This window comes from Tachyglossus aculeatus, chromosome 5 (genome assembly GCF_015852505.1).
Source record: "Tachyglossus aculeatus isolate mTacAcu1 chromosome 5, mTacAcu1.pri, whole genome shotgun sequence".
NCBI classification, from domain to species: domain Eukaryota; kingdom Metazoa; phylum Chordata; class Mammalia; order Monotremata; family Tachyglossidae; genus Tachyglossus; species Tachyglossus aculeatus.
The window spans coordinates 63108388-63180148 of record NC_052070.1 but is presented as its reverse complement, the minus strand read 5'-3'; the positions used below and the strand labels follow the sequence as shown (position 1 = coordinate 63180148).

At 43.6% G+C, this 71761-nt stretch overlaps 2 protein-coding genes and 2 non-coding genes across 4 annotated transcripts; 2 read left to right on the top strand and 2 right to left on the bottom strand.

The window, feature by feature from the left end:
- Positions 1–8401: 8401 nt before the first annotated feature.
- On the bottom strand, positions 8402–8534 carry LOC119929383. The gene has a single exon (XR_005451509.1). It is a non-coding gene; the product is annotated as a small nucleolar RNA SNORA7 (small nucleolar RNA).
- A 4514-nt stretch (positions 8535–13048) lies between these two features.
- On the top strand, positions 13049–52169 carry TARS3 (threonyl-tRNA synthetase 3). Its single transcript, XM_038746454.1, has 19 exons — positions 13049–13390; positions 13936–13938; positions 17381–17571; positions 18604–18727; positions 21154–21275; positions 25726–25843; positions 27606–27670; positions 29305–29383; positions 30260–30406; positions 31721–31819; positions 32869–33035; positions 37434–37596; positions 38892–39029; positions 41221–41298; positions 41911–42011; positions 43173–43277; positions 45382–45454; positions 46155–46269; positions 51500–52169. Exons 1-19 carry the CDS (start codon positions 13064–13066, stop codon positions 51646–51648), a joined length of 2364 nt encoding a protein of 787 aa, XP_038602382.1. The 5' UTR covers positions 13049–13063; the 3' UTR covers positions 51649–52169.
- Positions 42865–43002, bottom strand: LOC119929348. Its single transcript, XR_005451475.1, has one exon. It is a non-coding gene; the product is annotated as a small nucleolar RNA SNORA7 (small nucleolar RNA).
- A 6057-nt stretch (positions 52170–58226) lies between the features above and the next one.
- On the top strand, positions 58227–70520 carry TM2D3 (TM2 domain containing 3). Its single transcript, XM_038747386.1, has 5 exons — positions 58227–58317; positions 62455–62612; positions 65519–65693; positions 67887–67962; positions 68878–70520. Exons 1-5 carry the CDS (start codon positions 58227–58229, stop codon positions 69041–69043), a joined length of 666 nt encoding a protein of 221 aa, XP_038603314.1. The 3' UTR covers positions 69044–70520.
- Positions 70521–71761: the final 1241 nt, after the last annotated feature.

Here is a 71761-nt window from a genome sequence, read left to right as displayed (position 1 = left end):
ACCTGATCATCTTCCAGCACTTAGAACAGTGCTTTGCACATAGTAAGTGCTTAACAAATGCCATCATCATTATTATTATCATTATTTTACACTATATAACTTCCACTAGTCTCTTTGTCATTAACCTTACTATTATCATTAAACCTCATTTTACCAAACATTTAATAATAAATGAAAGACTCTTTCTAAAGCTACTGCCATTTCAGAGCGAACTCTGATCTTACCTTGGTAATCAAGGAAAAAGCACGTGAGCAGGTGAGGGGAGACTTCCTCCAAAATGGAGTAGAAAACACAGAAAGCATCTGGGCCTTTAAAGTGGAGTTTATATAAGAAACATTCCACTCTCCTCCTATAACCCTCCAGAGATATGATGTCTTTGTATTCCTCCCAGGAAAATACTCTGTCATAAACCAAGTAGGGCAGCACTTTGTTCACATCTAATTCCTCCAGTATTTTCTCTCTGTGGCTGTTCACTGTTTCGGGAAACCATCTGACCTTATTAGCATCCCCTTTTTTGGTAAGTTTCTCATAATTATAAAACCAAGACTTGGCTCTTCTTCCAAACATCTTGGTGTTTAAGTGGCCAATGCGAAGTTTCTCTTCTGCCTCCAAGGTTCCACCTTCAGTAATAAATATGGATATAATATGTGCTGCTCCAGTAGAAATGCACACTGCCATTTGTAATTATTTTAAATCTGCTGGAAGAAAGAAGGCCTTTATCTAAATCATAAAGGACACTAGCTTACTGCCAGCAACCTCTGCCTAAGAGGATTACTATAGACTAATTAGCCCTTCCTAATGTACCTCTGAACAATAAAAAGGAACCTGGGACTGCTTAGCTGTTGTTACTTCTTAATTCTGCAATCTGGCTGCAAAAGATTCCCTTTGCAATAAAGATCTTAAATCAGGAAGGCCCCACTCCTTTTCTGCTCAAAATTTCCGCTAAATGACGCACATCACAAAATGAGGGGTCTACTTGGATACGGAGGGGCGTCGTGACAGAGATCTCTCCAAGGGTATTCCGCTAATACTTTCATTCATTCATTCATTCAATCATATTTATTGAGCGCTTACTGTGTGCAGAGCACTGTACTAAGCGCTTGGGAAGTACAAGTTGGCAACAATACTTGTTCAGGGTCATTTGATTCGCAAAAGATGATTAGGTGCAGAGTATGAACAAAACGAATGAATGACAAGAGAACGTCAAAATGAATTTACTAATTGGGTCATGTTGTTTAATATAGCACATTCTGTTTAAGGAAACTTGTTGACAAAATGCACTGCCACTTCTTTTGAAATTTCTTAAAATGTTTACATGTAGACCTTCGTTTAAGGCACTGAATGTACAAACAAGCCTTGTTTCCTCTTAATGAAGCAGGATTAAGAGAAGATTACAGTGTAAGTGTAGGTATTTTGCCACTGTTAATCAATCACTGAGGATCATACTTATATAACGTTACTACTTAAAGTACAGATGACTGCAGTTCATTGCTGTTCACCGGGATATTTGGTAGCTCCAAGCTTTCTGCTTCTATAATAATAATAGTAATAATAATAATAATAATAATAATAATAGTGGCATTTGTTAAGCACTTACTATGTGCAAAGCACTGTTCTAAGAGCAGGGGAGGTTACAAGGTGATCAGGTTGTCCCACGGGGGGCTCACAGTTTTAATCCCCATTTTACATATGAGGTAACTGAGGCACAGAGAAGTTAAGTGACTTGCCCAAAGTCACACAGCTGACAGTTGGTGGAGCCAGGATTTGAACCCATGACCTCTGACTCCAAAGCCTGTGCTCTTACCACTGAGCCATGAGATGATAACTTATTCTGTGGCACCAGTCTACAGATTACCATTTTTTTCTATTTACTTTTTACTGTTTTACTTCACCTGCTAACGTGTATTACTGACACTGTGCTGGTAACCTGTCCTTTTCAATTTCCAGAGGAGATACTCCTTGCATATGTTGACACAAGACAAAACCAAAGGCAGGTTCAGAAAATTTTATACCATCTCCTTGGGTCTTAAAAATTCTAATGGTCGCTAACTCATTTCTAGTTACTGCTACAGAGATTTGTTATTCCTTATTGCAGATGAGCATACAACAGCTGAAACACATTAAGTGGAGTTACCAAATCCCACTAACTTTATAATTAATAAAGAGACTGGAGAAAACTAGTCAAATGTAGTCCAACAAAAACCATTTAAAATCGGAATAAATAGAAGGTATAGTCAGATGCATACAAGAATGTAAGCTCATTGAAAGAAGGGAAAGTGGAGAAGCAGTGTGGCTCAAAAGAAAGAGCACGGGCTTGGGAATCAGAGGTCATGGGTTCTAATCCTGGCTCTGCCACTTGTCAGCTGTGTGACTTTGGGCAAGTCACTTAACTTCTCTGTGACTCAGTTCCTTCATCTGTATAATGGGGATTAAGACTGTGAGCCCCATGTGGGACACTCTGAGTATCTTGCATCCCCCCGGTGCTTAGAACAGTGTTTGGCACATAGCAAGCGCTTAACAAATGCAATCATTATTATTATTATTATTACTAACTCTGTTGTATTCTCCCAAGAGAGTGCTCAGCACATAGTAAGCACTCAAAAAATACCATTGATTGATTGCTTTTGCCTAAAAATAAAAGAGTTAAGGAATCTTGAGATCACTGAGAAAAAAATAAGCAGGGGAATATGAGCATCCAGTGAATAAAAGTGGTATTTTTCACCAACCAGGAGATTTTGAGACTGGAAAGACATGTTTAAAATTGTCCTGAATGGAATTTTAGGGTGTTTGTTCTCCATAGCCAGTCAATTAACACTTTCTACCCAAGAAAGGTAGGCTGGCATGGTGTCAAGGTGATTGAGAACCTTAAAGATTCAGGAGTCTTATGGTTTTTTTTCTTCCTACTACAAGACTTCCCAAGCTTTGTACTTTCCCAAGCGCTTAGTACAGTGCTCTGCACACAGTAACCGCTCAATAAATACAATTGAATGAATGAAAGAGGAAATAACTCGCTCTTTTGTCTCCCTGCTGCCTTCGCAGTCTTCTGATTCTTTGAGGATGATTCTTTGAAGATTAGATTCTTTGAGGATGAAATATGATGTGAAAAGAGCTTTAAATTTCTCATAGCTCTTTATGGACTAGGGAACGTGTCTGCTAATTCTGCTGTATCGTCCTCTCCCGAGCTCTTAGTACAGTGCTCTGAACATAGTAAGCGTTCAATAAATACCATTGACTGACAGATGAAGAAATGAGACAATAAATGCATACTATTATTATGGATAGTTAAAGACTTCTCAAGTTTGAAACCCTTTTAAACACTGCCATCTTATGGTAGTTATCGATCTCAATCATCAACAGATAATTCTCAATCATGGAGAGAAGTAGCAGTAATAGTGTTTATAATAATATAATAGTAACAAGATGGCATTTATTAAGTGCTTACTATGTGCCAAGCACTGTTCTAAGCTTTGGGGAGATTACAAGGTGATCAGGTTGTTCCTCGGGGGGCTCACAGTCTTAATCCCCATTTTACAAATGAGGTACTTGAGGCCCAGAGAAGTGAAGTGACTTGCCCAAAGTCACACAGCTGACAATTGGCGGAGCTGGGATTTGAACTCATGACCTCTGACTCCAAAGCCCGTGCTCTGGAGCTTACTTAGTGCAGGGCACTGTACTAAGCATTGGGAAAGAATACACAGGTGAGAATTAGACCCCATTAACAGAATTGTTCCAAATTTCCATCTTTGCAAGTTGGAAAAGAATAAGCCTGTATTTCAAAGCTGTCTAAACAGGGATTGTCTCTCTTCATTGCTGTGTTGTACTTTCCCAAGCACTTACTACAGTGTAAGCGCTCAATAAATACGATTGAAAGAATGAATAAATCAACCTATAATATTCATTTTTTGTTTCTATATTTCTTTTCATTTATGTTAGCACTGCTTTCATTATTTCTATTTTTTTCCCCTCTCCCAAAAGTCCCAATTCTGAGTTTTTAAAATTAATCTTTATTTTCTCTAAACTACTTCTAGGGCAAAAAAAGTAATTATATAACATTAGCATTATTAAGGTCATATCTCCAAGAGGCTTTCCCCAACTAAGCCTTCTTTTCCCCAGCTTGCTCTCTCTTCTGTGTCACCTATGTCCTTGGATCCATGTCCTTAGGATATGTGATACTCACCCCACCCACAATCCAACGGCACTTATATACATATCTTTAAGTTATATATTATAAATTACTTATTCTTATTAATGTCTGGCTCTCCCTCTACCCAGCACTTAGAACAGTGCTTGGCACATAATAAGCACTTAACAAATGCTATTATTATTATTATTATTATTATTAGACTGTAAACTCGTTATGTGCAGGGAACATATCTGCTAATTCTGCCGTATTGTACTCTCTCAAGTGCTTAGTACAGTGCTCTGCACATAGTAAGTGCTAAATAAATACCACTGATTGACTGATTGGTAACATCTGCCACTCTAAGTATCTTTCTAGACTGAAAGTTCATTATGGGCAGGGAACATGTCTACTAATTCTATTGTACTGTACTCTCCCAAGTTGTTTTTTTATGATATTTGTTAAGCGCTTACTATGGAGAAGCAGCGTGGCTTAGCAGAAAGAGCACAAGCTTGGGAATCAGAGGTCATGGGTTCAAATCCCATCTCTGCCACTTGTCTGCTGTGTGACTTTGGGCAAGCCACTTAACTTCTCTGAGCCTCAGTTACCTCATCTGTAAAATGGGGATTTAGACTGTGAGCCCGACGTGGGACAACCTGATTACCTTGTATCTATCCCAGTGCTTAGAACAGTGCCTGGCACATAGTAAGGGCTTAACAAATACCATTATTATTATCATTATCACTATTATTATTATTATAAAGTGCCAGGAACTGTACTAATAGGTGGGGTAGATACAAGGTTATCAGGTGAGACATAAGCCCTGTCCCAGGTGGGGCTCATAGTTTTAATCCCCATTTTAAAGATGACATAATTGAGGCAGGCATAGAGAAGTTAAGTGACTTACCCAAGGCCACATAGCAGACAAGTAGAGGAACCAGAATTAGAACCCAGTTCCTTCTGATTTCCAGGCCTGTGCTCTATCCACTCTGGTATGCTGCTTCTCTGCTGCTCTGCACATAATAAGCCCTCAGTAGATATGATTGATCAATTGATTCACAGATCCTTTAGTTCATAGTCAGAGATCTCAGGCTTATAGAAAAATGACCAGCCTCAAATATACAGATGAATGAATCTATTATTTCTCCAGAACAATTTAAAATTTCATTCCTCAGTAGGTTTTTGTTCCATTGCCTTGTAACCAAAAATATTTTGTGGACCATATAGTTCATTGGCCGGGACCACCCTGTGTGTTGGGGCCAGGATAGTGAGCCCACTGTTGGGTAGGGACCGTCTCTATATGTTGCCAACTTGTACTTCCCAAGCGCTTAGTACAGTGCTCTGCACACAGTAAGCGCTCAATAAATATGATTGAATGAATGAATTGGCCTTCCCAGACTGAGCCCCCTTTTTCCTCTCCTCCTTCCCATCACCCCCCCACCCTATCTTCTTCCCCTCCCCACAGCACTTGTGTATATTTGTACAGATTTATTACTCTATTTATTTTACTTGTACATATTTACTATTCTATTTATTTTATTAATTACATGCATATAGCCATAATTCTATTTGTTCTGATTATTTTGACACCTGTCTACATGTTTTGTTTTGTGTCTGTCTCCCCCTTCTAGACTGTGAGCCCATTGTTAGGTAGGGACCGTCTCTATATGTTGCTGACTTGTACTTCCCAAGCGCTTAGTACAGTGCTCTGCACACAGTAAGCACTCAATAAATATGATTGAATGAATGAATAGACCTTCCCAGACTGGGCTCCCTTTTTCCTCTCCTCCTCCCCATCACCCCCGCAGCCCTATCTTCTTCCCCTCCCCACAGCACTTGTATATATTTGTACAGATTTATTACTCTATTTATTTTACTTGTACATATTTACTATTCTATTTATTTTATTAATTACATGCATATAGCCATATTTCTATTTGTTCTGACGATTTTGACACCTGTCTACATGTTTTGTTTTGTTGTCTGTCTCCCCCTTCTAGACTGTGAGCCCATTGTTGGGTAGGGACCGTCTCTATATGTTGCTGACTTGTACTTCCCAAGAGCTTAGTACAGTGCTCTGCACATAGTAAGCACTCAATAAATATGACTGACTGAATGAATGAATGAATAGCTCACTCCCTACAGAGCCCAAGAGGTTGCAGGAAGGAGAAGCAACAGTATGGCCTAGTGGAGAGAGCACCGGTCTGAGAGTCAGAATGACCAGGGTTCTAACTGCAGTTCTGCCACTTGTCTGCTGTGTGACCTTGGACAAATCACCTCACTTCTCTGTGCCTCAGTTTCCTCAACTGCAAAATGGTGATCCCTGTTTTCCCTCCTACTTAGACTGTGAGCTCCGTGGGGGACAGGGACTGAGTACAACCTAATTAATGTGTATCTACCCCAGAGCTTAGAACCATGTTTGACACATTGTAGGCTTTTAACAATTACCATAAAAATAAAAGAATGAGGAATGAAAATTTCGCCCTATCCCTGGACCTAGGCTGTGCGCTCTACTGACTCCTCTCACTTGTGCAAGGTAGCAGCTCTGCATTGTTCAGATAGATGGGAGTTGGAAACCATGGTTGGACCTACCAGAGGACTGGTGTTGCTTACAGGCAATGATACTCTAATGATGTTTTAGAATGCTCTAGACAACAAGGGATTATTTGGGTGACACAAAGGCAAAGTGTAATTTGAGAAAGATTTCTGTCTTTTAAAATGTTGAAAAGAGTTTTGCAGTAGTAGTAGTAGTAGTAGTAGTAGTAGTAGTAGTAGTAGTAGTAGTAGTAGTAGTAATAATAATAATAATAATAGAAAGCAGCATGGCCTAGTGGATAGCACAAGGGCCCGGAAATCAGAAGGTCCTGAGTTTTAATTTACCCTCTACCACTTCTCTGCTGTGTAACCTTGAGAAGTAAGTCATTCATTCATTCATTCATTCATTGAATCGTATTTATTGGGTGCTTACTGTGTGCAGAGCACTGTACTAAAACCTTGGGAAAGTACAGTACAACAATAAACAGACCCAATCCCTGCTCACAGTGATCTTATAATCTAGTGGGGGGAGGGTGGAGAGACATCAATATAAATAAATAAATAATAGATATGTATGTAGGTGCTGAGGGCTGGAAGCGGGGGGAAGAATCAAGGGAGCAAGTAAGGGCAACACAGTGGGGAGTGGGAGGAGAGGAAAGGAGGGGAATATGGAGTGCATATTTTCTAATTTACCTTCAGTAGTAAAATCTCTTTGGCTGGTGTTATCTGTCTGAAGAGTTGGAAGACAACTTGTCCTCTTAACAAAGCCTTATAGTTTAAAAAGGAAGGCCTCATTAATCTTCAGCGTAAAATTTTTCAAATGCCTATAAAAGTCAGGAAGAATAATGGCTGATATTACAGGAAATGTACCGTAAGCATGTATCTGTGCATTTACCCATTAGTTACTCTCTGCATCAGAGAATAGAGAGAAACAGTGGCAAAGGACAGGGAAATAGACATACAGCTAAATGCAACCAGTTAAATAAAATCAGGAAAAATAAAAGATCCTAAACAACTATACAAAGGGGTCATAATGCATCAATATGAACTCTTGCTCTTAAATTTTTCAATACAGCATGCAAACAACATCTTAAGTAATAAGAGATTAGCATATGACCCAAATGCCTTTGCACAAGAGTTGAAGCCACCTCATGTTTTGCTTTGTTGTCTGTCTCCCCCTTCTATACTGTGAGCCCGTTGTTGGGTAGGGACCGTCTCTATATGTTGCCGACTTGTACTTCCCAAGCACTTAGTACAGTGCTCTGCACACAGTAAACACTCAATAAATATGACTGAATGAACGAATACAATACAGCAACAAACAGACGCATGCCCTGCCCAAAATGAGCTCACAGTCTTGAGGGGGAGACAAACATTAATATACATACATATATAAATACACTGCAGATATATTCATAAAGTGTTGTGGGGATGGGAGCGATTGAAGGGAGAAAAGGTGACAGAAGGGAGAGGGAGAAGAGGAGAGGAGGGCTTAGTCAGGTAAGGCTTCTTGGAGGAAATGTAGCCTCAATAAGGCTTTGAAGTCGGGGAGACCAATTATCTGTCTAATACTATTACAACTACTACTAGTACTAATGGTATTTATTAAGCACTATGTGCTAACCACTGTACTAAATGCTGGAGGTTGGATGCAGTCTCTGTCCCACAAGAGGCTCATGGTCTAAGTCTATCCATTCGCTATCAACTCTCTGTCACGCTGCTGCTGCCCAGCACAGGAGAGTTTTGACTTGTAGCAGATTGCCTTCCACTCGCGAGCCACTGCCCAAGCTAGGAATGGAAATGTCTCTGCTTGACTCTCCCTCCTATAGTCGAGACTAGTAGAGAACTGGAAACTCTCCAGGTGCAACCCTGAGAGGGGGAAGCACTTATGTACATATCCAAAATTTATTTTGTCCGTCTTGCTATCTAGACTGTAAACTCCTGTGCAGGAAATTTATCTACAAAGTCCATTGTATTGTACTCCGCCACATGTTTGGTACAGTGATCTGCACACTGAGTGCTCAATAAACACCGTTGATTCATTGACTGATAGTCTCCTCCCCGAGAGTATAAGCTACTTAGGGGTGGGGATCATATGAATTTACTCTTTTGTACTCACCCAAGTGCTTTGTTCAATGTTCAGCACAAATGAGAAGCAGTGTGGCCTGCTGGAAGGGAGCACAGGTCTGGGATTCAGAGGACCTCGATCTCTAATCTTCGTTCCACCACTTGCTTGCTGTGTGTTCTTGGACAAGTCATTTAAGCGCTTAGTACAGTGCTCTGCACACAGTAAGCACTCAATAAATACGATTGATTGATTGATTGATTGATTGATTTAACTTCTCTGTGCCTCAGTTCCCTCATCAGTAAAATGGAAATTCAGTGCTAGACTGTGAGCCCCCTGTGGGACAGGAACTAAATCTGACATGATTTCTTGTATCAGTTCCAGTGTTTAGTCTAGTGCTTTTAAATGCTGAACAAATACCACAGTTATTAACCAATTGTATTTATTGAGCACTTATTGTGTGTAGAGCACTGTACTGAGCTCTTGGGAGAGTAGAGTATAACAATATAATATTGTTATATAACATTCCCTGCCACAGCAAGTTTACAGTCTAGCGGGGGAGACAGACATTATTATTATTGCTATTATTATATTATAATTTATATTATACATACATATACAATGTATAATATATTATTATGTGTATAGTAATGTAATAATAGGATATATATTATAATATAATTATAATAATAATAACTGTGGTATCTGTTAAGCGCTTACTAAGTGCCAGGCACTGTACTAAGCACTGGGGTGGATACCAACAAATCAGGTTGGACATAGTCCCTGATCCGCGTGGGACTCACAGCCTCAATCCCCATTTTACAGATGAGGTAACTGAGGCACAGAGAAGTGAAGTGACTTGCCCAAGGTCACACAGCAGACAAGTGGCAGAGAGGGGATTAGAGCCCATGACCTTCTGATATAGCAGTAATCCTTCCATTCCCCACAGCACCTGTATATATGTATATATGTTTGTACGTATTTATTACTCTATTTATTTATTTTACTTGTACATATCTATTCTATTTATTTTATTTTGTTAATACGTTTTGTTTTGTTCTCTGTCTCCCCCTTCTAGACTGTGAGCCCACTGTTGGGTAGGGACCGTCTCTATATGTTGCCAACTTGGACTTCCCAAGCGCTTAGTACAGTGCTCTGCACACAGTAAGCACTCAATAAATACAATTGATTGATTGATTGATTGACAGTAATAGTATTAGTTTGTCCTCAATAAATGCCTTTAATATGTAAATAAATACCTGCCACCAGGTCAGGACAAGACCCAGGCCACCCGTGTTCCCCCCAACAGTGGAGCAAGAGGGGATGGGGTTGTGGGGAGAAGTCAAGCAGAGAGTTTCCCCCCATCCTGGGGGAGTAGATGCAGAGGGGAATTACCTACTCTGTGCCTCAGTTACCTCATCTGTAAAATGGGGATTAAGACTGTGAGCCCCACGTGGGACAACCTGATTACCTTGTATCTACCCCAGCACTTAGAACAGTGCTTGACACATAGGAAGCACCTAACAAATACCATAATTATTATTATTAATAATTGGGGTGGACCAAGGGGGAATTATACCCACCTTGGGGCATCAGGGAAGCAGCAGGGCCTAGTGGATAGAAGCACAGGCCTAGGAGTCAAAAGGGTGTGAGTTCTAATCCCTGCTCTGCCAATTGTCTGTGGAGTGACATTGGGCGAGTGACTTCACTTCTCTCTGACTCAGTTATCTCATCTGTAAAACGGGGACTAAGACTGTGAGCCCATGTGGGATGGGGACTGCGTCCAACCCGATGATCTTGTGTCTATCCTGGTGCTTAGAACGGTGCTTGACACATAGTAAGCATTGGGAGCTGGTTGTAGTCAAGGAATAATAATAATAATAATGATAGCATTTATCAAGTGCTTACTATGTGCAAAGCACTGTTCTAAGCGTAGGAGAGGTTACAAGTGATCAGGTTGTCCCACCGGGGGGCTCACAGTCTTAATCCCCATTTTACAGATGAGGTCACTGAGGCCCAGAGAAGTTAAGCGACTTGCCCAATGTCACACAGCTGGCAATTGGCGGAGTTGGGATTTGAACCCATGACCTCCGACTCCAAAGCCCGGGCTCTTTCCACTGAGCCACGCTGCTTCCCCAATGTCACCGTTTACTGTTGTACTGCACTTTCCCAAGAGCTTAGTACAGTGCTCCGCACATAGTGAGAGCTCAATAAAGACGATTGAATGAATGAGGGGATAGGATCATTATCCCCGGGAGCCCTTGCGGTGGGCCTTGTCATTTGGGGACTGGGCGGGAAGTGCTGAGAGCTCGCCTCCTCCAGGAGGCCTTCCCAGACTGAGCCCCCTCCTTTCTCTCCCCCTCCTCCCCCTCCCCATCCCCCCGCCTTACCTCCTTCCCCTCCCCACAGCACCTGTATATATGTTTGTACGTATTTATTACTCTATTTATTTATTGTATTTGTACATATTTATTCTATTTATTTTATTTTGTTAATATGTTTTGTTTTGTTGTCTGTCTCCCCCTTCTAGACAGTGAGCCCGCTGTTGGGTAGGGACCGTCATCTATGTGTTGCCAACTTGTACTTCCCAAGCGCTTAGTACAGTGCTCTGCACACAGTAAGCGCTCAATAAATACGATTGAATGAATGAATGAAGAGGGGACTACGGGCAGGGCTGGGGGTCTTGGGGGTGGTGACCATGTGGTCGGGGTCTATGGGTGCAGGACTTTGGGGGCCTGGCCACTGAGGACGTGTGGCCTCATGGGCGGGGTCTGTGGGAGCATGGCCGTTCATTCATTCATTCAATCGTATTTATTGAGCGCTCACTGTGTGCAGAGCACTGGACTACGCGCTTGGGAGGTACAAGTTGGCAACATATAGAGACGGTCGCCACCCAACAGCGGGCTCACATGGGGGAGAAGCAGCGTGGCTCAATGGAAAGAGCCCGGGCTTGGGGGTCATGGGTTCAAATGCCAGCTCTGCCAACTGTCAGCTGTGTGACTTTGGGCACGTCACATCACTTCTCTGCGCCTCAGTGACCTCATCTGTAAAATGGGGATGAAAACTGTGAGCCTCCCGTGGGACAACCTGATCACCTTGGAGCCTACCCAGCGCTTTGTACATAGTAAGCGCTTAACAAATACCATCATTACTATTATTAGCAGGGCCTTGGGGGCGGGGCCTGTGGGAGCCTGTGGAAGAGAAGCAGGGTGGCTCAGTGGAAAGAGCCCGGGCTTGGGAGTCAGAGGTCATGAGTTCAAATACCAGCTCGGCCAACTGTCAGCTGTGTGACTTTGAGCACGTCACTTCACTCCTCCACGCCTCAGTGACCTCATCTGTAAAATGGGGATGAAAACGGTGAGCCTCCCGTGGGACAACCTGATCACCTTGGAACCTCCCCAGGGCTTTGCACATGGAAAGCTCTTAACAATTACCATCATTATTATTACGGGCGGGGCCTGTGGGAGAGAAGTAGCGTGCTCAGTGGAAAGAGCCCGGGCTTGCGAGTCAGAGGTCATGGGTTCAAATACCAGCTCGGCCAACTGTCAGCTGTGTGACCTTGGGCACGTCACTTCACTGCGCCTCAGTGACCTCATCTGTAAAATGGGGATGAAAATTGTGAGCCTCCCGTGGGACAACCTGATCACGTTGGAGCCTCCCCAGCGCTTAGAATGGTGCTTTGCACGTAGTAAGCGCTTACCCCGGGCCTGGAATGCCCTCCCTTTGCCCATCCGCCAAGCTATCTCTCTTCCTCCCTTCAAGGCCCTACTGAGAGCTCGCCTCCTCCAGGAGGCCTTCCCAGACTGAGCCCCTTCTTTCCTCTCCCCCTCGTCCCCCTCTCCATCCCGCTCATCTTACCTCCTTCCCTTCCCCACAGCACCTGTATATATGTTTGTACATATTTATCACTCTATTGATTTATTTATTCTACTTGTACATATCTATTCTATTTATTTTATTTTGTCAGTATGGTTTTGTTCTCTGTTCCCCCCTTCTAGACTGTGAGCCCACTGTTGGGTAGGGACTGTCTCTCTATGTTGCCAGCTTGTACTTCCCAAACGCTTAGTACAGTGCTCTGCACACAGTAAGCGCTCAATAAATACGACATTGATTGACTGATTATCAAACACCATCATTATTATTTTCAGCAGGGCCTTGGGGGCGGGGTCAGCGGGGTCGGGCCCGGCCCCGTTGCCCGGGGAACGGGGCGGGGGGGGGGGGTCATCCCGTTGCCCGGGCAACCGGCCCCTCCCCGTGTCCGGGCTGGGCCTGGTGCGGCCGGCGGAGGTGGGCCGGTCCCGGTCCCGGCCCCGGCCCCGGTCCCGATCCCCATCCCGGTCCCGATGGCGTCGGAGCGGGTGTCCCGCCGCCTGTGCCGGCAGGAGCAGGAGCTGCTCTGGCTCACCAACCAAATCGGCCGCCTCAAGGACCAGCTGCACCGGCCAACGCCGCCGCCACCGGACGGCCCCGGCCCCGGCCCCGGCCCCGACCAGGCCCTGGCCGAGGCCGAGTCCCTGTCCCTGTCCGGGCTTTGGGGCCCGGGGCCCCGGCCGGAGCTGGAGCGGCTGCGGGCCGAGAACGAGGAGCTCCGCTCCCGGCTCCGACACCTACGGCGAAGCCTGGCGGCCCAGCGGGGACCGGCCCCGGCCCCGGCCCCGGCCCCGGCCCCGGCCCGGCCCCAGCCCCTGCTCCCTCCTCGGACCCCCGCCGGCGGAGGCGGCCCCCAGGTAACCACAACTGCCGGCGCCGGCGGCGGGACCGGACCACACCAGGCCCCTCACAGGCCCACCCCACCGCCCCAACCTCACCCTTTCTCCCCCCATCCTTTCCCCCATCTGTTACCCCCATCCCTTCGCCCCCTCCCTCCTCCCATGCCTTCCCCCATCCCTGCGCCCCCTCCCTCCTCCCATGCCTTCCCCCATCCCTTCCCCCATCTGTTACCCCCATATCTTCCTCCACCTCATTTCCCCATCCCTTCCCCCAACTGTTACCCCCATATCTTCCTCCACCTCATTTCCCCATCCCTTCCCCCAACAGTTACTCCATCCCCCCAACCCTTTCCCCCATCCGTTACCCCCATCCCTTCCCATCCCTTCCGTGGACTGATTGCCTTCTCCCTTAACTTCTCTGTGCCTCAGTTACCTCTTCTGTAAAATGGGGATTAAGACTGAGAGCCCCCCCGTGGGACAATCTGATCACCTTGTAACCTCCCCAGCGCGTAGAACAGTGCTTTGCACATTGTAAGCCCTTAATAAATACCATTATCATTATTATTGTTCCCCCATCCCTTCTCCCATTCCTCATTCCTTCCCCCATTCCTTCCCCCATTCCCCATTCCTGGGTTTTGGAGTCAGAGGTCATGGATTCAAATCCCGACTCTGCCAACTGTCAGCTGTGTGACTTTGGGCAAGTCACTTCACTTCTCTGTGCCTCAGTTACCTCATCTGTATAATGGGGGTTAAAACTGTAAGCCCCCCCGTGGGACAACCTGATCACCTAGTCACCTCCCCAGCGCTTAGAACAGTGCTTTGCACATAGTAAGCGCTTAAACGAATACCATTATTATTATTATTATTATAATTTTCCCCATTCCTTCCCCCCATGCCTTTCCCCCATCTCTTCCCCTTTCCCCTTCCCCCTGTCCTCCTCTTCCCCTTCTCCCCATCCCCTTCTCCCCCACACATCCCTCTCCCCTTTCCCCTGTTCTTCTCTCACTCCTGTCTCCCCCTTCTCCCCTGCCCTTGTCCTGGGCAGGAGTTGTTCCCCGAAGTGGAGGCGGGCCGGCCAGCGGACCAACGGGGCAATAATAATCATCACCACAACGGTATTTGTGGTACAGTGGGGGCCCGTTGTTGGGCAGGGCCCAGCTCTAGCTGGTGCCCAATTGGCCTTTCCAAGCGCTCAGTCCAGCGCCCTGCACACAGTCAGCGCCCCGTCCATACAATTGAATGAATTGGTTCCCCGCTTACTCCGGGCCACCCACTCTTCTAACCACTGGCCTCCATCCATCCAAGAGAGTCAGGTTGGACGCAGCCCCCGTCCCACGTGGGGCTCCCAGTCCTCATCCCTATTTTACAGGTGAGGTCGCCGAGGCACAGAGAAGTGAAGGGACTCGACCGAGGTCGCACGGCAGACAAGGGGCAGAGTTCGGATTAGAACTCAGGACCTTCCGACTCCCAGACTTGGGCTCTAGCCACTAGGCCAGCGCCCTGGCTCTGCGAGGCTGCAGCAGGGGACAGGGGGGGATGCACCAATCAATCAATCAATCGTATTTATTGAGCGCTTACTGTGTGCAGAGCACTGTACTAAGCGCTTGGGAAGTACAAGTTGCCAACATATAGAGACAGTCCCTATCCAACAGTGGGCTCACCAGCTGGATGAACTTGTGACCTCCCCCTCCCCGAGCAAATAGCCAATTTAAAGTATTTATTGAGTGCTACCATGTGCAGAGCACTGCACAAAGAGCTTGGGAGAGTACGATGTAACAGTATAACAGAGACATTCCCTGCCCACGACAAGTTTGCAGTCTAGAGGGGGAGGCACGTATCAATACCGGACCCTGAGGAAAGGGACTTGGTCAGAATGAATTGGGTTTGGGAATAAGAGCTTAGTACAGTGCTCTGCACACAGTAAGCACTCAGTAAATACACTTGAATGATCCGAAATTGATTGGCCCGCAACCAATTTGCTAGGACTTGGGACCTAACTCTCCGAAGCACTTAATACAAGCGTGCCTAAAGCATTAACCTTGGAGTCAGAAAGCCATGGGTTCTAATTCCGGCTCCGCCACTTGGCTGCTGTTTGACCTTGGGCAAGCCACTTCACTTCTCTGGGCCTCGGTTACCTCATCTGTAAAATGGGGATTAAGACTGTGAGCCCTAAATGAGACAAGAACTGTGTCAAATCATTTATCTTGTATCTACCCAGCACTTAGAGCAGCGTCTGGCATGTAGTAAGCACTTAACAAATACCATGATTATTATTATTATTGTTATTATCATTACAGTGATCTACACGCAGTACAGTGATCTATACAGAGAAGTAGCGTGGCTCAGTGGAAAGAACCCGGGCTTTGGAGTCAGGGGTCATGGGTTTGAATCCCGGCTCTGCCAATTGTCAGCTGTGTGACTTTGGGCAAGTCACTTAACTTCTCTGGGCCTCAGTTACCTCATCTGTAAAATGGGGATTAAGACTGTGAGCTCCCCGTGGGACAACCTGATCTCCTTGTAACTTCCCCAGTGCTTAGAACAGTGTTTTGCACATAGTAAGCGCTTAATAAATGCCATCATTATTATTATTATTACATACTCAATAAATACCATCAATTTGTTAACCACTTTGTGCCTATTACTGGGATAGATACTACATGATCAGATCACACTCTGTATCCCAAGTAGGGCTTCCAGTCCAAGGGTGAAGGAACTTAATCCCCATTTTACAGATGAGAAAGCAGCGTACTGAGAAGCCAAGTGGCCTGCTCAAGGTACAGATGAGGTAACTGAGGCAGAGGGAAGCTACATGACTTGCCTGAGGTCACACAGCAGACAAATTACAGAGTGGGGATTAGAACCCAGGTCCTTCTGACTCCGAGGCCCATACTCTATCCACTAGGCCATTCTGCTTCTCACGGGTTGCACAGCAGACAAATGAAAAAGCCTAGATTCAAAGTCAGGTCTCCTAACTTCCAGAATGTAAACTCACTGTGGGCAAGGAACGTGTCTACCAATTCTATTGTATTTTAGTCCCCCAAACACACAGTAAGCACTCAGTAAATACCACTGTTGGATCCACTGTGCTCTTTCAGTGAGGCCATGTTGCTTCTTTAGGGAGGACCTTTATTCATTGTCGTATTTATTGAGCACTTACTGTGTGCAGAGTACTGTACCAAGCGCTTGGGAAGTACAAGTCAGCAACATATAGAGACGGTCCCTACCCAACAATGGGCTTATGCTTCAGCTCTCCAATTGAAAATGGAAATTATTTGGGCCAGCTCTGTAATAATAATAATAATAACGATGGTATTTGTTAAGCGCTTACTATGTGCAAAGCACTGTTCCAAGCGCTGGGGAGGTTACAGGGTGATCAGGTTGTCCCATGGGGGGCTCACAGTCTTAATCCCCATTTTATAGATGAGGTAACTGAGGCACAGAGAAGTTAAGTGACTTGCCCAAAGTCACACAACTGACAGTTGGTGGAGCTGGGATTTGAACCCATGATCTCTAACTCCCAAGCTTGTGTTCATTCCACTGAGCCACACTGCTTCTTCTGTAGACCTCACCATGTGTTGGATCCCACCATTTAATCTAGGAGAGATGTAGTGCCTAGGCATCTAACTTGGAATAGAGGGGAATGCATCAGCTGTGGAGAAGGAAAGATTGTAAGTTCAAGTTTGGAGAAGGAAAGATTGAAAGTTCAAGTTCTGCAACTAAAACTATCCAAAGCAAACGCAGCTTCTGTGTGTCCAGTAATATAATTGGTGGGTGGGGGGCTGGAGGGTGGTATATCATAGCAGCTAGAAAGACTTAATTGCAGGATGAGGCTGACCATAAGTGTCCATCTGAAGTTGAGAGAATTAGCTGTTTTGGCTCATTGGTCTGGGGAAATAAGTTATTTCCCTTGTGAAAGACACATTAAAGACACTGAGTCAAAATGTCTTACAGCTATGTAATGGACCCTGGTTTGTCGAAGACAGGCTGAAACTTTACGAAACACTGAAGAGAGAACATGACTCCTTGCTTGCCCATAGAGCTGCAAACCAGAGTAAATTGATCCAAATAACGCTGACCGATGGGAAAGTAATTGAAGGAGAGTCTTGGAAAACAACATCCTATCAAGTGGCTGCTGGAATTAGGTAAGCAGAGTTTTTTGCCGAGAACGCTGGTATAAAATCATTTTCTAAAAATGCCGAGAAGATGAGTGAGTGAAGACTAAGAACTTGTTTTCCTTTTTTCACTCACTTTAAATCTCTTATAATTGTATGGTTGTTGAGGGTTTTTTTTCTGTGCGCCACTAGAGCGGCTATGCATTTCTGTAAAATTCAAAGTCCTTGTTGACCTCAGCACTAAACATCTCCAGGTATTCTAGACCATTTTTTTGTTGTTGCTTTTTGCCAGGATCTGAAAGGAAAAAGGAAGCAGAGTCCCTGGAATTCCAAGACTTTGACCATTCATTCATTCATTGTTGGATTTATTGAACGCTTACTGTGTGCAAAGCACTGTATTAAGTGCTTGGGAGACTACAGTGCAACAATAAACAGACACATTCCCTGCACACAACGATTCCTCAACCCCCTTGGGCCCACAGAGGTGGCATGGAAAGCAAAGGGTGCAGGGGAACACCTAGGCCAGGAGTGGCAAATGTGAAGGTCCCTGAAGCTCCAGTGGCATGTGAACTTATGCTAACAGTGCAGGGATAAACTCCTAGATTTTCCCCTTTTTTTGCCTGTTTTCTTGGTTGCAGAGGAGAAATATAGGTCCCTTAACCTGCTGGAATGCGTTAGGAGTTTCCTGTTTATTTTCGTGTCTGGTGCAGCAAAGAGATCCAAAGTGCCACATCACCACACCAAATGTGGTCTAATATTCTTCCCTGTCCATACCACACCTGGGGCTGCAAGCCCAGTGTCCCTGCTCCCCAAATGGCAGGACCAGGGTGTTGGAGGGTGCCTGGCTCGCAGAGAACACCCGTGAATAAAGATTCACTCTCAAAATGTCCAGTGAAACCCTAATGAAATGATCAGAGTGTGGCAGGGGCTGAAAACATGAAGCACCACTAACCATTTCTGACTGAAAACTTAACAGTATTTAAATATAGAGTGCTCTTATCTTGTTGTTACAATTCAGTGGCCCAATGTAGATAAGTTAAATTCGGTTACTTTTCTCTGTAGTCCAGCACTGGCCGATAACACAGTAATAGCCAAAGTGAATGGTGAATTGTGGGATTTAGATCGACCGTTGGAAGGAGATTCTACCCTAGAACTACTTACGTTTGAAAATGAGGAAGCCCAGGCTGTGAGTACTTTTTTAAACTTTGAATTTTTCACTGGGTTTCCAAATTTTATTATTTAAGAATCATTGTACAGAAATGTGGACAGATGTGTAATTTTGACTTTTTTAGGAGATATCTTGAACATAATAAAATGATTGGAAGCATCTAGCTAATTTTGCCATGGATAGCTTTGGCTTTCATTTATGGCTTTCATTTTCCCATAGATTCATATATAGTCCTTCTATTAAAATTTTGTTGTTTTGGAATGGAATTTTAACAGAGAAAAATATTCGGGGGTTGTTTTTTCTTTGATCATTTACGATTTTTTCTTCACTCCAGGTCTCTGGGTATTAAAAAGACCTATTGGAGAACAAATGACAAGGTTGATGGTTTTAATTGAATCCTTACTATACTAAGCACTGTACTAAGTGTTTAGGAGAGTTCAATAAAGTAGACACATTCCCTACTCCCCTCAAGGAGTTTACAATCTAGTGAAATGAGATGGGAGAAAATAAAATGATTGCTTTGTGCATGTTGGGGTTATCTCAGTAGATACTAACTCGACTTAGTACAGTGCTTTCTCCAATAAATACTATCGATAAAGCAGATAATCAGCGTGCTAACTAAATATAAAATTCTTATTTTGAGTGATAAAATAAAAACCATTTTACCAAGAACTTTAAAGTGTGCTAAATGAGAGTTCCCTGGACAATCTGGGTGATGGCTTCATAAATTAAAAGGCTAATGGAAATCCTTCATTTTTTTACAGATTCAAAACACAAACAGGCACCCTTCAGTTTACATGAAAACTTGTTACAGAGTGACTGTCAACGTAACATCAGAATATCAGTGATGGAAAAAGAACAATCTAGACTCAAATAATGATTTGTATTAAATGGCGTAGTATCATTTCACTTTGCAACCCTTGTTCTATTGTAAACTACTTGAGAGCAGGAAGAGTCTAGACTGTGAGCCCGTTGTTGGGTAGGGACCGTCTCTAAGCGCTTAGTACAGGGCACTGCACACAGTAAGTGTTCAATAAATACAATTGAATGAATGCAGGAATGTTTACTAATTCTCTTATATTCTCCCAAGGGTTTTGTGCAATGCTTTGCACTGAATACATTTGGATTGGTTCTATAATAGGAAAAACTGATGGTGATGCCTAGAGTTAGACATTTAACCCCTGAAAGGCATTTTTAAAAATCAATTAATTCCAGATTTGAGTACCTACTGTGTGCAAAGCACTATTTTAAGTAATGGTAAGAGATGCCAGGGTGGTCATTTAGGTGTCGCCCCTGTCCTCAGGAGACTCAAGTCAGAGAACAAGGGCAAAAGGAGAGCTGTTTAAAGACACAAATGGAAAGACAGAAATGCTGAAGAGCCAAGCGGAGGCTGCCTGGTTGCTGCTTCAGCTTCTAATTCGCTTTAGCAGATCTGGCAGTCTTCAGTAGTAGGAGCAATTCGTATTTATTGAGTGCTTATTGGTGCAAAGTGCTATACTAAGTGCTTGGGAAAAATACACATGTGGATTTTTTTTTTAAAAGCAGTATTTGTTAAGTGCTTACTATGTGTCAAACCCTGTAATAATATAATAATAATAATAATAATGTTGGTATTTGTTAAGCACTTACTATGTGCCAAACACTGTTCTAAGTGCTGGGGTAGATACAAGGTCTTCAGGTTGTCCCATGTGGGGCTCACAGTCTTCATCCTCATTTTACAGATGAGGGAACTGAGGCACAGAGAAGTGAAGTAACTTTCCCAAGGTCACACAGCTGACAAGTGGCAGAGCTGGGGTTAGAACCCACGACCTCTGACTCCCAAGCCAGGGTGCTTTCTACTAAGCCACGCTGGGGTAAATAATCAGGTCCCACATGGGGCTCACTGTCTAAGGAGGAGGAAGCACAAGTATTGAATCCCCATTTGGTGGAGGAGAGAACAGAGGCCCAGAGAAGTTAAGAAGTTAAGACCCGGAGAGAAGCAGCGTGGCTCAGTGGAAAGAGCATGGGCTTGGGAGTCAGAGGTCATGGGTTCAAATCCCGGCTCCACCGCTTGTCAGCTGTGTGACTCTGGGCAAGTCACTTAACTTCTCTGTGCCTGTTACCTCATCTGTAAAATGGGGATTAAGACTGTGAGCCCCACGTGGGACAACCTGATCAACTTGTATCCTCCCCAGCGCTTAGAACAGTGCTTTGCACATAGTAAGCACTTAACAAATGACATTATTATTATTACTTGCCCAAGACCACACAGCAGACACATGGCAGAACCGGGCTTAGAACCCAAGTCTTCTGACTCATGCCCTTTCCTCTAGGCCTTTTAGTCTCTGCCTAGCAACCTTTATCTTATTATCATTCAACCTCTTGATCAGGTGGTCATTTCCTGTCATTTTCTGATCTCAAGACCATCTTGAATAATCCGAATTTCTTTTTTACATTGTTTACAGGTGTATTGGCATTCAAGTGCTCATATTCTTGGAGAGGCTCTGGAAAGTTATTATGGGGGCTGCTTGTGTTACGGCCCACCCATTGAGAATGGATTTTATTATGACATGTTCCTTGAAGACCGGTAATATTTTTCATTCATTCCTGAGAGCTTTTCTTCGTCTTTTAATGCTGGAAGTGATGGTGCGTTAGCTCAGTTGTAGCAAAACATTTGCATATCAAAATATTTTATCCGATTACAAGAAGACCCAGCCTTCCATTTCAGTATTTGGGTTTGAGGTGCATTTGTCAGTAATGGTCACTGATAGGTCACTGAATATGCTGACCATTCAGCCTAGTCTTGAGTGTTTATAGGTTGGACCTGAGGCATTTTTTAAAAATATAAAAATGGCTTTGGAGTTAGGACTGAACTGGATAAGATGATCAGTCTGCCTTGTATGACTTCCCATTCTCTTGCCTACTTCAGATGCTTACATTTCCATATCACTGCTGGACTGTGTCTAGATAATGCTTGGTACAATCAGTCAATTGGTGGTATTTACTGAGCACTTACTGAGTGTGAAGCTCTGTACTGAGTGCTTGGGAGAGTACAAAAGAAGCAAAATGCAAGTTTCCTGTCCTCAAGGAGCTCACCAGCTAGGAGATAGATGCAAACATTTTCCGTATGGGCCTCTGTGATCACGGAAAACTTTAACCTGACACTTCTCCCTCTCCTGTCCATTTACGAGAGAGAGAGAGAGAGAGAGAGAGAGAGAGAATTTTGAAATGATGTCCTGAAGTTCTGATTTTCAACACAGATCAATCAATCAATCAATCAATCAATCATATTTATTGAGCGCTTACTATGTGCAGAGCACTGTACTAAGCGCTTGGGAAGTACAAATTGGCATCACATAGAGACAGTCCCTACCCAACAGTGGGCTCACAGTCTAAAAGGGGGAGACAGAGAACAGAACCAAACATACCAACAAAATAAAATAAGTAGGATAGAAATGTACAGGTAAAATAAATAAATAAATAAATAAATAGAGTAATAAATATGTACAACCATATATACATATATACAGGTGCTGTGGGGAAGGGAAGGAGGTAAGACGGGGGGATGGAGAGGGGGACAAGGGGGAGAGGAAAGAAGGGGCTCAGTCTGGGAAGGCCTCCTGGAGGAGGTGAGCTCTCAGCAGGGCCTTGAAGGGAGGAAGAGAGCTAGCTTGGCGGATGGGCAGAGGGAGGGCATTCCAGGCCCGGGGGATGACGTGGGCCGGGGGTCGATGGCGGGACAGGCGAGAGCGAGGTACAGTGAGGAGATTAGCGGTGGAGGAGCGGAGGGTGCGGGCTGGGCAGTAGAAGGAGAGAAGGGAGGTGAGGTAGGAGGGGGCGAGGTGATGGAGAGCCTTGAAGCCCAGGGTGAGGAGTTTCTGCCTGATGTGCAGATTGATCGGTAGCCATTGGAGGTTTTTGAGGAGGGGAGTAATATGTCCAGAGCGTTTCTGGACAAAGATAATCCGGGCAGCAGCATGAAGTATGGATTGAAGTGGAGAGAGACACGAGGATGGGAGATCAGAGAGAAGGCTAGTGCAGTAGTCCAGACGGGATAGGATGAGAGCTTGAATGAGCAGGGTAGCGGTTTGGATGGAGAGGAAAGGGCGGATCTTGGCAATGTTGCGGAGCTGAGACCGGCAGGTTTTGGTGACGGCTTGGATGTGAGGGGTGAATGAGAGAGCAGAGTCGAGGATGACACCAAGGTTGTGGGCTTGTGAGACGGGAAGGATGGTAGTGCCGTCAACAGAGATGGGAAAGTCAGGGAGAGGACAAGGTTTGGGAGGGAAGACAAGGAGCTCAGTCTTCGACATGTTGAGCTTTAGGTGGCGGGTGGACATCCAGATGGAGATGTCCTGAAGGCAGGAGGAGATGCGAGCCTGGAGGGAGGGGGAGAGAGCAGGGGCAGAGATGTAGATCTGGGTGTCATCAGCGTAGAGATGATAGTTGAAGCCGCGGGAGCGAATGAGGTCACCAAGGGAGTGAGTGTAGATTGAGAACAGAAGGGGACCAAGCACTGAACCTTGGGGAACCCCCACAGTAAGAGGATGGGAGGGGGAGGAGGAGCCTGCAAAAGAGACTGAGAAAGAATGACCGGAGAGATAAGAGGAGAACCAGGAGAGGACGGAGTCTGTGAAGCCAAGGTCAGATAACGTGTTGAGGAGAAGGGGGTGGTCCACAGTGTCAAAGGCAGCTGAGAGGTCGAGGAGGATTAGGACAGAGTATGAGCCGTTGGATTTGGCAAGCAGGAGGTCATTGGTGACCTTTGAGAGGGCAGTTTCCGTGGAATGAAGGGGACGGAAGCCAGACTGGAGGGGGTCGAGGAGCGAGTTGTTGTTGAGGAATTCTAGGCAGCGCGTGTAGACAACTCGTTCAAGGAGTTTGGAAAGGAATGGTAGGAGGGATATGGGACGATAACTAGAAGGTGAGGTGGGGTCAAGAGAGGGTTTTTTTAGGATGGGAGAGACATGGGCATGTTTGAAGGCAGAGGGGAAGGAACCAGTGGAGAGTGAGCGGTTGAAGATGGAAGTTAAGGAGGGGAGAAGGGATGGAGCGAGAGATTTCATAAGATGAGAGGGAATGGGGTCAGAAGCACAGGTGGCCGGAGTAGCACTTGAGAGGAGGGAGGAGAGTTCCTCTGAGGATACCGCTGGGAAGGATGGGAGAGTAGCAGATAGTGTTGAGAGCCGGGGGGTTGGAGAAAGGGGGGAAGAGACTTTGGGGAGGTCGGACCTGATGGATTTAATTTTGTTAATGAAGTAGGAGGCCAGATCGTTGGGGGTGAGGGAAGGAGGAGGGGGAGGAACCGGGGGCCTGAGAAGGGAGTTGAATGTACGGAAGAGCTGGCGGGGGTGATGGGCATGGGTGTCAATAAGGGAGGAGAAATAGTTTTGTCTGGCAGAAGAGAGGGCTGAGTTAAGGCAGGAAAGGATAAACTTGAAGTGAACGAGGTTGGCATGGTGTTTAGACTTTCGCCAGCAGCGTTCGGCAGCTTGAGCATAAGAGCGAAGGAGGCGGACAGTGGCAGTGATCCAGGGCTGTGGGTTAGTGGTGCGAGAGCGGCGAAGGGAAAGGGGAGCGAGCGAGTCTAGCTGAGTAGAAAGGGTAGAGTTGAGAGCAGTAATCTGATCATCAAGACTGGGTAGAGAGGAGGGGGCGGCGAGGTGGGGTGTGAAATGTTCCATCTATTTTTATACTCATTCCTCCAGGCCCACAATGCAGAAAGGAAGACTGGATTCAGGAGTAGTTTTCTGATTTTGTTTTGCTAAGGATGATTGAGTTTCAGACTAGCAGATTCTTAAAAGTTAACATTCAGGATGCTGGGTCAAGAGGAAAGAGAAGAACATTCAGAATTATAGGTGGGGAAAATAAGTGAAAATAGCCTAATCCAATTCCCAGTAATTTGGAGGAGTCAATAAGTATAATCTTTTCTTTTGTATATATTCATTCATTCATTCAATCATATTTATTGAGTGCTTACTGTTTGCAGAGCATTGTAATAAGCGATTGGGAAGTACAAGTTGGCAACATATATGCTAAGGACCTTCATTTTTTATTAATATTGTAAAGCACATAGTCCATTATTTTTACTCAAATATTAACAAATACTGCATTAATTTGTTCAAGTAGAAAAACATTGAGTTATCCTTAAATGAATCATTCAATCCCCTCTACACTGTAAGCTCACTATGAGCGGGGAATGTGTCTGCTTATTATTTTGTATTCTCCCAAGCTCCTAGTACAGTGCTGTGCACACATTAAGTGCTCAGTCAATTGTATTGATTACGTGCTTGGGAGAGTACAATGTAACAATATAGCAGACACATTATGGACCCAATACAATATGGCAGCAGCAACAGTGGTTCTGGAAACTTCTGAGCTTGTTCTCGCTGGGCTTGTCTGGCGAGTCACGAGCTCAGGGAGCCAACAAAACATGGAGAGAGAGCAACTGCTGCTGTTGTTACTTCTGCTAGCTCCCGAGAAGTTACGTGTCTTAATTGTGGTATTTAAGTGCTTACTATGTGCCAGGAACTGTACTAAGCACTGGGAGGAATACAGGCAAATCAGATTGGACCCAGTCCCTGTCCCACATTGGGCTCACGGCCTTAATCCCCATTTTACAGATGAGGTAACAGCCCCAGAGAAGTGAAGTGACTTGACCAAAGTCACACGGCAGGCAAGTGGTAAAGTCAAGATTAGAACCCATGACCTTCTGACTCGCAGGCCCGTGCTCTGTCCACTACACCACGTGCCCTGTGGGCAGACCCAAGCCTTGGGGAACTGGGGGTGAACACATCAGCTCCATTGACCACTGCTCCACCACTCCCTTGACTCTGGTTCCCCGGAGCAGTCCTTTCTGGATGGGAGGGGAGTCTGGCTGTGAAAGGGGAGGCACCTTCGGGGTTAAAGTTTTAGCCCACCCTAAGGGTAAGTAAAATTCAACTGCAGTTTGAAAAATAATGATGTGGATTTTTTTTAACTTATTCTGCCATTATTTTCATGTGGTTAATAAAAGTCATTATCATGTTTCTGTTTAGAGGAGTATCCAGTACAGAATTCCCAAGTCTGGAGAACACGTGCAAAGCTATCATAAAAGAGAAACAACCTTTCGAAAGATTAGAAATCAGCAAGGAAATCCTCCTGGATATGTTTAAGGTAACTTACTAAAGCTATAAGAAACTACTGAAATGTGTTCATTTGGATATTTTAAAGTATTTCAAGTAGCCTAGCCTTCTTGGAAATAGCCAGTTGCTGTCATACCTGATACTTAACTCCCCATAGTTCGTATTCATGAGGAGCTCATGTTTTTGAGCCAGTTGGGTAAACAGAGATAAAACTTTGTCATTTTTTTTTTGGTTGTGGACTTGTATATCTGATGTGCATAGAAGCCCCGTTCCTTTTTTAGCATTTTTAGTATTGTTACATGTTCACTTTTCTCGTAAATGAGGCTCCATTATAATAGAAAATTCTATTTAAATAGAAACATGAACTCCATAACAATAATAATAATGATAGTGTTTAAGTGCTTACTATGTGTCCAGCACTGTTCTAACCACTGGGGTAGATGCAAGCTAGTCAGGTTGGGCACAGTCCTGTCCCACATGGGGCTCACAGTCTTAATCCCCAATTTACAGATGAGGGAACTGAGGCCCAGAGTAGTGAAATGAGTTGCCCAAGGTCACACAGCAGATAAGTGGCAGAGCTGGGATTAGAACCCAGGTCCTTCTGACTCCCAGGCATGGGCTCTGTCCACTAAGCCCTGCTGATTTGCTTGGAACTCCATTTTCCAAGCACTGTACTACAAGTGAAGTAACTTTTTCCTTAGAGGGTAGGTTGTGTCCTGGTTTTCTGTTTGGATTTGGAAATGCTAAGCTTGTTAAAGAGACTTTAGGGAAACCATAATATAAGTGTAAGGAATTTCTCATTTTTAATTCATTGGGGTGGTAATAGCACAGCCAAACCTACTTAGCCAAACATTTTATTGCATAAATGTTAGCTTTAAACATTTTTTGTCATATGGGTAGGATCTTACCATCAGTAGTAACATCTCCTCTGAAAATAAGTGTGTATAAATGAAAAGTAGAGGTACATAAAAATAATTGTGGTATTTACTTGCTTACTATGTGCTAAGCGGTACAGTATAATCAGATTAGAAAACGTCTTGTTCATTCACTCAGTCGTATTTATTGAGCGCTTACTGTGTGCAGAGCACTGTACTAAGTGCTTGGGAAGTACAAGTTGGCAACACATAGAGATGGTCCCTACCCAACAGCGGGCTCACAGTCTAAGTGAGAGGGAGAACCAGAATTTATTTCATCCCCATTTTACAGAGGAGAAACCTGGTGCATGGAGAAGTTAAATGACTTGCCCAAGGTCACACAGCAGGCTAGTGATAAAGGTACATAATGTAAAACTACCACTCTACTCATAGATTTGTACTGATTAATTGACTGAGAATCATCTTTTGTTGGTGACTGTGGTCACTTACTAGGGAACTTTGTCTTCTGATCTGAGGGTCATACCAATGGAAATCCATGAGGAGCAGCACGGCCTAGTGGAAAGAGCATGGGACTGGGGGTCAGAAGGACCTGGGTTCTAATCCTGACCCTGCCACTTTGCTGTGTGAATTTGGGCAAGACACTTCATTGCTCTGTGTTTGTTGCCTCCTCTGTAAAATGGGGATTAAGACCATGAGCTCCATGGGGGATATGGACTGTGTCCAACCTGATTATGTTGTGTCTACCCTAGCACTTAGTACAATGCCAGACACATAGTCAGCGCCTAATAAATACCATAAAAAATGCCTTGTATTGCTCAAAATTTCTCTGCCTCTCACTTTTAAGCTAATTCTTTTACTTTTATGTATAGGATTTTGACTTAAAATCTTATGTGTTGCTGTATATGTTTTTCTTTGTAGTATAATAAATTTAAATGTCGCATTCTGAATGAGAAGGTTGACACCCCAACTACCACAGTATACAGGTAATAATAATGATGGTGTTTAAGCGCTTACTATGTGCCAAGCACTGGGTAAAAGATGTTACTATCAGTATAGTATTAGTAATAGACATGTAGCACATTCTTACCCCAAACGGAATAGCTCGATCGCTAGTTCTTTAAAACCGGTGTGGACATAATGCTAGACTGAGGCAATGGGGAGCCTTGAAGACTTCGATTGAGGCAGAAGAGCACTTCAAAGAGGTTTTTGAGGTCCATTGTGGTGACCACGAGTCCCGGAACCCCTTAACCCTTTACACAATAATTTACCAGATGTACCATAACTGCCATTTTAAGCTCCCAGAGGCAATGAACGAAAGAGACTGCTGTCCAATGCCTCATAGAGTCACAGTCCCTACAAAATATTGCTCACTCTTCCACCAATTCCGGTGGAAAAGGTTTGGGAACTGCCAGCTATACGACGATAACCAAGGACTGAAAAAGTATCATCACTTAATGGAACCTACTGAGCACCACCTCTAATTATCAGAGTGTCTCAGGAAATCTTATTTTCTATGTGGTGATTTGGCCACTTTCATCCAGGGGGCTTTCATCTGTTTCACAGTCACCTCAAAAGGAATTTCCTCAGGTGGAGCCAGAGGTAGCAACAGGGAAGAAGAGCTCTTCTGCCTTCTCGTGCTCCGACACCTCCTCTTGAAGAAGGAGAGGCAGCCTGTGTACCCAACCCATTCAAGGCCTTTCGATAGGGGGGAGAGAACTGATGCAGTGGGATTCAGAGAAGCCTTTTTTTAGGATAGGGAAGAGGAGGAAGAAAGAAAGAAAAAGAAAGAAAGAAAGAAAGAAAGAAAGAAAGAAAGAAAGAAAGAGAAAGAAAGAAAGAAAGAAAGAAAGAAAGAAAGAAAGAAAGAAAGAAAGAAAGAAAGAAAGAAAGAAAGAAAGAAAGAAAGAAAGAAAGAAAGAAAGAAAGAAAAAGGAGCCCTCAGAGGAACCGTGTTCGAAGTTGGTGGTCAGGGAGGAAGAAAGAACGGGTGCCAGTGTTTCTAGAAGGTGAGAGCAGGTAGAAGGAATTAATAGATTTCAAAAGCAGTCAGGAGAGACGGTTAAGAGGATCAGAGAGTGGATGTAGGGGAGGGAAAAAGATTGGGGAGGTGAAGGAGGGATTTTAGGGCGCTCACCCCTGTTGGTTTTGGTTTTGTCGACAAAACGTTGAAGTTCCTTCCTGATGCTCCCTCTTTCGAGCCCGTTGTGTTATCTCTTGGCCTAGAACCCACTTGCATAGGGTTACATGATTCTAAGGGTGACAAAAAAAAAAGGTTGTAGAATACAGTAGCAAGGTGGAGAGAGCAGGGAAAAGACAATATGAATCGAGCTGATTATGGTCTTCTGTGAGTCTTTTCCACAAATAATACCCAGTGCTGTTGCTAATGTAATATTTCAGGGCATAGGATTTAGTTAAGTCAACTGAAATGGACTTAATTTTTTTCCTTTATTTTTAGATTTGTTGCTATATTTTACTTGGATTACACTAATGTGGGTTTTTTTCATGCTTTGCAATATTTTCTTGGTCCTTGTAATATGAAACTTATTTTATATAACTACACTGAATTGCCAAAATAAAAACAACTTTGCCCCAGTCTTTCTTGATTGTTTCATTGTAGGTGTGGTCCATTAATTGATCTTTGCAGAGGTCCACATGTAAGACACACTGGAAAAATCAAAACCTTGAAAATTGTAAAAGTAAGCCTTCCCACTTGTAATATTAGCAGAATCTTTTGATTTCTTAATTCAGTTTTTGCATGTGCTTCTGAGGAATCGCATATTTCAAATGGGGACAGCCATTAACATTTGCTGGGACTTTTATAAAGGGTTATCCACCTATGAGCAGCCTTTGCTTGAGGGCTTTCCCTTATCTTTCCAAAGTCTTATAAAAATACATTTATCCTGATGAGTAAACCAGTTTCTCTTAGTTTTGACATGATGAGAGACAGGTGTTGTGCCTTCTACTGTGATTTAATTACTCCCCCCACCCCCTTCAGAGCCTTATTGAAGGCACATCTCCTTCAGGAGGCCCTCCCTGACTGAACCCTCATTTCCTCTTCTCTCACTCCCTTCTGGGTTGCCCTGACTTGCTCCCTTTGTTCTTCTCCCCTCCCAGCCCCACAGCACGTATGTATATGTCTGTAATTAATTTATTTATATTAATGTCTGTCGCACCTTCCCCCCCCCCCGCCACCCCGAGACTTTAAGCTCATTGTGGGCAAGGAATGTGTCTGTTTATTGTTTTATCGTACTCTCCCAAATGCTTAGTACAGTGCTCTGCACACAGTAAGCGCTCAATAAATACAAATGAATGAGTGAATTAATGAATTTAATGCTCCTTGTCCGAACCAAGTTAGAAAACCCAGCTGGACACTTTAAAAATGTCCCTGAAACTCAGCTGGGCACTTTAAACATGTCCCTGAAACTCATTTTAGGGTAATTTTTATCAGCAAGTGCAATTGGAAAAAACAAAATAATTTAATCAGCCATTATGCTAGCTTTATTTCTTGATGGGGAAAAACAAGTTTTCTTCAGTGATGTACAAGATCATTTTGCTCTCCTCTTGTCTATTAGAATTCTTCAACATACTGGGAGGGGAAGGCCAACATGGAGACGTTGCAGAGAGTCTATGGAATATCCTTCCCTGATAATAAGATGATGAAAACCTGGGAAAAGTTCCAGGAAGAAGCCAAAAACCGAGATCACCGGAAAATCGGAAAGGTAGGCATAGGATACGTTACTAAAAAACTAAGTTTCAGAGCTTATAAGGCTCAAATATCTCTTTCCTTTGCAAACAAGCTATTTGTTTAATCTTCATACTCTAGCATCTCTCTTTTTTCCAGGCACCGCGGGTTTCCCAAGCAGTCCTCTTCTTACTAATAATAAATAATAATAATGGCATTTATTAAGTGCTTACTATGTGCAAAGCACTGTTCTAAGCACTGGACCCAGCTACTTTTTGTTACATATTATTCGTTCAGGTGATTTTTAAAAGTTGTACAATTCTCCATGAAAACCTGTGAGCAAAGAGAGTACAGTTCATTTTTTTGGGAATGTGGGAGTTAATAATAATAATAATGATAATGATGGTATTTGTTAAGTGCTTACTATGTGCCAAGCACTGTTCTAAGCACTGGGGTAGATGCAAGGTGATCAGGTTGTCCCACATGGGGCTCACAGGCTTCACCCCCATTTTACAGATGAGGAAACTGAGGCACAGAGAAGTGAAGTGACTTACCTATAGTCACACAGCTGATAAGTGGTGGAGGCAGGATTAGAACCCATGATGTCCGACTCCCAAGCCCGTGCTCTTTCCACTAAGCCATGCTGCTTCATGAACCCCGTGTTAAAGAAAAGTTGTGTTCTGATTCTCACAACATGTCTGTTGCCACACATAAGCATACAACCAGTCATTCCACTACTACATCATGGTATATCCAGACTGACACACACTAGTAGAAGAATGTTCCCTACTTCCACTGCCCCAGTCCATCTAAGCCATTTAGTAAAGGCAGGCGTTCATACTGAATTGACTGTAAAAAAACATTTATTAAAAGATAAAAGCAAATTTTTCTGCAATCCAGTTTCCTTCAGAAAGTCTTTCTGTAGCCAGCTAGTTGTGGTGACGAGCCCTACCATCTTAAATAACTCTGGCATAGTTGGCTATCTTACCACAAGAGTTCCACATCATAGCTCCCGACTAGGAAAACAGGAAAAATAAAAGCAGAAGACAAAAAGCAGAAAAAAAAATTTAAACTAATATTAAAAAATTGGTGTTTGTATCCGTATTGTATTGTGTATTCTTAGGTGCCGTGGTATGGAATGTTATTAACAACCACAACTGGCTCGTGCATGTGGTATAGCTATTAGTATTTATTGAGTGCTTACTGTGCGCAGAGCACTGTGCTAAACACTTGGGATAATATAACATAACAGATTTGGTAGACATGTTCCCTGCACACAAGGAGCTTCTGCTTCAGAATTAGTAGTCCCCAATTTCAGTTCTGAATGGATTATCACTTTGTTTTAATGTAGGAACAAGAACTTTTCTTCTTCCATGATCTGAGTCCAGGAAGCTGTTTTTTCCTTCCTAGAGGTGCCTTTCTTTATAATACACTCATGGACTTTATAAGAGTAAGTGAATTTTTGAAAAATTTCTGTTAAATATTTTCAATTATTTAAGAAACAGAATTTTGCTGTTGTAAAAATGTTCATGCTTTTGCTGGTAAAATGCTTTCTTTTCCCCATTAACCGCAGTAAATGAAAGGTGCAAAATAAATTATATCCATTAATTTCTTCTTGTGCACATTAGTGACTCCAAGACTAAATTTTTCAACATGGATTCTGCTGATTTTTTTTCTTAATAAGTAGATGAAAAACTTCTGATTACTTTTAATTTGGCTAAAGATATTTCTGTTTTGGGTTCATTAAGATAGAATCATTAGCAACAAAAATTAGTCTCGTGATGAAATCTTAACTGGTAAGATCAAAATTCCCACGGAAAGAGAAGGAAAAGGGTTTATTGAGTAACCACCATCTGAATCAAAGGAGGAACAATGATGGCAGCTCCATTTCTTTTGCCAGTTGGGGTTGGAGTTCCCATAGGTGTCCTGGGGAGCTGGGGTCTTCGAGTGAGTTGGGGGGCTGAGGTCTTCACAGCATGAGCAGGAGATGAACGTGGGTTTGAGAGCTTGGTAGCAGTAATTGGAGTTTGTTCAGATCAGATGATAATAATAACAATAGTATTTGTTAAGCATTTACTCTGTGCCAAGCACTGTACTCAACCCTGGGGTGGATACAAGCAAATTGGGGTCAACACAGTCCCTGTCCCAGGTGGGCTCCCAGTCTGAATCTCCATTTTACAGATGAGGTCACTGAGGCCCAGAGAAGCAAAGTGACTTGCCCAAGTTCGCACAGCAGATGTGTGGTGGAGCCGGGATTAGAACCCAGGAGCTTTTGACTCTCAGGCCCGTGGTGTATCCACTATGCCGTGCTGCTTCTCTCAACAAAAGCATTAACAGCAAAAGGATTAACAGATAGGATTATAAATAATAAAACCTATTTAGTATCTTCATTTTGCATTTACCTTAATTTGGGGTAAATTTCACCTTGAAACACATCTTTAATGGTATTTAAGTGCTCGTTTTGTGCCAAGCACTGGACTAAACACATGTGTTTTGCAGGAGGAATACCATAAACGTAACTTTACTGAAGTGGTATCGCCTAATGTCTACAACAGTAAGCTGTGGGAGACATCAGGTCACTGGCGGCACTATAGTGAAAGCATGTTTTCCTTTGATGTTGAAAAGGAGACTTTTGCACTAAAACCGATGAACTGTCCAGGACACTGGTGAGTATTTGTTTCTAATTTTTAAGTATTAAAAATTTGTTTCTACTTTTTGCAGTTTTTATCTTAGCAAAATGATATTTTGTTACTATGGGGTAGATGTAGCTGAGAAGCAGTATGGCCTAGTGGCAAGAGCCTGGGCTTGGGAGTTAGAGGACGTGGGTTCTAATCCCGACTCCGCCACTTGTCTGCCGTGTGACCTTGGGCAAATTGCTTCACTTCTCTGTACCTCAGTTACCTCATCTGTAAAATGGGGATTAAGACTGTGAGCCCCATATGGAACAACCTGATTAGTTTGTATCTACCCCTGCGCTTGGAACAGTGCCTGGCACATAGTAAGTCCTTAAAAAATACTGTTATTATTATTATTATAGATGTATAAACAGTCGTTTCTCCTATAACACAGGAGTTAATTTCCTGACAAATCCCACAGTTAGAAGAGCAGTCTGGGCTAAGCGGAAAGAGCCCAGGCTGGAGAGTCAGAGGATGTGAGTTCTAATCCCAGCTCTGCCACTCGCCTGCTGAGTGACCTTGAGCAAGTCACTTAAATTCTCAGTGCCTGAGTTTCCTCAAATTGCCCCTAAGGTGATTCTTGAATATTTATAATAATGATGATGGTGGTATTTTTTAAGCACTTATGGTGTGTCAAGCGCTGTTCTTAGTGCTGGAGTAGATCCTAGCAAATCGGGTTGGATACGGCCCCTATCATCATCATCATCAATCGTATTTATTGAGCGCTTACTGTGTGCAGAGCACTGTACTAAGCGCTTGGGAAGTACAAGTTGGCAACATATAGAGACAGTCCCTACCCAACAGTGGGCTCCCTATTTGACATGGGGCTCACAATCTTAATCCCCATTTTATAGATGAGGTAACCGAGGCCCAGAGAAGGTAGGTGACTTGCCCGAGGTCACACAGGAGGCACGTGGCGGAGCCTGGATTAGAACCCAGATCATTCCAGTTCCCGAGTCTTATTCTGTATCCACTAGATCACGCTGCTTCCCAAGCACTATACTATGCACTGTTGTAGGTGCAAGATACCCCCTTCTAGACTGTAAGCCCGTTGTTAGGTAGGGACTGTCTCTATATGTTGCTGACTCGTACTTCCCAAGAGCTTAGTACAGTGCTCTGCACACAGTAAGCACTCAATAAATACAATTGAATGAATGAATAATTGGGTAGCCACCCAGGGCTCACAGTCGAAGCAGGAGGGAGAACAGGCATTGAATCCTCATTTTACAGATGAAGAACCACAGAGAAAATCCCGGCTCTGCCAATTGTCAGCTGTGTGACTTTGGGCAAGTCACTTAACTTCTCTGTGCCTGTTACCTCATCTGTAAAATGGGGATTAAGACTGGGAGCCCCACGAGGGACAACCTGATCACCTTGTAACCTCCCCAATGCTTAGAACAGTGCTTTGCACATAGTAAGCGTTTAATAAATACCATTATTATTATTATTATGTGAAGAGGTTTGTCCAAGGTCTCCCAGAAGGCAAATGGTAGAGTCAGGATTGGAACCCAGATCCTCTGATTCCTTGGCCAATGTCTTCCCACCAGCTCACACTAGTTCTGGAGCACCTGTCCCAGGGGTCATCATGGTTCAGGGTCCAGACTTGATCCGCTCTAACCGCTGTATGGAACTTTCCCCTCTTTTGGAGTATAAATGTGGCTAGTCAATCATATTTATTGAGCATTTAAAAACAGTAATAATGATGGTATTTGTTAAGCACTTACTATGTGCCAAGCAGTATTCTAAGTGCTGGGGTAGATACAAGGTAATCAGGTTGTCCCATGTGGGGCTCACAGTCTTAATCCCCATTTTACAGATGGGTTAACTGAGGCCCAGAGAAGTTAAGCGACTTGCCCAAAGTCACGCAGCTGACAAGTGGCAGAGCCGGGATTAGAACCCACAGCTTCTGACTCCCAAGCCCATGCTCTTTCCACTAAGCCAGGCTGCGTACTGTGTGCAGAGCACTATACTAAGCTCTTGGAAGAGTACATTGCAACAGTGTAACAGATACATTCCCTGCCCACAACGAGCTTACAGTCTGGAGGGGCTAAATTCCCGGAATCAGCTATTGGGTAAATAATAGAGCCAGTCACTTTGTGAGGCAGGGGCATCTTGCTGAAGTACTAAGAATTTGAAGCAAAAGGAGCTCTTCCCCAATCCAGGCATTCAAAGAGAGTAAAGGAGAAGTGACATGTGGCCACAATCCAAAAGAGGACTCTGCCCGAGTCCTTCAAAGAGTTATAGCACTCTGATTATCTTTGCAAACAAGTATTAATTTAACCAGTGATACTGTAGAAAAGATTGCAAAAATGGAACTCAAATTGAACATTTATTAACATTTATAGCAGAAAGCCCCAAAATAGATCACCAACCCCCACTTCTCTGGTATAATAAGGTGATAAACCTGTGTGGAACCTGTTTTTAAGAACTGGAAGGAACTTACCTCACTCAACCAATGTAGGGAGAGGCGAGAGAAAGATTTTTCTTTCCTCACCCCTCCAAAAGAACTCTTGTGGTTTAGGTCTTTTTAAGACCACCCCTTACTGTTGCAAAAGGTAGTGAATCTGATCCTCTGCTTCCTGGAAAATATAATTTCTCCTTTCCTTCTCTATAATCCCTTTGCCAACTTCCAGTAGGATGTTTTCTTATTAGCTGTATTAAAAGCACATCTCTAAGAAGCCTTCCCCAACTAAGCCCTCCTTTCCTCTTCTCCCATTCCCTTCATTGTCACCCTTGCACTAGGATTTGTACCCTTTATTCACCCCTCCCTCAGCCCCAAAGCACTTATATGCATATCTGTAATTTAATGTATTTAATGTTGGCCTCCCCCTCTAGACTGTAAGCTCATTATGGGCAGGGAACATTTCTACCAATTCTGTTGTACTCTCCCAAATGCTTAGTACAGAGCTCTGCTCATATAGGAAGCAGTGTAGCCTAGTGAACAGTGTGTGGCACATAGTAAGCGCTTAACAAATGCCATTTTTATTATTATTCCTAGTGAATAGAGCACTAGCCTGGGAGTCTGAAGGACCTGGGTTCTAATCCCTTCTCTGCCACTTGTCTGCAGTGTAACCTTGGTCAAGTCCCTTAACTTCTCTATGCCTCAGTTACCTCATTTGTAAAATGGAGATTCAACACCTGTTCTTCATCCTACTTACAATGTGAGCTCCATGTGTGCCCTGGTCATCATGTCTACCCTTGCACTAGGAACAGTGTTTGGCAGATAGTAGCACTTAACAAATACCAAAATTAGTAGTAGTAGTATCCTCTCATTCCAGTCAAGTAACTAACAAAATTGTTTCAGTTGTCTTTTTTTTAATCTTAAAAGTCTCCAAGGCTAGAACTTCTGCAACCTCCCATGATAGCTCATTCCAAGGTTTCATGACTGTGATAATCAATAAGCTCTTTTCTTATTTCAACCCAAAACTCACTTCTTTAATCAAAATTTGTTCTAAATACTTCCACTCAGGATCCTTTATGCAGAAGCAGCAAATTTTCTGGCCAGAGGTATGTCACAGCTAGTGGTCAGAGGACTCCAGAATAAAAAGAGTGCCTTAATGGCAAGACTTAGAACATCAGACATATTGCTAGGTCATGTTTCCTACCCTTGAGCCCTCCACAGGGTTAGAAATAGGACCCAGTTGTTCCCGGAATACCTGTAGTTTCAAAATCTGGATAGGAGGGGAATGAATATGTTCCATTGCTGGACATATACATTTCTACTTTAACTACTGGCCAGAACCCTTTTCCTTCCCAGTCGGATTTAGAAAACCTTTTAAAAGTCAAAAGTAGTAAGTAGCAGGAGCCACTGACTGTAAACTCTTTGATTAGACTGTAAGCTCCTGGAAGGCGGGGACTGTCTCATTTCTATTGCATGTTCTGATAATGATGATCACGATGGTATTTGTTCAACGCTTACCATGAGCCAAGCTCTGTTTTAGTCGCTGGGGAAGAAACAAGGTTATCAGGTTGGATGCAGTCCCTGTCCCATGTGGGGCTCACAGCCTTAATCCCCATTTTATAGATGAGGCAACTGAGGCACAGGGGAAGTGAAGTGACTTGCTCAAGGTCACACAGCAGACAAGTGACAGAAATGGGATTAGAACCCAGGACCTTCTGATTCCCAGGCCTGTGCTCTGTCCATTAGGTCATTCATTAGGCTCTGTGCACAGAGGTGCAATCATCATCATCAACATTATGGTATTTGTTAAGTGCTTACTATGTGCCAAGCACTATTCTAAGCACTGGGATAGAAGGTGAGGGCACAGTGGATGGGGACAGACTTCCTCAGTGCTTCTGCTGATAGTGATGGCTATCTAAGGATCACAGTCTAAGAAGATTTTTTAAGTTAAGTGGTCTCTTTGTGGAAAAGTCAAATATCTCTTCTAGTTTGATGTTTGCTCATCGCCCACGATCCTGGAGAGAAATGCCTATTAGGCTAGCTGATTTTGGGGTTCTTCACCGAAACGAGCTGTCAGGAACTTTAAGTGGCTTGACTCGAGTGAGGCGTTTCCAACAAGATGATGCTCACATCTTTTGTATGATGGAGCAGGTAAGCGAAGATATCCCATTCGATTAATGTAAACCTAAGGTGAAAGGATCTTTGCTACTCTTTTGAACTGAGAAAATTTCAAAAGGAACCCAGAAGGAAAGAAATCAATATGTAATTCAAAACATGAAGTGGATACACCAACACATAGAAGGCTTTTGGCTAAAATCACCCTTTCCCCTCCATCAAAACTGCTATTATCCTGATCCTATCCCACCTATCCCATCAACCTCCTTGCTGATGTACCTGCTTTCTGTCTCTCTCCACTTCAGTCCTTATTTTACAATACTTTCTGGATCATTTTTCCAAAAAAAACCATTCACTCCATCTTTCCCCGCTTCACAAAAGCCTTCAGTGGTTGCCCATCCACCTCCGCATCAACAAAAACTCCGTACCATTAAAGCACTCAATAACCTTACCCCTTCCTATCTTACCTAACTGATTTTCTTGTACAACCCAGCCTGCTGTCTTTTCTCCTCTAACTCCAATCTATTCACTGTACTTCAATTTCACCATGTATCCCTTACCTATGTCCTCCCTCTGTCCTGGATCTTCCTCCACCTTCATATCTGACAGACTTTCATTCTCCCCACCTTCAAAGCTTAACTAAAATCACTCTCCTCCAAAAGGTCTTCCTCGGCTAAACCCTCATTTCCCCAACTCCCTCTCCCTTTGTGTCACCCTCGCACTAGGATTTGTACCCTTTAAGCACTTGTGTTCATATTCATAATTTATTTTAGCGTCCGTCTCCCTCTCTAGACTGTCAGCTCCTTGTGGGCAGGGAACATGTCATACTTGCCCAAGCACATAGGTCAATGCACTGCACAAAGTAAGTTTTCAATAGATACAACTGATTGATTGGGGCCTTTTGTTGTTTTCCTGACATCTGGAATTCCAAATTGCTTTCTTAGAATTAAATATTAGTTCAAGTGAATAACTAACAAACATAAACAAATCACTTAGCATTTCTAGTTTGGAGAATGCAGTTCCCTTACAAATTCTCTCTCAGATGTAGCTTCTGTAAAATGAGATTTATTTTAAATAAATCCTAAGTGTTGTTCAGTAGGTCTCCCTAATGGTTTCTTTGCAATGAACTAGCCAATAAGAACCTATACCCTGAGAATTTACCTGATAGATGAACTGATACTAATACCTCCATGACAAACAACCAAAATAGAAAACAGTTTTGCTTCCTCTTTTTCTTTTGTGGGAAAATTTTCTGTTGTTGGGTAAAATGAAACTTATAAAACTTTCACTCATTTTTCTTCTAAACATTGTTTTCCTTTATTAAATTTCAGATTGAAGAGGAAATGAAAGGCTGTTTACAGTTTTTGCAGTCAGTTTATTCAGTGTTTGGATTTTCTTTTCAACTAAATCTTTCTACAAGACCTGAAAACTTTCTGGGAGAGATTGAGACATGGGATCAAGCTGAAAAGGTAATGACATAAAGTGTGTCTTAATTCTCCATCCCACAGAAGAGAAAACACTTAGCGATAATAGCTTATAAACTGCAGTGTTTTGCCGTGTATGTTTTCCTTTTCCATCTGAAATAATTCTTTTATTATTCATCACTGTTGAGTGAATACATCTGCCTTGATTGTGGGTCACATTGTGTAGTTACTGTATTCAGGACACTCTCCAGGATAGTCATAGGACCCTGACCAACCCTCTTTCTGCAAGGGTCAATGCATATAATAACAATAATCATTATTATGGTACTTGTTAAGCACTCTATGGTGTTTCTAGTGATAATATATGGATCCAAAAGCTGGACAGTGGGAAAAAAACAGGATAGAAAGAACATCGATTCTTTTGAAATATGGTGTTGGAGAAGGTTTTTGCGAATACCATGGACTGCCCAAAAAACCAACAAATGGATTTTAGGGCAAATTAAACCAAAGTGGTCATTGGATGGCCAAATAACTCGTCTTAGATTAGCATATTTTGGACACATAATCAGGAGGACTAATTCCTGGAGAAGACACTAATACTAGGAAAAGACCAGGGAAAACATGGAAAAGGCAGATTAGCAGCTAGGTGAATAGATACCATAACAACGGTAACAGAAGAACCATTAGAAAGGTCGCGGATTATGACAGAGAAAAGGACGTTCTGGAGAAAGTCTATCCATGAAGCTGCTATGAATCAGAAATGACTCAACGACACTTAATAATAGTAACAATATTTGTTAAGCGCTTACTATATGCCAAGTACTATTCTAAGCACTGGGGTAGATACAAGTTAGGCAGGTTGGACATAGTCCCTGTCCCACATGGAACTCACACTCTTAAGCCCCATTTTATAGATGGGGTAACTGAGGCCCAGAGAAGTGAAGGGATTTGTCAGTTTTTCAAAGTGATTTCAAGTGAAGTGGAGAAGCAGCGTGGCTTAGTGGAAAGAGCATGAGCTTGGGAGTCAGAGGTCGTGGGTTATCAGCTGTGTGACTTTGGGCAAGTCACTTAACTTTTCTGTGCCTCTGTTACCTCATTTTTAAAAAGGGGATTAAGACTCTGAGCCCCACATGGGACAACCTGATTACCTTGTATCGTCCCCAGTGTTTAGAAAAGTGCTTGGCAAATAGTAAGCACTTAACAAATACCATCATTATTAGGATTATTATCATTATTTGTCCAGGATCACACAGCAGACGTGGGGGAGCTGGGATTAGAACCCATGTCCTTCTGACTCCCAGCCCTGTGCTCTTTATCACATTGCATGTGTGAGACTCGGGGAGAGAAGTGCCTTGAACCCTCGTTCTGATTTATTTTTGCCACTGCTGTTTATTGCAGGGCAACCTGCCATTCCCAGGAACTCATAACAAGAAAGGGAGGAAGGCAGAGGTGTGCTTTCTGGATCCAGGTGTACCCTTAGAGAAGACAGTGTGGCCTAGTGGATAGAACATAGGCCTGGGAGTTGGAAGGACCTGGGTTCTAATTTTGGCTCTGCCACTTGTCTGCTGTGTTACCTCAGGCAAGTCACTTCACTTCTCTGGGCCTCAGTTCCATCATCTGTAAAATGGGGATTATGACTGCAAACCCCAGATGGGACAGGGACTGTGTCCAACCTGATTAGCTTGTATCTACCCCAGTGCTTAGAACAGTGCTTGACACATAGTAAACGCTTAACAAATATCATCATTGTTATTATTATAAATATTCAGGAATCAACTTATTTAGAGGTCATATTCAAAAAGCCTGTTTTTCAACAATAAATTGTTGACATTTTTCAAGCACTTATTACATGCCAAGCAGATACAAGATGATCAGATCAGACACAGTCTACGTGGGAGGGAGAACAGATTTTGGAATCCCCACTGTACAGATGGGGAAACTGAGGTATGAGAAGTTAAGTGACTTGCCTAAGGTCATGCAGCAAATCAGAGGTGAAGCCGGGATTAGAATCCAGCTCCTCTGATTCCCAGGCCCGTGCTCTTGCCACTAGGCCATGCTGCTTCCCAAAAACCCAGTACACTTTGAATGTATAGTTATTTTATTGTATAGCCTGTTTTCTTTCTGTACATTAGTTATTTTCCTTATCACATTTGAAATGATATATTGTGTGTGAAAAAGGATTTTAATCTGCAACTCAAAGGGAGTTTTAAATATTCTGCTTGTATTTTTTATTTAGCAATTGCAGAATAGTTTGAAGGAATTTGGAGAACCATGGAAGTTGAATCCAGGAGATGGAGCATTTTATGGGCCTAAGGTAAACGCAACAAGTATTTCTAATCCAGTGCATATTATCAATCAATCCTATTCACTGAGCACTTACTGAGGGCAGAGCATTATACTAAGAACTTGTACAATATAACAGTTGGTAGACATGTTCCCTGCCTACAATAAGGTTGCAATCTAGCAGTGGAGACAGACATTAATATAAATTTAAATTATGGCTATACACATAAATGCTGTGGGGCTTAGGTTGGGGTAAATAAGGGGTACAAGTCCAAGTGCAATGAAGATGGGAGAGGGAGTAGGGGAAATGTGATCTTAGTCAAGGACAGCCTCTTGGAGGAGATATGACTTTAATAAGGATTTGAAGTTGGGGAGAGTTGGATATGAAGAGGGGAGGGAGTTCCAGGCCAGAGGCAGGACGTGGATGAGAGATTGGTGGCAAGATAGGTGAGATCGAGGCACAGTGAGTAGGTTGGTGTTAGAGGAGCCAAGTAAACATGCTGGGATGTCGTAAGAAATGAGTAAGGTGAGTAGGAGAGGGCAAGTTGATTTAATGCTGTAAAACCAATGGTAAGGAGTTTCTGTGGATTACTAGGATGGATAGCAAATCCTTGTATCTAACTAAGAATCATTTTCTTTACAGATTGACATAAAAATTAAAGATGCCATTGGCAGGTACCATCAGTGTGCCACTATTCAACTAGACTTCCAACTACCAATCAGATTTAACCTAACATATGTTAGGTAAGTATTCGAATTTTCAGTGTTAATATTTGTCACTTTATCAAAATCTGCAGTCTCAAAAAGAAATCAGGCCACTTGGATATTATGCAGTCATCTCAAATGAACATATCAAAAAAGGGACTCATTCATAATTATTATGCTCATCCTTTCACACCCTCCTTCCGAACTTCCCAGCTTTTTGCACCATCATCATTCTGTTTCCCTTGGTTCATAACTGTGGATCACCTTTAACTCCTCTTTCCTTTAACCCCAAACCCTTTTGATATTCAGATTCTAGTTTCTACACTAACTTCACTTGGCTCCAGTAACTTCAGTTGCTTCCCAAACTATCCTCCTTACTACCTCCCTGATTACTTAATATTTGAGAGTTTATCCTCTTGAAGAGAAAGCCCTAAAGCAGCACCAGGGCTCAGAATAGGGCCCTAAGTGGAAGGGAACTATCTGGGAAGGTCCTCGATCATGGTGAGTAGAAGAGAAGAAACATTCCCAGCCCTCTCTATGCTGGTTATCCATAGTGTTAGATAGCTAAAAATACAGAATGCTAAAAATAAACAAAAATATACCCACTGTCATACCTTTTATGAAGCAGTCCATAGTTTTAGAAGTTTGGGTTGCTGTTTGGTAAAACATTTGTCTTGTCATATGCCGTCCTGTCGTTTCCAACCCATAACAAAACCACGGACTCATCTCTACCAGAACTCCCTGCTCTCCATCTGTAATCATTCTGGTAGTGTATCTATAGAGGGTTTTTTGTAAAAATCTGGAATTGGTTTACCTTTGCCGCCTTCCACGCAGTAAACTCTAGTCTCCACCCTCGACTGTCTCCTATGCTGCCCAGCACAGGTGAGTTTTGACTAGTAGCAGATTGCCTTCCACTCGCTAACCACTTCCCAAGCTAGGAATGGAATGGGTAGGCCTCTGCTCGACTCTCCCTCCGGTAGCCAAGACTGGTAGAGGACTGCAAACTTTCCAGGTGCGACCCTGAGAGGGGTTGGTAAAATATAAAACTGAAAAACTTTTCTTTTAAGTTTAATTCAGCTACAGGACTCACTTGTGTTTTCTGAAGTATTTCCACTGCTCTGGGGAAAAAAAAGAACCAGAAGACCAAAATCATTAAGTTGAAAAGAAAGTGATTTTAATTGTGTGAATTTTCATTTACAGCAAGGAGAGCGACGATAAGAAGAGACCAGTGATCATTCACCGAGCTATTCTAGGATCAGTTGAAAGAATGATAGCCATCCTTTCAGAAAACTACGGAGGAAAATGGTATGTGTCATCAGTGCCAGGTCTCCTGGGGTCGGGGGAGGGAACATGTAATTGTTCCCTCAACTTTTAAAATAGACTTTCAGCCTCACTCATCCCAGAACTCTAATAAGATATGAGAGTCGTCCAACTGTCATTGAAAAGACCCAAAATAATGGCTTTTCTCTTTGAAACTTATCGCCTCAGTCCTTACCGCCTTTCAAACCCTGACACTCAAAATGTTGGCCCCAAGGTAAGCAGTGTGGAAAAACAACACAGTGTAGCTTGTTTTGTGAGATTCTGGGTATATGCAAGTGAATATTAAGAAATAGTAATGAGGGAAGTTAAATGACTACAGTTTTATGATATCTTCCAAAATCAGAACCATCAAGGTTTGGAAATGAAGAATTTTGTCTTCTGAATGTTATTCTTCTCTTGCTCTTCCGGGCAGTAGTGAGGAAGGAGTGGATGAAATCCAATAGCAGTGCAGCAGCTGAGGCAGGGAATTTTTTGAGAAAATTGGAGACCCCAGACTAAAGAAAATTGGCCTGGAGCTGCACAACAAACCTAACAGAAAGCATCAAGCTAATCTTAATAGGAATCTCACTAGACAGATAAGATTCATGTTTTTGGAACGACAGACCCACTCAACCCAGGACAAAGCGATTTGGCTTTTCGCATCCCTCATCCCTGTTCATCTATTCCGCTGATTCTCTGGGGAGACCACCAGAAAGTGTCCCAAACTGAGCCAGACCAATGGTGGAATGAGGGAACTAGCATTAAGCAGCCAACACTCCTAAACAGCACCTGTCAAGGAAGTGGATTTTGGGACCAGACACACACAAGAATGTCTTTCTTCTTCTTTATGATATTTGTTGAGCACTTACTCTGTGCCAGGCACTGCACTAAATCCTGGGGTTCCGATACAAGCTATTCGGGTTGGACTCAGTCCCTGTCCCACATGGGGCCCGCAGTCTTAATCCCCTTTTTTCCGATGAAGTAATTGAGGCACAGAGAAGTGAAATAACTTGCCCAAAGTCACCCAGCAGACAAATATCATTTGAAAGGAACAGAGTAGCCCTTTCTGCACTACCGCACTTTAATGTTTTAAAGCTCTTTAATGATTCCAGTATTCTCTTGGGTAAATGATATTAACTAATCACCTCTGGAACAGTTTAAGTTTTGGGATTGAATGGGTATCTGTAAAGCGTATTTATAGAATAATCCAAAATTTCCTCTTCACCTAGTGATGAAAAGCAGCATGGCTTAGTGAATAAAGCACAAGACTGGAAGTCAGAAGGACCTAGGTTCTAATCTCAGCTCTGCCACTTGTCTGCTATGTGACCTTGGACAAGTCACTTCACTTCTCTGTGCCTCAGTTACCTCATCTGTAAAGCGGGGATTAAGACTGTGTGGGACAGAGAATATGTCCAACCCAATTATCTGCATCTACTCCAGTGTTTAGTCGTCATTCAGTCCATCATATTTATTGAGCACTTACTTTGTGCAGAGCACTGTACTAAACGGTTGGGAGAGTACAATGTCACAATAAACAGACACATTCCCTGCCTATAATGAACTAGTACCTGGCACATTGTAACCACTTAACATACCTTTAAAAGAAATAAATAAAGTAACAGAAGTTAGAGAGAATCAGCGTGACTCAGTGGAAAGAGCCCGGGCTTGGGAGTCAGAGGTCATGGGTTCTAATCCCGGCTCTGCCACTTGTCAGCTGAGTGATTTTGGGCAAGTCACTTAACTTCTCTGGGCCTCAGTTCCCTCATCTGGAAAATGGGGATTAAGACTGGGAGCCCCAAGTGGGACAACCTGACCTCCTTATATCCTCCCCAATGCTTAGAACAGTGCTTTGCACATAGTAAACGCTTAACAAATACCATCATTATTATTATTAGAGGGAACATAAGAACTCGGTTTACCTTCTAGGCTACTTTTTTCACTTATTCTCATGAGTTAGGCTTTTTTTCATGTTCTAGTGAGATAATATTATGCATAATTAATGCTGGAGGTTAAACTATTTAAAATATCCTAAGTGGACATGTTTACTTCAGAATTGAAATAGGAAAGAAACAGAAATCCATAGTGGTCTTTTTTTCTTTAATCTTTGTAGGCCTTTTTGGCTGTCTCCTCGACAAGTAATGGTCATCCCTGTGGGGCCAACTTGTGAAGAGTACGCTCAACAGGTAAGATCAAAAACATCTTTTGTAGAGCAAGCATAGGGACTGTGACTAATTTTGTGTTTTTCACAGGAACATTTTTGAATAAATTCTGCATAGTTATAGCTTTTTGATTCTTTTACTCATTAGTTGGAATACAATTTTACCTGAGTCTGTTATTTTAAAACTGGTATTTGTTTAGCGCTTTATATGTGCCAGCCACTGTACTAAACGCTGGGGTAGATACGGGCTAATAATAACTATGGTATTTGTTAAACACTTACTATATGCCAAGCACTGTGGTAGATACAAGGTAATCAGGTTGTCCCACGTGGGGCTCTGTCTCAATCCCCATTTTACAGATGAGGTAACTGAGACACAGAGATGTTAACTGACTTACCCAAAGTCACACAGCAGACAAGTGGCGGAGCCAGGATTAGAACCCACGACCTCTGACTACAAAACCAATGCTGTTGCCACTAGGCCATGCTACTTCTAATCAGGTTGGACAACATGGGGCTCACAGTCTTAGTCCTCATTTTGTGGGTGAGGCAACTGACTTTGATCAAATATAACAATTCACATACATTATTTACTGGGCTTGATCCCTGCTAAAGTGTCTCAAGGAATTGTACTTTAAAAAAATAACCTATTGTTATTTTGTATGTAGCATTTTCATACCTCCCTATTATAGGAAATGCATTAATTCAAGTGTTTTTTTTTCTAGATCTGCAGTGAATTTTTCGAAGCAGGATTTATGGCTGATGTCGATTTGGATCAGAGCAGCACACTGAATAAGAAAATACGAAATGCACAGTTGGCTCAATATAATTTTATTTTAGGTAAGTTAAGTATCCTAACTGTGTCCCTTTTTGTTTTTGTTTGGTGTAAGTTGCTTAACCATTTTGGGAAGACTGATAAGGGAATGTGGAAGGGCAGCCACCCCAACTCAAAATGGATTGGGCCTCCTTGGCAGGCCCATGAATCTTAGCAGTTTTGAATATTATTATTATTACCACTGCCATTAATAATAATGATAATAAGAATAAGAATGATGATAATATTTAAGTGCTTACTTGTTGTCTGTCTTTGTTGCTGAATTGTACTTTCCAAGCATTTAGTACAGTGCTCTGCACACGGTAAGCGCTCAATAAATATGATTGAATGAATGTGCCAAGCACTGTACTGTTCTGTATCCCACTGTGATGGGATAGATATAAGATAATCAGGTCCCCGCATGGGGCTCACAGCCTAAGTAGTAGGAAGAACAGGTATCGAACCTTCATTTTGCAGATGAGGGAACTGAGGCACAGAGAAATTAAGTGACTTGTATAAGGTAACACAGCAGGTAAATGGTGGAGCAAGGATTTGAACCCAGGTCCACCCAGGCCCTTCCTGTGCTGATAGAGTCAGGTCAAAGATATTTGGTCTCTACAAGGTCTCAGGGAAGCAAGGCAGTCTCTAGACTGTAAGCTTTTTAATAATAATTAATAATAATGATGGCATTTATTAAGCACTTACTATGTGCAAAGCACTGTTCTAAGTGCTGGGGAGATTACAAGGTGATCAGGTTGTCCCATGGGGGGCTCACAGTCTTAATCCCCAATTTACAGATGAGGTAACTGAGGCCCAGAGAAGTGAAGTGACTTGCCCAAAGTCACACAGCTGACAAGTGGCAGAGCCGGAATTCAAACCCATGACCTCTGACTCCAAAGCCCGGGCTCTTTCCACCAAGCCACGCTGCTTCTCTGTTATTATGTAATTATTATTATTATTATTATGGTATTTGTTAAGCACTTACTATGTTCCAAGCACTCTGATAAGCAGTGGGGTAGATACAAGGTAATTAGGTTGTCCCACATGAGGGTCACAGACAGGGAATGTGTCTGCTATATTAATAACAACAATAATGGTATTTGTTAAGTGCTTACTATGTGCCAGGAACCGTTCTAAGAGCTGCAGTAGGTACAAGATAATCGGGTTGGACACAGTCCCTGTCCTACACAGGGCTCACAGTCTTAATCCCCATTTTACAGATGAGGGAACTGAGGCTCAGAGAAATGAAGTGACTTGCCCAAGGTCACACAGCAGACAAGTGGCAGAGCTGGGTTTAGAACTCAAGACCTTCAAGACTCTCAGGCCCATGTTCTATCCACTAGGCAATGCTGCTTACTTCCTGAGTGCTTAGTACAGTGCTCTGCACACAGTAAGCGCTCAGTGAATAATAATAATAATAATGTTGGCATTTGTTAAGCGCTTACTATGTGCAAAGCACTGTTCTAAGCGCTGGGGGGGATACAGTGTGATCAAGTTGTCCCACGTGGGGCTCACAGTCTTAATCCCCATTTTAGATGAGGTAACTAAGGCTCAGAGAAGTTAAGTGACTTGCCCAAGGTCACACAGCAGACTTGTGGTGGAGCCGGGATTCGAACCCATGACCTCTGACTCCAAAGCCCGTGCTCTTTCCACTGAGCCACGACTGGTGGCCTCACTTATGGTAGGATCAGTCACTGCAAGAGGCTGCGCGATGGCCGGCTTCCAGGTTAATCTCCAAACCTGGTTTATGCCCTCCCCTACCATCCTCCAACCCCCAAGAGTGCTTCCTCGTGCAAGGGTGTCATGCAGCATCCTTGCACTGTGCGTTATCTTTGGCAACAGTAATGTCCACACACAAACAAACCTAAATTTCTACAAGCAAATAGGGCATCATCATCATCATCAATCGTATTTATTGAGCGCTTACTGTGTGCAGAGCACTGTACTAAGTCTTCGCAGGGAAAAAGGACATAACATTGATGTGCGTAGCAAGAATGAGCTTGCTAACCCTTTTGAGGATCCAGAGCCTTCTGATTGAAAAATGAATGCAAATGTTCGTATCTTTTTCCTGAACTTTTCTTAGAAGAGAAAGAAGCAGCAGAAGAGAAAGAGAAGCAGCGTGGCTCGGTGGGAAAGAGCCCGGGCTTTGGAGTCAGAGGTCATGGGTTCAAATCCCGGCTCCGCCACTTGTCAGCTGTGTGACTTTGGGCAGGTCACTTAAGTTCTCTGGGCCTCAGTTCCCTCATCTGTAAAATGGGGATTAAGACTGTGAGCCCCCCGTGGGACAACCTGATCACCTTGTATCTCCCCAGCGCTTAGAACAGTGCTTTGCACATAAGCGCTTAACAAATACCATTATTATTATTATTATTATTATTAAGAGACTTTATATTAGCCAGACTGTGACCTTAGAACCCGCCTCGTTCTTTTTCCCTAAAAGGTGCTAATAGTGGGTGAGGCCCAAGCCATGAGAAAGTGTATTCTGCAACTAATATCTTTAGTTAGAAGGGTGCTCTTGTGTTTCTATTTTGTCCCCACAACATCCCTGTGATATTGGGATCATTCTCATTTACTAGGAGAGAAATTGAGGCCCAGAGAGATGGAGACTTGCTTGAGTCTTACCGAGGCCGATGGCTGAGCCCAGACTAGAAACAAGTGTTCTAACTCTTTTCATTAGACTAGGCCACTTCTCTAAACCTTCTTCCAAGTTTGCCTGTGGAAGCTCATCGTGGGCAGGGAATGTGTCCATTTATTGTTCTATTGTACTCTTCCAAGCCCTTAGTACAGTGCTTTGCACACAGTAAGCGCTCAGTAAATACGTTTGAATGAATGATCTGTGACATCACCACTTTTTCACCCGTTATGCCCGTGCCCAAATTCTCTGGAGGTCACTCAGGCCTCCATCAGGAGTCCAGGCAGCATTGGAGTCACAAAGAAGGGATGGACAGGGCCCATAACAATAATAATAATAATGGTATTAAGTGCTTACTATGTGCCAGGCACTGTACTAAGCGCTGGGGTAGATACAAGCAAATCAGGTTGGGCATAGTCCCTGTCCCACATAGGGCTCACAGTCTCAATCCCCATTTTACAGATGAGGTAACTGAGACACAGAGAAGTGACTTGCCCAAGGTCATACAGCAGACAAGTGGCAGAACCAGGATTAGGATCCATGACCTTCTGACTCCAAGGGCCATGCTGTAGCCACTAGGCCAAGTTGCATTGTCACAAGCCCTGAGGGATGAGTGCCAGCCACATACTAGGGGAGGCACCAAGGTGTAGTGGCAGGGTACCAGTCTATAAGATGGAGGACCTCGATTTGTGTCCATTTTCTACCTCACCACCAAAAGTCTAACCATATATTCCCAATTCAGTCTTTTTGGACAGACATATGTATTATATTATCTTGTTTTACTGAATTGAAAATGGACTGGGAATACTGCAGCCTTTTTAGAACAGATGGGATCCAAGCAGATGCTTTTCTTTGGTTTTGGTTTTTTGGTTTTTGCTTGTGTAATTCACCTATTGTGGACTTGATTATGCTATTTTCCTCTTAATCCAATCGTATTTATTGAGCGCCTACTGTCAGTCAGCAGTCAACCGTATTTATTGAGCGTGTACTGTGTGCAGAGCACTGTACTAAATTCATTCATTCAATCGTATTTATTGAGTGCTTGCTGTGTGCAGAGCACTGTACTAAGCGCTTGGGAAGTACCAGTTGGCAACATATAGAGACGGTCCCTACCCAACAGCGGGCTCACAGTCTAGAAGGGGGAGACAGACAACAAAACAAAACATATTAACAAAATAAAATAAATAGAATAAATATGTACAAGTAAAATAAATAGATTAATAAATATGTACAAACATATACATATATACAGGTGCTGTGGGGAGGGGAAGGAGGTAAGGCGGGGGCATGGGGAGGGGAAGGAGTGGGGAGAGGAAGGAGGGGGCTCAGTCTGGGAAGGCCTCCTGGAGGAGGTGAGCTCTCAGTAGGGCTTCGAAGGGAGGAAGAGAGCTAGCTTGGCAGATGTGCAGAGGGAGGGCATTCCAGGCCAGGGGGAGGACGTGGGCCGGGGGTCCACAGTGGGATGGGCGAGAACAAGGCACGGTGAGGAGGTTAGCGGCAGAGGAGCGGAGGGTGCGGGCTGGGCTGGAGAAGGAGAGAAGGGAGGTGAGGTAGGAGGGGGCGAGGGGATGGACAGCCTTGAAGCCAAGGGTGAGGAGTTTTTGCCTGATGCCTAGGTTGATTGGTAGCCACTGGAGAGTTTTGAGGAGGTGAGTAACATTCCCAGAGCATTTCTGTACAAAGACGATCCGGGCAGCGGCGTGAAGTATGGATCGAAGTGGGGAGAGACAGGAGGATGGGAGATCAGAGAGGAGGCTGGTGCAGTAATCCAGTCAGGATAGGATGAGAGATTGAACTCGTGAGAGTATACTATAACAATAAACAGACACATCCCTGTCCACCACAAGTTTACAGTCTAGAGGGGGAATAATTATGGTACTTGTTAAGTGCTTACTTTGTGTCCAAGCACTGTTCTAAGTGCTAGGGTAAATACAAGATAATCAGGTTGGACACAGTCCCTGTCCCACATGGGGCTTACGCTCTTCATCCCCATTTTATGGATGAGGTAACTGAGGCCCAGGGAAGTGAAGTGACTTGTCCAAGGTCACACAGTAGACATGTGGCGAAGCAGGGATTTGAACCCAGGTCATTCTGACTTCCGGGCCTGTGCTCTGTCTACTAAGCCATGCTGCTTACTGTGTGCAGAGCACTGTACTAGGTGCTTGGGAGAATGCAGTATAATAGAGTTGGTAGACATATTCCCTGCCTGCTTTGAGCTTACAATCGAGAGGCGGAGCTTACAGTTTATTGAGTGTAGTAGTATTGTATTGGTATATTGAGTGCACAAAGAGAATCTGACTTCATATTGGGCACTGTGAGGTGTGAGTTGTTGTTGCCAACTTGTACTTCCCAAGCGCTTAGTACAGTGCTCTGCACACAGTAAGCACTCAATAAATACGATTGATTGATTAATTGAAAAGCTCTGTATACCTGCTGTTCTCTGTTAAAAGAACTTGGAAACAATAGTTTAAATGTAATGTATAGATTCCTGATATTTATAATCTTTTAAAAGAAAGGTAAATTTACTGAGGAGATATTTCTATATGGAGTTGATTTTTCTTTTGGTCTAATTAGTTTATTCTAACAGGCAGTGCTCCTTTCCCCCCCCTGGTTTTCTTATGCAGTGGTTGGAGAAAAGGAGAAAGGAAATAATGCCGTAAACGTGCGAACGAGAGACAATAAAATTCACGGAGAGATTTCAGTAAATTCTGCCATTGAGAAATTGAAGAAGTTAAAGAAATCTCGAATGCTAAATGCAGAGGAAGAATTTTGAAGTTTGTGCTCTGTCAGCAACGTCACATTTTCTGAGACTTGAAGATGCAGGTCTTTCCTTAGCTTGCTAAAGCATTAAACCTTACTGTCAGAGCCATGGAATCACCGAAGACAGAGGAAACGTGGGTAAGAGAAATATGTCAGAATGTGAATGCCCCTTACAGTGAAACTTTGAAGTAGCTGAGGCACGTGTTTAGGGGTAGTAATAAATACTATTAAAATAATAGTATGTATTAAATGCTTGCGGTGTGCAGAGCACTGTACTTAAGTGCTGGAAGTGAATACACAGGTGAGAATTAGAAACAGTCCTTGTCCCTCGGGGTGTAATTGAAGGAACTCTTCACGGTAATGTTAATCTTTGGCCATCGTAGTGCATTGGTTTAAGAATGTTTCTTTTAATCCGAAAGAGGGAAGTCCTAGGAAATATAGTGTGTTTGATGCTGTGCTATGAATTGTGATTTTGAATGGAAGATATTTAAATGATTGAATAAAAAAGTCTGCTTAATTTTTTGCATATGAAAACCTTAATGTTTCTGTTCTTTTGTCCTTAACGTAATCCACAAGGCAAAAACCATTGACAGTAGATATTCCTTCCTCCCTGCCTCATCAAGAAGTACAAAAAAGAAAAACATAAACACTTTAATTGCCTTCACCACTCGGTAGTATAGAGAAGCAGCTTGGCGTAGTGGAAAGAGCCCGGGCTAGGGATTCAGAGATTATGGGCTCTAATCCCGACTCCTTCCACTTATCAGCTCTGTGACTTTGGGCAAGTCACTTAACTTGTTTGTGCCTCAGTTACCTCATATATAAAATGGGGATTAAGACTGTGAGCCCCACGTGGGACAACCTGATTACCATGTATCTACCCCAGTGCTTAGAACAGTGCTGGGCACATAGTAAGTGCTTAAGAAATACCATCATTATTATCATCAGCACTTATCCAGCACCCATTTCCTGCAATGCACTGTACAGTTGGGAAGCATAAAATGAATCAGTGAAATGTTTCTTGCCCAAGGCATTTACATTTAGAGGCAAATGAACAATGTGTTGAAACTTTCTGTTGTCCACCTTCTCCGTGCTCAGAGACAATGCCTTCCTAGGGACAATAAGGAATTTTCCCCCATTCTCTTAACCATTTTACCCTTCCCTCTCCAGTGGTTTTACTGACTGTGAGCCCGCTGTTGGGTAGGTACCATCTCTATATATTGCCAACTTGTACTTCCCAGGCGCTTAGTACAGTGCTCTGCACACAGTAATTGCTCAATAAATACGATTGAATGAATGAACTGAATGCTTATTGCGTGCAGAGCATTGTACTAAGCACTCGGGAGAGGGCAATAGCATTAACCAGATGCAAATCCTTCCATCAACAGGCTTACAGTCCCTCAGAGAAGACCCGACACTGAAATGAATTACAAGTAGGGGAAAGCAGCTGCAAAGCTGAGTACACCCCCTTTCCTCCCTTTTTCTTCATTTTTCCCTTCGATGTTGAGGTGGGGGTTTTTTTGCCTAATTGATTCAAAATAGAAAATGCCTCTTGTTTTCCTAAGCAGTGGATGGAGGAAAGGAAATATTTGGCATTGTCCCTCCGTGCTTCACCTAAGGCGACGGTGAAGGAAACAGGCCGCGAAACGTCGTGGGGTTGAGGGGAACGCTTTGGGCCGCGCGCGCATGCGCAGTGGGCTGGGGAGACGGGGCCACGAGGGGGCGTGGCTTCATCCCTTCCCACGGGGACGTGACCGCAGGGGCTTCCGATTGGTCGATGAGTTGGGGGGCGTGGTCTGTGGGCGTGGCTTCAGGATATTCCAGTGGGGGCGTGCCCTCCTGCGGCTCCCGATTGGGCGCGGCGTTGGGGGCGTGGCCTCTGAAGCTCCTGTTGTGGGCGTGGTCTTGGAGCGTGGCTTCAGGGGCTCCCGATTGGGAGTGGCCTCGTGGTTTCAAGAGCTCCCGCTGGGGGGCGTGGTCTTGGGGGCGCGGTTTCAAGGGCTCCCGTGGGGGCGTGGCCTTGTGAGGCTCCCAATGGGGGCGTGGCTTCAGGGGCTCCCCATGGGGGAGACAACAAAACAAAGCGTATTAACAAAATAAAATAAATAGAATAAATATGTACAAGTAAACTAAATAAACAAATGGAGTAATAAATATGTACAAGCAGTCAGAGGTCATGGGTTCAAACCCCGGCTCCGCCAATTGTCAGCTGTGTGACTTTGGGCAAGTCACTTCACTTCTCTGGGCCTCAGTTCCCTCGTCTGTAAAATGGGGATTAAGACTGTGAGCCCCCTGTGGGACAACCTGATCACCTTGTCACTTCCCCAGCGTTTAGAACAGTGCTTTGCACATAGTAAGCGCTTAATAAATGCCATCATCATCATCATCCCCTTCCTTCCTCTTCCCCTCGTCCCCCCTCCATCCCCCCATTTTACCTCCTTCCCTTCCCCACAGCACCTGTATATATGCATATATGTTTGTACATATTTATTACTCTATTTTACTTGTACATATCTATTCTATTTATTTTATTTTGTTAGTATGTTTGGTTTTGTTCTCTGTCTCCCCCTTTTAGACTGTGAACCCACTGTTGGGTAGGGACTGTCTCTATATGTTGCCAACTTGTACTTCCCAAGCGCCTAGTACAGTGCTCTGCACACAGTAAGTGCTCAATAAATACGATTGATGATGATGATGATATATCCATATAAGCGCTTGGGAAGTCCAAGTTGGCACTCGTACAAGTCTTCTCACTGGAAGGGAGAGGGCAATAACTGTAGGCTACTCAGGTATCCAACGGCTCCCGTTCCAGGTGGGAATTGTCCAGGCGTTTAGATTTAGATGGATCCCAGACTGAGCCCCCTTTTTCCTCTCCTCCTTCCCCTCCCCACAGCACTTGTATCTATATTTGTACAGATTTATTACTCTATTTTACTTGTACATATTTACTATTCCATTAATTTTGTTAATCAATCAATCGTATTTATTGAGCACTTACTGTGTGCAGAGCACTGTACTAAGCGCTTGGGAAGTACAAGTTGGCAACATATAGAGACAGTCCCTACCCAGCAGTGGGCTCACAGTCTAAAAGGGGGAGACAGAGAACAAAACCAAACATACTAACAAAATAAAATAGAATAGATATGTACAAGTAAAATAAATAAATAGAGTAATAAATATGTACAAACATATATACATATATACAGGTGCTGTGGGGAAGGGAAAGAGGTAAGATGGGGAGATGAGAGGGGGATGAGGGGGAGAGGAAGGAAGGGGTTCAGTCTGGGAAGGCCTCCTGGAGGAGGCCGATCCAGTTGGGAATTGTCCAGGCATTTAGATTTAGATGGATCTCAGACTGAGCCCCCTTTTTCCTCTCCTCCTTCCCCTCCCCACAGCACTTGTAACCTCCCCAGCGCTTAGAGCAGTGCTTTGTACATAGTAAAAGCTTAATAAATGCTATTATTATTATTATTATTATTACTTCTCTGTGCCTCAGTTCCCTCATATGTAAAATGCAGATTAAGACCGTGAGCCCCCCCGTGGGACAACCTGATCACCTTGTAACCTCCCCAGCGCTTAGAACAGTGCTTTGCACATAGTAAAAGCTTAATAAATGCTATCATTATTATTATTATTACTTCACTTCTCTGGGCCTCAGTTCCCTCATCTGTAAAATGGAGATTAAGACCGTGAGCACCCCACCGTGGGGGGCTTGATCACTTGATCACCTTGTAACCTCCCCAGTGCTTAGAACAGTGCTTGGCATGTAGTAAGCACTTAATAAATGCCATTATTATTATTATTAATATAGTAAGCGCTCAATAAATGCCGTTATTATCATTATTATTATTATTATCACTTCAGTTCTCTGTGCCTTAGTTCCCTCATCTGTAAAATGGAGATTAAGACCGTGAGCCCCCTGCTGTGGGACAACCTGATCACCTTGTAACCTCCCCAGCGCTTAGAATAGTGCTTTGCACATAGTGAGCACTTAATAAATGCCATTATTATTATTATCATTATTATAGTTATAGTAAGCGCTTAATAAATGCCGTTATTATTATTATTACTTCACTTCTCTGGGCCTCAGTTCCCTCATCTGTAAAATGGAGATTAATACCGTGATACCCCCCCTCCCCCCGTGAGACAACCTGATCACCTTGTAACCTCCCCAGCGCTTAGAACAGTGCTTGGCACATAGTAAGCGCTTAATAAATGCTATTATTATTCTTACTATTACTTCAGTTCACTGTGCCTCAGTTCCCTCAGCTGTAAAATGGAGATTAAGACCGTGAGCTCCCCCCCAGCCCGTGGGACAACCTGATCACCTTGTAACCTCCCCAGCGCTTAGAACAGTGCTTGGCACATAGTGAGCACTTAATAAATGCCATTATTATTATTATTAATATAGTAAGTGCTCAATAAATGCCGTTATTATCAATTATTTTTATTATTACTTCAGGTTTCTGTGCCTCAGTTCCCTCATCTGTAAAATGGAGATTAATAAATGCCATTATTATTATTATTATAGTAAGCCATTATTATTATTATTGTTATTATATTATTGTTATTACTTCACTTCTCTGTGCCTCAGTTCCCTCATCGGTAAAATGGAGATTAAGGCCGTGAGCCCCCCGCCGTGGGACAACCTGATCACCTTGTAACCTCCCCAGCGCTTAGAACAGTGCTTGGCACATAGTGAGCACTTAATGAATGCCATTATTATTATTATTATAGTAAGCGCTTAATAAATGCTATTATTATTATTATTATTATTATTATTATTATTATTACTTCACTTCTCTGTGCCTCAGTTCCCTCATCGGTAAAATGGAGATTAAGGCCGTGAGCCCCCCGCCGTGGGACAACCTGATCACCTTGTAACCTCCCCAGCGCTTACAACAGTGCTTGGCACATAGTGAGCGCTTAATACATGCCATTATTATTATTATTATTATAGTAAGCGCTTGATAAACGCTATTATTATTATTATTATTATTATCATTATCATTATTACTTCACTTCTCTGTGCCTCAGTTCCCTCATCTGTAAAGTGGAGATGAAGACCGTGAGCCCCCACCGTGGGACAACCTGATCACCTTGTAACCTCCCCAGCGCTTAGAACAGGGCTTGGCACATAGTGAGCACTTAATAAATGCCATTATTATTATTATTATAGTAAGCGCTTGATAAATGCTATCATTATTATTATTATTATCATTAACATTATTACTTCACTTCTCTGGGCCTCAGTTCCCTCATCTGTAAAGTGGAGATGAAGACCGTGAGCCCCCACCGTGGGACAACCTGATCACCTTGTAACCTCCCCAGCGCTTAGAACAGGGCTTGGCACATAGTGAGCGCTTAATAAATGCCATTATTATTATTATAGTAAGCGCTTAATAAATGCTATTATTATGATGATTATTATGATTATCATTATCATTATTACTTCACTTCTCTGTGCCTCAGTTCCCTCATCTGTAAAGTGGAGATGAAGACCGTGAGCCCCCACCGTGGGACAACCTGATCACCTTGTAACCTCCCCAGCGCTTAGAACAGTGCTTGGCACATAGTGAGCGCTTAATAAATGCCATCATTATTATTATTATTATTATAGTAAGCGCTTGATAAACTCTATTATTATTATCATTATCATTATTACTTCACTTCTCTGTGCCTCAGTTCCCTCATCTGTAAAGTGGAGATGAAGACCATGAGCCCCCACCGTGGGACAACCTGATCACCTTGTAACCTCCCCAAGCACTTAGAACAGTGCTTGGCACCTAGTGAGCGCTTAATAAATGCCATTATTATTATTATTATAGTAAGCGCTTAATAAATGCTATTATTATTATTATTATTATCATCATCATTATTACTTCACTTCTCTGGGCCTCAGTTCCCTCATTTGTAAAGTGGACATGAAGACCGTGAGCCCCCACCGTGGCACAACCTGATCACCTCGTAACCTCCCCAGCGCTTAGAACAGTGCTTGGCACATAGTGAGCGCTTAATAAATGCCATTATTATTATTATTATAGTAAGCTCTTGATAAATGCTATTATTATTATTATTATCATTATTATCATTATTGTCATTATTATCATTATTATCATTACTTCACTTCTCTGGGCCTCAGTTCCCTCATCTGTAAAGTGGAGATGAAGACCGTGAGCCCCCACCGTGGGACAACCTGATCACCTTGTAACCTCCCCAGCGCTTAGAACAGGGCTTGGCACATAGTGAGCGCTTAATAAATGCCATTATTATTATTATTATAGTAAGCTTTTAATAAATGCTATTATGATGATGATTATTATGATTATCATTATCATTATTACTTCACTTCTCTGTGCCTCAGTTCCCTCATTTGTAAAGTGGAGATGAAGACCGTGAGCCCCCACCGTGGCACAACCTGATCACCTTGTAACCTCCCCAGCGCTTAGAACAGGGCTTGGCGCATAGTAAGCGCTTAATAAATGCCATTATTATGATTATGATTATAATCAGGCGCTGGGGTCCCCTGAGGGGGCCCGCGCGCGTGCGCGGCTGCCGGTGAGGGGCGGACCGGAAGTGCCGCGTGCGGGGAAGATGGCGGCGGCGGGCGGGCAGGTCGTCGGTCTGAGGCGGCTGGTCGGCGTCGCCCTGTTCCTGTGGCAGCTGTCCGGACCGTCGGGCGGCGGTGAGGAGCCGGGCTGCTTTCCGGGGACACGAAGGCCGAGCCCCAACGGGGAGAAAGGAGGACCCCGACATTAATTTCAGTGACCCCACATTTCAGGCCACTGAGGTGTAGCCTCAGGGGGAAAAGCCCGGGCTTCGGTGTCAGAGGTCGTGGGTTCGAATCCCGCCTCCGCCGCTTAATCATGAGGCCCTGGGGGGTTGCAAGTTGATCAGGTCGCCCCAAGGGGGGGGTTTCACAGTCTTCATCCCCATTTTACAGATGAGGGAACTGAGGCCCAGAGAAGTGAAGTGACTTGCCCACAGTCACACAGCTGACAAGTGGAGGAGCCGGGGTTTGAACCCGTGACCTCTGACTCCGAAGCCCGGGCTCTTTCCACTGAGCCACGCTGCTTACTATGTGCGCAGCACCTTTCTAAGCGCTGGGGAGGTTATGAGGTGATCGGGTTGTCCCACGGAAGGCTCACAGTCTTCATCCCCATTTTACAGATGAGGGAACTGAGGCCCAGAGAAGTGAAAGCCCTACTTCCCTTCAAAGCCCTCCTCAGAGCTCACCTCCTCCAGGAGGCCTTCCCAGATTGAGCCCCCTCCTTCCTCTCCCCCTCCTGCCCCTCCCCATCCCCCCACCTTACCTTATGTTTGTACGTATTTATTACTCTATTTTACTTGTACATATCCATTCTATTTATTTTATCTTGTTAATATGTTTTGTTTTGTTGTCTGTCTCCCCCTTCTGAATTGTGAGCCCACTGTTGGCTAGGGACCATCTCTGTATGTTGCCAGCTTGTATTTCCCAAGCGCTTAGTACAGTGCTCTGCATACAGTAAGTGCTCAATAAATGCAAAGTGCTCTGCATACAGTAAGCGCTCAATAAATACGATTGAATGAAGTGACTCACTGACAATTGGCAGAGCAGGGATTCGAACCCATGACCTCTGACTCCAAAGCCCGGGCTTTTTCCACTGAGCCACGCTGCTTGTCAGCTGGGTGACTTTGGGCAAGTCACTTCATTCATTCATTCATTCATTCATTCAATTATATTCATTGAGCGCTTACTGTGTGCAGAGCAGTGTACCAAGCGCTTGGGAAGTACCAGTTGGCAACATATAGAGACGGTCCCTACCCGATAGTGGGCTCACAGTCGAGAAGGGGAAGACAGAGAACAAAAATAAATTAACAAAATAAAATAAATAGAATGAATATGTACAAATAAAATTAATAGAGTAATAAATACATACAAACATATGTACATATATACAGGTGCTGTGGGGAGGGGAAAGAGGTAAGGCGGGGGAATGGGGAGGGAGAGAGGAAGGAGGGGGCTCAGTCTGGGAAGGCCTCCTGGAGGAGGTGAGCTCGCAGTAGGGCTTTGAAGGGAGGAAGAGAGCTAGCTTGGCAGATGTGCGGAGGGAAGGCATCCAGGCCAGGGGGAGGACGTGGGCCGGGGATCGATGGCGGGACAGGCGAGAACGAGGTACGGTGAGGAGATTAGCGGCAGAGGAGCGGAGGGTACGAGCTGGGCTGGAGAAGGAGAGAAGGGAGGTGAGGTAGGAGGGGGCGAGGGGATGGACAGCCTTGAAGCCGAGGGTGAGGAGTTTCTGCCTGATGCGTAGGTTGACTGGTAGCCACTGGAGATTTTTGAGGAGGGGAGTAACATGCCCAGAGCGTTTCTGGACAAAGACAATCCGGGCAGCGGCATGAAGTATGGATCGAAGTGGGGAGAGACAGGACGATGGGAGATTGGAGAGGAGGCTGATACAGTAATCCAGACGGGATAGGATGAGAGCTTGAACGAGCAGGGTAGCGGTTTGGATAGAGAGGAAAGGGCGGATCTTGGCAATGTTGCGGAGCTGAGACCGGCAGGTTTTGGTGACGGCTTGGATGTGAGGGGTGAATGAGGGAGCGGAGTCGAGGATGACACCAAGGTTGCGGGCTTGTGAGACGGGAAGGATGGTAGTGCTGTCAACAGTGATGAGAAAGTCAGGGAGAGGGCAGGGTTTGGGAGGGAAGACAAGGAGTTCAGTCTTGGACATGTTGAGTTTTAGGTGGCGGGCAGACATCCAGATGGAGATGTCCTGATGGCAGGAGGAGATGCGAGCCTGGAGGGAGGGGGAGAGAGCAGGGGCAGAGATGTAGATTTGGGTGTCATCAGCATAGAGATGATAGTTGAAGCCGTGAGAGCGGATGAGGTCACCAAGGGAGTGAGTGTAGATTGAGAACAGAAGGGGGCCAAGAACTGACCCTTGAGGAACACCTACAGTAAGGGGATGGGAGGGGGAGGAGGAGCTCGCAAAAGAGACTGAGAATGAACGACCGGAGAGATAAGAGGAGAACCACGAGAGGACTGAGTCTGTGAAGCCGAGGTCAGATAGCGTGTTAGGAGAAGGGGGTGGTCCACAGTGTCGAAGGCAGCTGAGAGGTCAAGGAGGATGAGGATAGAGTTTGAGCCTTTGGATTTGGCAAGCAGGAGGTCATTGGTGACCTTTGAGAGGGCAGTTTCCGTGGAATGTTGGGGATGGAAGCCAGATTGGAGAGGGTCGAGGAGAGAGTTGGCGTTGAGGAATTCTAGGCAGCGCGTGTAGATGACTCGTTCAAGGAGTTTGGAAAGGAGCCTCAGTTCCCTCATCTGGAAAATGGGGATGAAAACTGGGAGCCCCCCGTGGGACAACCTGATCACCTTGTAACCTCCCCAGCGCTTAGAACGGTGCTTGGCACATGGTAAGCGCTTAATAAATGCCGTCATTACTATTCGGAGTCAGAGGTCATGGGTTCATTCATTCATTCAGTTGTATTTATTGAGCTCTTACTGGGTGCAGAGCGCTTGGGAAGTACAAGTTGGCAACATATAGAGACGGGCCCTACCCAACAACGGGCTCAGTCTAGAAGACTCCCGCCTCCGCTACATACCCCCTGTGGAACAGCCTAATCACCTTGTATCCCCCCAGCGCTTAGAACAGTGCTTTGCACATAGTAAGTGCTTATAAATACCACCATTTTTATTGTTATTATTATTATTATTGATTGTCGTATTTATTGAGTGCGTACTGTGTGCAGAGCACTGGACTAAGCACTTGGGAAGTCCAAGTCGGCAACAGATAGAGACGGGCCCTGCCCCAAAACGAGCTCACAGTCTAGAAGGGGGAGACAGACAACAAGCGCTTAGTACAGTGCTCTGCACACAGTAAGCACTCAATAAATACTATTGATTGTTTGAATTGAAAAAGACAAAACATGTAGACAAGTGTCAAAGCTGTCAGAATAATAGAATTTCCTACTCATTAACAAAATAGAGTAGGAAATTTGTACAAGTAAAATAAGGTAATAAATCTGTACAAAAATATACAAGTGCTGTGGGGAGGGGAAGGAGGTAAGGCGGGGGGATGGGGAGGAGGAGAGGAAAAAGGGGGCTCAGTCTGGGAAGGCCTCCTGGAGGAGGTGAGCTCTCAGTAGGGCTTTTGAAGGGAGGAAGAGAGCTAGCTTGGCAGATGTGTGGAGGGAGGGCATTCTTGTCAGCCATGTGACTTTGGGCAAGTCACTTCACTTCTCTGGGCCTCTGTTCCCTCATCTGGAAAATGGAGATGAAGACTGGGAGCCCCTCGTGGGACAACCTGATCACCTTGTAACCTCCCCAGCACTTAGAACAGTGCTTCATACATAGTAAGTGCTTAATAAATGCCATCATTATTATTATTACAAATTTCACTGCTAAAAATTGTTTGTTTCTCACATTGCTGAAAAGAAATAAAGTATTCTTCCCAGGTCACCACTCAGTAGATATAATAATAATAATAACGGTATTTGTTAAGCACTTGCTTAGAATAGTGCTTCACACATAGCATTGGGGGGATACAAGGTGATTAGGTTGTCCCATGTGGGGCTCACAGTCTAAATCGCCGTTTTACAGATGAGGTAGCTGAGGCACAGAGAAGTTAAGTGACTTGCCCAAAGTCACACAGCTGACAAGTGGCGGAGTAGGGATTAGAACCCATGACCTCTGACTCCCAAGCCCGGGCTGTTTCCACTGAGCCATGCTGCTTATTTAATTATTAATTTGATAAATGGTCATTTGATTATGTCTGTTTTCCTTTGATCACTTCAATGTTCTGAGAATATAAGCCTCTCCCATGCTCTCCTCTCACAGAAAGTTCAGTCACTCCACCTTACGTGATGAAGTGTCCAAGCAACGGTTTGTGCAGCCGACTGCCAGCAGAATGTATCGAGTGCAGAACAAACTTCTCCTGTGTCTACGGGAAGCCAGTCACTTTTGACTGCACAGTAAAACCTCAAGTTGTCTGTGTCGTAAGTATTGAAACTTCTCAGGAGTAATAAGTGTTGGAAAATCCTTTCCTGAACGATCAGTGCTGTGTAATTGTTAAATCTGGCCATCAGAGGAAAATCTTCAGAAGCACTTGGTGAAAATGGCAGATAATTTCTAATTGTAAGGTCTTCAGTTAGGCTGCTAACTGTTCAATGCACATGTTGTTTTCCTGAACAAAGTGATCGGGATTTTATAGCACAGTGGATCTACTGGAAGTGCAATTTCTCTTTAATACCCCCTCACCTCCCCCTCAACCCCCGCAACAAGAGGCTCAGATGCCAGCCTAGTTCCAATCTCTTTAGTTATGAATTCTGAGGATGGGTCTCCCTATGCCCTTAATGCTGACCAGTAATTCCGTGTTTGTGGAGGCCAAAAATGAATACACAAGTGGAGAAATATTCCATTTATTTGGAAGTTAAAATGCCCCCACCACTGGCAGAGCATGATTTCACTCCCCAATTTGGATAGAGGGCAGTGGCAGAATTGCGGAATTTTCTCCCGAAAATACTGGGTGCAGTGCAGTGTTGGTAGAAAGAACTGTGTGCATGTGTGCCCTGGAAAAATATGTTTATATGTTATAAATTTTTTATAACATTATTATTATTACATTATTACATTATTATTTATATATTAAATAATATATAATTTATATGTTATAAATTATTTATGTTAATGCCTGTATCTTCACCTAGGCTGCAAATTCAGTATAGGCAGGGAACAAGTCTACTAATTCTGTTGTACTCTTTCAAACATTTAGAGCAGTGCTCTGCACACAGTAAGCACTCAGTAAATGCCATTGTTGATATTATGATACTGAAACACAAATTTTCCTTAACATTATTTCTGCAAGAGTGCAACCTTTGTGTTTTGAGAGACCCAAGTGCACAAAAGTCAAATAAATTTTCTGTTTCCGTTTTCCTCCCTTTCTATGAAGATAAATCAATAAAAATTCTCATTGATATCATCATCCAGGGGCATTCACTTATATTTGACTAGGCCTGGGCCAGTCCAGTGGATTAAAGGAAATACTGGATTACATTCTGTACCAAACAGCTACTATTACTTTAAAGCGGGACCCCTTCTCAAATAGGAAAAAATAGAAGTTCTGTTCCCGGAGGTCATTGGTTTGGTGATGACAGAGATGGTGACTACCACGGAGAACAGTGGATGAGCCCTGGTCCTGTACTCGTAATCATGAAAGGTTCAGGGCTCTTCTCTGTCAATCAGAATAGCCAAAGCAGTGGTTGAAACAAATAGATCTCAAATTTCTCAGTATTTTTTGTTAGTTTGGGTTGGGTAAATTTCCATCAAACTCTCCCCCAAGATACTGTCCTGGAGTCTAATCCCATTACATTTTTTCCACTTTTTAAAATGCACCTGTTTGTCAAGCGACATTAGAAGTGGACCCAAAGTATCTCAACATAACAGATTTCTAGCTGTCCAAAAAGGTCGAACCTAACAAATCAAACTTCCTAATTAATAGAACTAAATCTCTGTCAAGAAAGCCAGGTGCCAGTGTCCAACTCTTCAAGGCTCTCTACCAGCTCTCCCCATCTTACCTAATATCTCTATCCACCCATTACTCCCCAGTTCATGTTTTTCATTCCTCCCAAGCGAGCTTCCAAGCTGTGCCTCACTCTCATCTATACCGGTTCCATTTCCTCACTCACACTGCTCCCTTCATCTGGCTCACCTCCTTCCCCGAATAATAATTATTATTATTATTATTCCCCGAATCCGTTAATAATAATAATAACGGCATTTATTAAGTGCTTACTATGTGCAAAGCACTGTTCTAAGCGCTGGGAAGGTTACAAGGTGATCAGGTTGTCCCACGGGGGGCTCACAGTCTTAATCCCCATTTTACAGATGTGGTAACAGGCACAGAGAAGTTAAGTGACTTGCCCAAAGTCACACAGCTGACAAGTGGTGGAGTCAGGATTTGAACCCATGACCTCTGACTCCAAAGATCGCACTCTTTCCGCTGAGCCACGCTGCTTCTCCTAAGCTACAGCTCATCTGTAGTCAAAGAAGCAGTGCAGCGAGGCCTAGTGGAAAGAGCACAGGCCTGGGCATCAGAGGACCTAGGTTCTAATTCTACCTCCACCACTTTTCTGTTGTGCGACTTTGGGCGAGACACTTAGCTTTTCTGTGTTCCAGTTCCCTCATCTGTAAAATGGGAATTAGGACTGTAAGCCTCCTATGGGACATGGACCGTGTCCAACCGGATTATGTAGTATCTACCCCAGCACTTAGTACAGTGCACGACATAGTAAGGACTTAATAAATAACCATTTTAAAAAAAAGTATTTGTAAAATCCCACTTCTTCCAATCAATCTTCCCCCATTAATTCCTCAAATCCCAAGTATTTTCAATCCACTCCCGCCAGCCGCCTATAGCACGTATATATTGATACCTACTCTCAGTACTTGGGTATCTATGTTTATTTTAGTTGTTCATTCAATTTTTTCTTCTCATATGTAAAATGTTTTTATATTTGGCTCCTCCAAACCATAGGCAGGGTACATGCCACTTCATCATCATCAGTCGTATTTATTGAGCGCTTACTGTGTGCAGAGCACTGTACTAAGCGCTTACCGTTACTCTTTCCCAAGTGCTTAGCATAGAGCATTACTTCCAGTGGACGCTCAGTAGCTACCCTTACTACTGTTTTCCATTCTGCAACTATTCTCCGGTTGAGCTGATCTTAAACCACTGTGGTCTACGGTACTAGCATTTATTTAGATCCGGGACAGCAAGGGGTGGATGGGGTGTGTGCTTGTTGCATCAGATGAGCCTTTAAAATATTGCTGATATGTTGACAGTGCTGACAGGTTCTTGTAGTTTAATGAATTACTTGGTTTTTGGGGTTTTTTTGACATATAGGATCAAGATTACAAATTGCAAGAAAACTTTACCATCAACATGACTTGCAGCTTTTGCTGGCAGCTTCCGGAAACAGATTACGAGTGTTCCAATTCTACAAACTGTATGACAGTCTCCTGTCCCCGACAACGCTACAGTGCCAACTGTACTGTTCGTGATCACATCCACTGCCTGGGTAAGTCAGGTTTCAAACAGGAAAACTCCCCAGTAAGATGACTTTCCACCACATTCTTTAGGTGGGTTCTTTATCTGAATTTTGGGAATTAAACCTATTCAGGCATACCCTGGGTTACAGCACCCCACAGTACCTAAAATCCAGAGCTTCATCCCACACTATTTCCAACTTGTACTTCCCAAGCACTTAGTACAGTGCTGTGCACACAGTAAGCGCTCAATAAATACAGTTGAATGAATGAATGAATTGAATATTTATGGATTTATCCCAGGATCCATCCAGGCACAGCTGATTAATGAATTTCCTCTGTGCCCCTCATTCAGCCTCCTCCTATTTAGAGGTTTGCTTTCCCCACCAAGGATATTTTCTTTTTTTAATCTGGGGAACCCTCAGTGCCCTGCTCAAGGCTCGTGTTCCAGCTTCCAGCCAGAGTAGGGCAGGACTGTTATAGGAACCCTGATTTTGCCCATCCAGCCAGACACTTCCATCAGCTGTATTTGGGTTCTGACCTGTCTCCTGGCCCCAATCAATCAATCAATCAACTGTATTCATTGAGCGCTTACTGTGTGCAGAGCACTATACTAAGCGCTTGGGAAGTACAAGTTGGCAACATATAGAGACAGTCCCTACCCAACAGTGGGCTCACAGTCTAGAAGGGGGAGACAGAGAACAAAACCAAACATACTAACAAAATAAAATAAATAGAACAGATATGTACAAGTAAAATAAATAAATAAATAGAGTAATAAATATGTACAAACATATATACATATATACAGGTGCTGTGGGAGTGGCAGGGAGTCAGTCAGTCGTATTTATTGAGTGCTTATTGGGAAGCAGCATGGCTTAGTGGACAGAGCATGGGCTTGGGAGTCAGAAGGACCTGGGTTCTAATCCCGGCTCCACCACTTGTCTCCTGTGTGACCTTGGGCAAGTCACTTCATTTCTCTGGGCCTCAGTTACCTCATCTGTAAAGTGGGGATTAAGGCTGGGAGCCCCACGTGGGATAGAGTCTGTGTCCAACCTAATTAGCTTGTATCTACCCCAGCACTTAGAACAGTGTATAGCACATAGTAAGCGCTTAATAATAATTATTATTATTGCAATTATGTGCAGAACACTGTACTAAGGGCTTGGGGGAGTACAGTATAACAGTATAGCAGACACATTCCCTGCCCACAGTGAGCTTACAGTGCAGAGAGAGCTGGTTCGTTTTTACCGAGCTGTGTCTTCCCCGCACCCCCTGCTCCAACCCCTCGTGCTCTCTTCCGCACCCACATGTGCCTCTGGGCTGAAACCTCGCCAGTCTCTGCGGTGACAGGAGCAGCAGTTCTACTGGGGAGAGAGCAGACAGGCAGCAGGGTCAGAGGCAGGTGCAGGGAAAGTCAGAGCAAACAGGGAGCAACTGGAGGTGACATGGCAGAGTCAAAATAAGCAGGCTCCCTGCCATCTTGCAAACCAGGTGGGGCCAGGACTCCAGGCACCTGTGGCCATTAGGATCCTTGAGTAGAGCCCGGTGACATTTTTCTGCCCTGCTCCTCTGCCAGCAGCAGTGGTGACACACAGCTTGTGCGGCGGGCTGTGCCAATCCCTGGTTTACCGCCTCCCGCCAAAATATACCGTGTAGGGTGAAGGAGACAATGTCTGGGGGACATGATGGGGATCCTGAGAATAGTAGACGGAGCCGAGTGGCAGGAAGTACTGTACGTTTTATTTACCTATAAGGGCTGATGCTAGACTAGAACGTAACAAAGTGCATGTAAGTCTATAGGAGAACAAAGCCCACGGTATGACCAATCACAATTCGGCCACACTGTCGAGAATTTAGTTCCAGATGTATCTTGTGGTATACCTGAACTGTCCTTTAACAATCAGGGATCATTAGCCTTATGTTTTATGTAGGTGATATGCTGCTCCAAGTTGTGATGTGAGCCTAAAAATATAGGCTCATTTAGTGCATCAGTTACTTAAGAGTCCTTTTATTGCTGTGGAACTCCAGATTAGCCAGTCTTGCACCTCTCGAGCTTGTGGGCGTACTTTTATGGACTTTGAACACCTAATGATGATTGTGGAACTTCCTAAATTTCGTTAATTTAAATCTTAATCTAAAATGTTCGGGTTGCTATTTCACTTTATGGGCCAGAATGTTGTTTAACTTAAATGGAAACAAACAATGGTTTATTCTTTCTTAAGGTAAGCGTACTTTTCCCAAAATGCTGTACTGCAACTGGACTGGAGGTTACAAATGGTCTACAGCTCTGGCTCTCAGGTAAGTACTTAATAAATCATGGAACTTGAAAGCTACAAATTACCCTTCAGATTTCTCTGAGGGCCGGTTGGAATTTCCTAAACATACTGAACTATGATCAGGGTAGAAGTGTAAGGTACTAACTGAAGCTTCCTGGCCAACGTATATTTTTTTCATTGCACCATGTGAGAAACAGCACTCCCATAGCAGGAGCAGGCCCGGGTTTTTTTTTCCGGTTTTTATTGTGGCCACACATCCATTTCAAAGTGTCCAGCTTATTACATTGAAAATGTGACACATCCGTAATGAAAGACATTTGCATCACAACTTTCGTAGAGAAGAGCAGGTAAATGATAAAAATGTAAGCTTTAAGTGTAGTATTTATGGGTGAATAAAATTGGAAAACTGAGAATAAGTTTTTCAGCCCACAGATTTTCATTTTTGGAGCTCAGCAGATACTGACAGAGTTGAACTTTAGAAATGCTCTGGTTATTTTATAGTCATGAATCTTCCTGCATAATCTAATTGCTTCTCTAATATGTGCTTTTCATTAGAAAACTGAGGGGTATGTTGCCTTTTTACTTTAGGAATGCAACAGAAGCATATAATTCAGCCATTTAAGAGCCTTAGGAGCATAGTAGGTTTATACCCTATTTCTAAAAGGTTTTGACATATTTTTTAAATTCCATGCTGATGTCTCCTTTCTCTTTACTGATTAAGTAACTTATAGGCGAGTCATTTTGATTTTATTCTATATTAAAATTAATAATTTCTTTGGATACTTGAGGGGCCTGCCCATAAAGTTCCACTCATTCAGCCTACGTGTTCAAAAGCTGCTGTCAGTATCAGTAGGCGTTCAAGTAGTGTTTCCCCCAGGGGTCAGTTGGGAGTCTGACCAATGTTAACAGTAACCGTTTTGTTGTTTTGTCCTCTTAGCATTACCCTAGGTGGATTCGGAGCGGATCGTTTTTATCTGGGCCAGTGGCGGGAAGGCCTGGGCAAACTCTTCAGCTTTGGTGGTCTGGGGATATGGACTCTCATAGATGTTCTCCTAATTGGGGTTGGTTATGTAGGACCTGCAGATGGTTCCCTCTACATTTAGACAAGGTCGATCGGTTACGGTAAGAAGGCCTTAATTAGCAACTGGCCTCTACTCTTTGTTCTACACATCTGTGTTTTTAATGTACAGTATCTGTACTTTGCTTGCCTTAATTAAGGTAAAATAAATAAGCGAATCATTGATCCATGTTTTTTTTTTTTTATTTGCCTTCATATGAACGAGTTCTTAGTTTTTTCTATGGAAAAGTTTTTTGGGTTTTTTTTTAAGTTGCACAGTTTGAAAACCAGAGGAACAAATTGTGTGAAGTTCCATTCACTTTTGGATCGGTGTTTTGTGTTCTGTGGGGCTTTTATGCACGTCATGTCCTACACTTAATCTGGAAGCTAGCATAGCACTTGTGTGTATATATATTTCATAGACTGTGTTTCTTCGTCTAGCTGTAATTTATTTTACTGTCTCTCCGGCAAGATTTGTGAGTTTCTCAATTATGCTTGTAAAAATGCCAAAAGTTTTAGTTCCGAACTTAAGATAAACAAAATTACTTAAACCACCTAGACAGTTATTTCCATCATAGACTATTTGCCTTGACCTTTATCTCAATCTCAGATTAAAAAGTAAGCTACTTTTATAGTATTGTAATTAAAATCAGTCTAAAAAAAAAAAAAACCTGTGAACGTCCTTCAGTCAAAGCCCAGTACCTCAGCTATTGCTCCAATGTCATCCAGCGACACATAGCTTAAGGCTGATGAAAAATTTGGTCTTGCAAAGTGCAGTTGATAATATCAAAAGAGTTACTGGCGTGACGAGCATAACACTTGGAAGGCTGGAACGGTGACTCTGGAAAGAAAGGGGAGTCACCCTAAAGACAGAGATTGACATCTCCCCATGCTGCTGTCACCACCTCACCCTGTGGCAGAGCAGCGAGGCCTGGATGCCACGCAGAGGGAATATAAAAAAGCTCGACCAGTTTTATCTGCGTTGTCTGAGGCGGCAAGCTGGCAAAAATGGCAAGATCTCATCCCGAGCTCTGAGGTCCAGCACCGTTGTGGAATCTCCGGCACCGAGGCGATGACGATCAGAGCTCAGCTGCGGTGATGTGGACATCTGATCGAAACGGTGGGCTCGGCTCGGAAGCGTGCTCAAAAGGCGGCCAGAGGGGAAAGACGTACAGTGACATACTGAATATGCTCTGTTGACCCTAGAGCTTTGGAAATTGGAGCTCGAGGAGGGTTCTTCAGCACCGGATCTGCCATTATGGCTATTCAGTCCTCTGACAACAAACGTTTTACTGCTGCAAAGGAGAAATGCACTCAGTGGAAAGTGGCTTCAAGTGCTGCAGAACACCCGGTGTCTCCCGTCTCGCCCTCTGCGTGTACCTCCAAACTCCCTGGAAGTATTGGGAGTAAGACTTGACTGTCGTCTTTAAGTATGAAATTCCAGCAATTAAATTGATGTCACTAATTTTCACAAATGTATTGTTAAAACTAACAATAAATCTCCAATGACTATAAAGAATGTTTCACAACCGCTCACAGTATGCTTTTATTCTTCACAGAATGATTATTATCACCTGGGTAACCAGGATAAGGTCAGTATTTACCCAAAATTCATAGAGCTGGGGTAGGTGGGTATTCTGGATAACTGAGGTTTTTCTATTTTTATTGAACTATATTTGTTAACATCTTAAAAGAAGATGACATTAAAATTAAAGCACTGAAAAATATGTGGCACTTGATTTTAATTGGTGAAGAGCGGTGATTAAATAAAACACTCTGCCCATAGGTTTCAGTCTTCCAATTCATCTTGCTGTTATTATTGCTTTTGTTTAGGGGTTTGTTTGTAGAAAGCAACATACTAAGTACTTAATAATTATGGTATTTATTTGTTCAGTGCTTACTATTTGCCAGACACTGTACTAAGCATTGGGGTAGATACAAGCAAATCAGGTTGGGTACAGTCCCTGTTCCGCACGGAGCTCAAATGAAGCTCAAAATCCCAGGGGGAGGAGGGAGAGGACAGAGTGAAAGAGAGGGAAAACATAAACTGGGAAAGAACACCACTTTGAATAGACTGTCAGTTTGCTGTAGGCAGGGAACGTGTCTACCAAATCTGTTGTGTTATACTTTCCCAAGTGCATCACACCCGGTAAGCGCTCAATTTATATCATCGATTGATTTGAATAGGAAAGTACTTTTTCCTCAAACTGCCTTTCATCATAGGGAAGCTGTATGGCCTGGTGATTAGAGCATGGGTCTGGGAATCAGAAGGAGCTGGGTTCTAAATCCTGGTCTCACCTGATTGCTGTTAGCCCACTGTTGGGTAGGGACCGTCTCTATATGTTGCCAACTTGTACTTCCCAAGCGCTTAGTACATTGCTCCGCACACAGTAAACACTCAATAAATACAATTGAAGGAATAAATGCTCTTTGACCTTGGACAAGTCACATGTCTTCTTTGGACCTCAGTTTCCTTCGTTAGTAAAATGGGGATTAAGACTGAGCCCTATGTGGGACAGGGACTGTGTCCAAACTGATTAGATTGTATTTACCCCAGTGCTTAGGACAGTGTTTGACACATAGTAAGTGCTTAACAAACCCCATCACAGTTATTACTTGCCTCATATTTTTGTGAGGGAGTATGATTATTCCCATTTTGCAGATGAGGAAACTGAGGCCCAGAGAGGTTGCGTGGCTTGTGCCATGTCATAGAGCAGGCCAGAGGCAGAGCTGGGGCAAGAATGCAGATCTCAGCATGGTTTAG

Coding starts and splice junctions, on each gene's coding strand:
- TARS3 (XM_038746454.1), top strand. CDS start 13,064: ATGGCGTCGGAGCGGGTGTCCCGCCGCCTGTGCCGGCAGGAGCAGGAG. Junction 30,407..31,720: donor ATCACCGGAAAATCGGAAAG/GTAGGCATAGGA, acceptor GTTTTAATGTAG/GAACAAGAACTTTTCTTCTT. Junction 31,820..32,868: donor CACTCATGGACTTTATAAGA/GTAAGTGAATTT, acceptor TGTGTTTTGCAG/GAGGAATACCATAAACGTAA.
- TM2D3 (XM_038747386.1), top strand. CDS start 58,227: ATGGCGGCGGCGGGCGGGCAGGTCGTCGGTCTGAGGCGGCTGGTCGGC. Junction 58,318..62,454: donor GTCCGGACCGTCGGGCGGCG/GTGAGGAGCCGG, acceptor CTCCTCTCACAG/AAAGTTCAGTCACTCCACCT. Junction 65,694..67,886: donor TGATCACATCCACTGCCTGG/GTAAGTCAGGTT, acceptor TTCTTTCTTAAG/GTAAGCGTACTTTTCCCAAA.